Source organism: Heteronotia binoei, chromosome 3, assembly GCF_032191835.1.
Source record: "Heteronotia binoei isolate CCM8104 ecotype False Entrance Well chromosome 3, APGP_CSIRO_Hbin_v1, whole genome shotgun sequence".
Classification (NCBI taxonomy): domain Eukaryota; kingdom Metazoa; phylum Chordata; class Lepidosauria; order Squamata; family Gekkonidae; genus Heteronotia; species Heteronotia binoei.
The window spans coordinates 83979457-84051545 of record NC_083225.1 but is presented as its reverse complement, the minus strand read 5'-3'; the positions used below and the strand labels follow the sequence as shown (position 1 = coordinate 84051545).

The window sequence follows — 72089 nt, the reverse complement described above, 5'->3', positions numbered from 1 at the left end:
TGCAGAGAGCTAAAGACAGAGGGGTAGATAAAGGTAGATCAGCTGTTGGGTGAGAAGGAGAGAAGGAACAGAAAAAGGGGAGAAGCTATGGGGGCTTCCAGAGAAGGGAAAGAGGAAATTGGGGGGGGGGGGGAATGAGATGCCCTGCACAAGTATTTGTGGGTTTCCACTTGTAACAAATATAATAATCATAACATGTTTTCTTAATTTAGTTATAAAACCTTTTTAATATATGAACCCATCTAAATTACAGCTTTCCTTAGCTCTTTGGGATAAAGCTAATTGCTCCATTCCCATACGCTATGTCTTCTTCAAAATACAGTAAGATTGTTGGGATTGTGTTTAACCTGAAGATAGCACAAATCTTTGAATTACGACTCTATTAATATCTTTATTATAATACATTTTGTGTTTTTATATAAGGAAATTTTCAAAATAGATGAGAAAAATATGAAGGGAAGTGCAAGAGAAACTAAGAGAGAAGTGACAACTGGTTGAGGTTAGCAAACTTTCTAAACAGATGAAACAAAAAACTAATGGGAGACAAAAATGAAGGATCTGTATTCACTACCTCAATGTATATGGAAATACAAAAATCTGACTTAGATTACACAACAAACATTGGGGGTTTAAAAACGCAATGTACCAAATACAAATGGCAATGTACTTGTTTAATGTGATATCAGAAAGTGATAATGAACCAAAACCCCAGTCAGCAGCCATTCTGGATTTACTTCAAATAAAATGTTCTAAGGCATCACTTATAATCCCAGATAACCTGGAAAGATTTCTTGAAGCAACCAGATCTCAATGCTTACCCAAAGTTTTAATTTAAATTCATGCATAGCAGCTTCACAATGACCACAGTTTAGATAGGATGATGATTTTATTATCATATTTCCACCAATACGCTGCTGTGTTCTATAGTATATGTCTGGCACATGACAAAGACCAGAAAATTCTGTTTATGTGCATTTATGTGTACATCTGTGCATTTGGGATGTAGTTCTCAATGTCTGTTGTGTGTATGTACTAGAGTTAATGTTTGATATTTGCATTTTTTGTGTGTATGAGAACAAGAGAGACTGCCTGTGTCTGTTTGATTGTCTGAGACTTGTCTCATCTCAGGGATCTGTTTGTTTGTTATCTGCTTGGTCTACTGTGTTTTGGAGTTGTGATCTGGACTGCATGAGACAAAGTATTTTCTGTAGACTGCATTTGATGACTCTCTGAGCTCCATTGCCAGCTGAGGCTGGTATTACACGATGTCATCCAAAATAAAATTATTCCTTTTGAAGTCCACTGAAGTCAATAGGCATAGAAGGCTATGTAGGAAGGCTCCTACAATATTGCCCAGGTCTCCAAAATTTACCTATTTGTCCTTTTGGGGAAGCTGTCACTGTCAAAAAAATTTGCAGCATAAGACCAACTCAAATACAATAAATTAGGTTTCCTGGTAGGTCCCAAGAATGTAGGGATAAGCTGCAGGCCCAGTGTACTAGTCTTGAAAAATTCAGGCCTATCTAATATAAGGTCAAATATACTGTATTATGGGGCAGAAAATATTCTCAGGACATAACAGCTATGACGTGTGCTTTAGAATAAATCACTAAGACATATTTCTTTGCAAGCCCTGACCCAGAAACATAATTTCATTTCTTTCTTTTAGTTCCTTTGGAAAATAATTACATTTGAATCAAGGCTAACAGCTGGAAACTGCTAGCTTCAAACACATTTCCTTGCTTCTTGTTTTCTCCTATGCTCTTTCCCCCTCTGCCCAAAGAGATTAATTATTGACCTAGAAATAATGGTTCATCAGAACTGACACAGACTGTGACAAGCCTCTGAAATCCAAGAAAGCTATACAGCATGATTCAAGTATGTCTTTGGTGGATTCTTTCACATCATAATAAAAACAGAGCTGGCCAAGCCAAGTATGAACAGTTTGATTAGCAAGAGTGCAGTTGACTTTTACACATCCCAGTTGCTTGAGATCAGAGGTGCTGCGAAGGTCAAATCACACTCTTAAAAGATGAGTTGGAAGCCCTTATAAAAGGCTTCCTCGGACAAGAGTTCAAAGGAAGGATCCTTTTTGCAGGCTGAAGTGTTTATTGCTTACATGACTTGAAATCTAGCATGCTTCTCAGCCAAGTTGGAATCACTCCCAAACAAGTACTGCAGATTTAATCATACTCCTGAAAGTGTTTGGTTTTGGGTTTTGTCTGAACAAATTGCTAGAGAAATGAATGCAGCCAAATTAAAAAGAGAAATGAGGGTGGGGAGAGAACAAGTGTGAGGGTAAACTGGGAAATGGATTGATTTCAAAACTGTGAAAATTGATTTAAGCCTACTAGGGATTCAAAGACTTTTGGGGCATATAAAAAAAAGAATGATAAAAAGGCATGACAAGCATAACAAATGAGGATAGATTGACAATGTCTAGAGCACAATGTAAGTGGAACAAATCTGCCTGGACTTGAGTATGGTATAAGCAATTTATGAACTCTAGAGTGAATGGTTTTGCCTGAATCTGTTCAGGTTCTAAAGAGGAATGATTTTGACTTGCCTGGAATGACAATGAAAAAGAGATATCTAAATTGGAATGGTGAAGGGAGTGTACAATTCAAACTGGAATATTTGATGGAAGGTTATTTCTACCATGAAGTTACTGAAGTTGCAATTCTAAGCACACATACTAGAGAGTAAATTACACTGAACTATGACTTGCATTGTATGTACCGTATAGCCATTGCATACTGACTACACTGACTGCAGGGGCAGATTGGACACTGAAGTTACCAGGAATTTTCCATGTGCGCTGCTGCCCTGGAGGAGGGGACTTGGACCACTTCACCAATTCCCCTGGAGAGTCACTTAGTTCCCTGCACTAATACATCTGTAGCATATCAAGAGGAAACATTTACAATGCCATCTTAAAGTCTACTCAGAAGTAAACCCCATTATTTCATTGGCACTTGCTCCCATGTAAGCACACATGGGACTGCAGCCAAAGTGCTTCTGACAAACAGCTGGGACGCCAGAGCTTCCTCAGCAGCAGATTCTTGGGCATGCATTTTTCACCTTCAATAGTTCAGCCACGAAGCCAGTGTTAGAGTGCTTAGTGTAGCAAGAGAGCCAACAACAGTAAGGAGGGGCTAACATGTGTGAAAGGCCACAGGGCACAAATCAGAGTGAAATCTCTTTTTTTAAGCAGCTGTTTCAGCCCATGTTTGTGAGCACCTGTGGCCAGGGTGACAGGAAAGCTTTTCGCATATATTCAAAGGCATTCCCTCCTGCCTTCCCCTTTCCCACACAGTTCCAGAGGTTTGTAGTCTATGGTGGCAAGTGCAAAGATTGGAGCAGCCTCTATATGTGGGCAGGGGGCAAGAATCTATTTGTATGGGAAAGGCAAGCAATTACAGTAGGTGGATGCAGGGCATCCACACTTGCCTAGGAAGCTTTGCTTTGGGACTGGGGAGCACTAAGCATGACTATTGGCTAACTTGAAAGCTGGCAAGGCAATGGGCTGGAACCTGGATAAAGAGCCAGCTAGGCAGCCAGCTAAAAGGACGGGCTCTTGTTTGCCTGCCACTCAGTCTGCATCATGTGGCAGTATTCTTGCTGCTCTGACAGGAGAGGTTTCACCTGACCACTGCCAAGTCTGTTCCTTCCTCCTTCCCCAGCTGGAAGACGCAGAGAGAAGATGTTATCTGCAGTAAATGATATAGTTGACACTGAAAAGAGAATGTGGTGGCATCTCCAAGTGCTCACACACCAAGGTACAAAGCTTGTGCTCTTAACCAATGCAGTGCAGAGGCCAGGCAGAGAGCACTTGTGGAGCATGGGGGACAAGGAGGGGAAGTGTTAATTGGGAGTAACCTCAATTGTGCCAAGATCTTGCGCTTGCCTTCAGCATTGGAGTCCTGGGTAGGAACACTAATAAACAAAATGGTTTCTGAGTATATCCATCAACACTGAGCAACTACAGCAGCTAGGATAGTAGTACAGAAAGCATGCTGCCATGGCAGGAGAAGAAAGGCTGTATTTCTAATAGAGAGATAATGTGTTCCCAGAACTTAATTTGTGCCTTTCCCTTGAGTTTGTCTTAAGCATCAGGGTCCTTAATCCACACTGAAAGAAAGTAAATGCTAAATACACAAATAGGCTGCTAGGTTGGGTTTTTTTTTTAATAGACCAGTCCCCAAGCCACCATCAAATCACAGATCAACTACATCCAAAATATCCTGGATAAAATTCTCCATAATGCCACTTTGGTCTTCAAACATGCATCTGAAGCTTGGAGCCTCATGATTTTTATACTCACTCCCCCAAACTTCACTGTTGATTCATACCTGTGGCCACAGACTACACTTTAAAAACCACAGGTACTATATATCATGGCATCACATGTAGACATAGCTGTGAGGGGTGATTGATGGTGAATTTGGGAGGGACTGCATTTAAAAATCATAAAGATCCATGCTTTCTAGTGCATTTTTGCAGTGTCATGAAATGGTGGGTCCATATTTTTTTTATAGTATAGCCTGTGGAACAAGATATGGTGGTGATTTGGGTTAATTTCATTATAAAATTCATTATTTTAGGAGGATCGATTTAAAATTATCTAGATTCATTTTTTTGCCCTGATTTGGATAGCCTTGGCTAGAGGTGAATGTGCTTCTGGCTTTTTAGTGAGGTGAATGTGTTTCTGGCTTTTTAGTGCAATAAAATGTACAGATGCTCTTCCAGTCTACATACTAGCTTAGATACTTTTGACACCTGTTTGATCTGTTAAATGACTGATCATTAGCAACACACGCTATAAAAGAATGAGCATAGTAAAGTAAATGGTGTATGAATGGCATTGCCAGTGTCCCAATATTTCAGCCAACTTGTGGTAATCTTTAGGCAAAAAGGTGGTCTTTTAGTGTGCACAGCTACATTGTTGAATATCCTCTTAAGTACGATGGCTGAAATAAGCATTCTTCCTGCTTGCTGTTTCTGTAGCTGTACTGATTGCACCTCAGAACTGTTATTGCTATCCCTCTCTGGTTATCATATATACCTGGTAGTAAGGATAGGCACAAAATGACTGACAGACTAAAGTTCATCACAAATTTTGGCCTGTTTGGGGTTCACTGAAATTAATGAACTGAAAAACCAGGACAAACTATAATGAATTTTCATACAGTCCATGACAGCTCAGCAAACTTTTATTCAAGATATGAGCTTTTGTGTGCAAGGAGACTTCTTCAGATGAAATGAAAGAAAAACATTCAAACTTATAGACAGGGCTGAACAGCAAATTAGCATATAGCATGAAAAAATAAATTTTCTGGACACTACTCTAAGAATACACAATGAGCACATAGACACCACCATATACCAGAAACCTACTGACCGAAAACATGCCTCCAGCTACCATCCTAAACATACCAAACAATCCATTATATATAGCCACGCTCCACACTACAGCCACATCTGCTCCAATCCTACAAAGAGAGATTCCTACCTGAGTGTTCTACAACAAACCTTTTTGGAACTGAAGTATCCACCTGATATAATCAAGAAATAGATTAACAAAGCCAGAATGGTACCCAGAGAAAGCCTGTTATAAGACAGGCCTTAAAAAAGAAAATAACTGAACACCACTACTGGTCACATACAGTTATCAGCTCAAAACAGTTCAAAGCACCATCAGCAACTTACATCTACTGAACAATGACAGCTCTCTTTCACAAGTACTAGGGAAGGGGAAACCTTTTTATGCACACAGATAAGCCCCCAATCTCAAACAACTCCTCACCCACAATAATGCAACATCTAATTTGGAATATAATTTGACCATGGGCACTAGTACCAGAGCTTGCAATAAAAACAGATGCCAACTTTTGCTGCCACATATACCCAGACAACATAATAATTGAAACTAACATTACTACACCATCTCGAGCTCATTCACTTGCTCATCTTCTAACATTATATATGCCGTTAAATGCCAACAATCCCCTTCAGTTCTCTACATAGGGCAAACAGGACAAACCCTACACCAAAGGATAAATGGACACAAATCTGACATCAGGCATCACAAGACTGAGAAACCAGTAGGAGAACACTTTAATCTCCCAGAACATTCAATGGATGATCTCAAAGCAGCTGTTTTATTGCAAAGGAGTTTCAGGAACAGAATAGAAAGGGGAAATGCTGAATTACAACTTATTACAACACCTTGCCCCCATGCAAGACTTAAAGGGATATTGATTTCTTTCTCATTATATATGCTAAACTCATTTTCACCAAGAAGGACTTTACATCCTATGTATTTTATGCATTCCTTTCTCTCTTTTTTTGAATGATACAATGGAATACCATTTGTAAAGCAATGCATTATATAGGAATATATTTTTCCCCTGACAATATATTGATTTATTATTTGGAATAACATATAGTGATTACAATACAATGCAATGAAACTTGAAATATAGTGCACCCACCCCAACTAAAAGGAAAAAAAATGCTGTTTGTTACTTCCATGCTTAAGGAGAGATGAATGGGGCATTGTAAAGGAATCTCAGTTACGTAACTTCCCACAATTAGAATAGACCCTGTTACACACTTTTCTCCTATTTTGACATATTTATTGCTTCAACCCCCTTAACTGGATCCATGCAGCTGTTGACCCTTTACACTTGGCTTGTAGTTCCTATTTGTCTCAACAAGTCTTCATCGTGTTATATGCTAATTTGCTGTTCAACCATGTCTATAAGTTTGAATGGGTTTTTTCCATTTCATTTTATCTAAAGAAGTATGCTTGCACATGAAAGCTCATGCCTTGAATAAAACTTTGCTGGTCTTAAAGGTGCCACTGGACTCTAACTTTATTCCCTTGCTATTGTAAGCTTGTCTGTAGGCTGTTTAAAGGGAAAACAAAATATACATATTTAAATTCAATAAATAGTTTAAAGATTAGGAAGTTCAAGGACTTGTAAAACTCAAATATAATCACAAATTGCTTCTGTTGTTAGATCCAGGTGGGCAGCCGTGTTGGTCTGAAGCAGTAGAATGAAGTAGGAGTCCAGTAGGACCTTTAAGACCAACAAAGTTTTATTCAGAATGTAAGCTTTTGTATGCATACATACTTCATCAGACAATGGAATGGGGTACACTGAGAGCTATTTATAACTGGTAGGCCATGGTTTAGAATGCAAAGTGGTATAAAGTTAGAATTCAATGGCAACATTAACAAATTGAAAGAACATTTGGTCTGGATAGCATTTGTGTGGGAAACCAATAAAACAGTAACATGTCAGAATGGGAGAATGAGTTAATAAATGTCTATTAATTACTATATTGCTAGCAAGTCTGGGTTAAAATGAGGACATTTCTTTCTCAGAAGTTTTTCCTGTCCACCTAATTTACTTTTTAACATGTAACATAATATAAACATCATTCTAGTTTGCCATTAGAAAAAAAAAAAGAATACATTAAAATATAGTGGAAGATGGGTTTAGTATATGCAATGAGATAAACAGTCAATAAAAAAATATTCTGATACAGTATTCTAAAAGAGAAATACACTGGAATACTGCGGATATATAGCTATACTTGGTAAGAGTGGGTTTAGCATACATAACGAGATTAAAAAAAACAATATGCCTCTTCAGTCCTGGGGAGATGTTTGCTCCAAGTTTCAAAATAATTTGTAATTCAGCAATTTCCCTCTCCATTCTGTTATTGAAGTTCCTTTGTAGTAAAACAGCAACTTTGAGGTCATTAATTGAATGTTCTAATGTTAAAATGTTCTCCTATGGGTTTCTCAGTTTTGTGATTCCTGATGTCAGAGCTGTGCCCATTTATCCTTCGCTGTAGGGTTTGTCCTGTTTGCCCTATGTAGAGAATTGAAGGGCATTGTTGGCATTTAATGGCATATATAATGTTGGAAGATGAACAAGTGAATGAGCCTGAGATGGTGTAGTTAATGCTGTTAGGTCCAGTGATTGTGTTATCTGGGTGTATGTGGCAGCAAAGTTGGCACTTGGGTTTATTGCAAGCGCTGATCCATGCTCAAGTGAGAAATTGTATTGTTGTGGGTAAGGAGTTGTTTGAGATCAGGGAGCTGTCTGTGTGCAAAAAGTACTCTCAGTACTGTTGAAAGAGAGATGTAACTGTCCAATAGAGGTTGTAAGTTGTTGATGAAACGTTGAACTGTTTTCAGTTCAGAGCTGTTGTCTTTTTTTGGGTCTGTCTTGTAACAGGTTTTCTCTGGGTATCATTCTGGCTTTGTTAATCTGTTTCCTGACTTCATCAGGTGGGTATTTTAGCACCAAAAAGGTTTGTTGTAGATCCCTCAGGTGAGAATCTGTCATTAGGACTGGAGCAAATGCAGCTGTAGAATGAAGCCTTGCTGTATAGAGTGGATAGTTTGGTATGTTTGGGTTGGGAGCTGGAGGCATGCAGGTATATTTTGTCAGTCAGTAGGTTTCTGGTATAAGGTTAGTGTCTAAGCAGCCATAGTGTATTTTTACAGTAGTGTCCAGAAAATGTATTTCTTGCATAGACTGGTTCATTGTCAGGTCGATGGTAGGGTAAAAGTTACTGAATGTCTGGTGAAATGCATCCAGGGCTTCTTTACCATGTGTCCAGGTAATAAAAATGTCATCAATGTAATGCAGGTATAAGAAAGGTATGAATGGGCGGGAGTCAAGGAAGTGTTGCTCCAAGTCAGCCATAAAGATGTTAGCATATTGTGGGGCCATGTGGGTGCCCACGGCTGTAACATTGATCTGTAGGAAAAGTTCATAGCCAAATCTGAAGTAGTTATGGGTGAGAACAAAATGGAACAGTTTGGTGGCAAAGTCAGTTGTGTTTTTGTCAGAGCTTATATTACTTACAGCTTGTAATTCATTTTGGTGTGAGATGCTGGTATACAAAGATTCCACATCCATGGTGGCTAAGGTAATATTCTCTGGAAAGTTGTTCAAAAATTGTATTTTCCTCAGAAAATCTGTAATATCACGAATGTAACTGGAAGCACTGGTGGCATAGAGTTCATATATCCAGATACCACCTCGGTGATAGTGCCTGTCCCCGACACAAGGGAATGTCCCTGGTTGCCAGGTTTGTGTATTTTGGGTAGAAGATAAAAAGTATCGACCCATCAGCTTGATGTCTATACCTGGAAAAGTTTTAGAACAAATCATCAGTCGGTCCTGGAACATATAGAAAGAATGGATAAGATTACTAAGAGCCAGAATGGGTTTCTCAAGAACAAGTCATGTCAAACTAACTTGATTTCTTTTTTTGAGAAAGTGACTATCTTGCTGGATCAGGGAAAAGCTGTAGACGTTGTTTATCTTGATTTCAGTAAGGCTTTTGATAAGGTTCCGCATACTATCCTTGTTGACAAGTTGGTAAAACATGCTTTGGATCCTGTTACCGTTAGGTGGATCTGTAACTGGTTGACAGATAGCACCCAAAGAGTGCTTATGAATGGTTCCTCATCCTCTTGGAGAGGAGTGACAAGTGGAGTGCCTCGAGGATCTGTCCTGGGACCTGTTTTGTTCAACATCTTTATCAATAATTTGGATGAAGGAATAGAGGGAATGCTTAATAAATTTGCCAATGATACTAAATTGGGAGGGGTTGCAAACACAGAAGACAGAAACAGGATACAGGATGACCTTGACAGGCTGAAAAACTGGGCTAAAACCAATAAAATGAATTTTAAGAGAGATAATGTAAAGTTCTGTATTTAGGTAGGAAAAATCCAATGCATGGTTATAGGATGGGAGAGACTTGTCTTAGCAGTAGCATGTGTGAAAAGGATGTAGGGATCTTAGTGGAACATATGCTGAACATGAGTCAACAGTGTGATGTGGTGGCTAAAAAGGTAAATGCAATTTTGGGCTGTATCAACAGAAGTATAGTGTCCAGATCACGTGATGTGATAGTATTGCTTTACTCTGCTCTGGTAAGGCCTCACCTGGAGTATTGTGTTTAGTTTTGGGATATAGACAAGCTGGGTCCAGAGGAGGGCGACGAAGATAGTGAGGGGTCTGGAGACCAAGTCCTATGAGGAAAGGTTGAAGGAGCGTGGGATGTTTAGCCTGGAGAAGAGGCGGCTCAGAGGTGATATGATCACCATCTTCAAGTACTTGAAGGGCTGTCATATAGAGAATGGTGTAGAATTGTTTTCTGTGGCCCCAGAAGGTAGGACCAGAACCAATGGGTTGAAATTAAATCAAAAGAGTTTCGGCTCAACGTTAGGAAGAACTTCCTGACCGTTGGAGCGATTCCTCAGAAGAACAGGCTTCCTCAGGAAGTGGTGGGCTCTCCTTTCTTGGAGATTTTTAAACAGAGGCTAGATGGCCATCTGACAGCGATGAAGAACCTGTGAATTTGGGGTAGGTATTTGTGGGTTTCCTGCATTGTGCAGGGTGTTGGATTAGATGACTCTGGAGGTCCCTTCCAACTCTATGATTCTATTTGGTCGAGGTTCCTGTAATGTGTCTGACAGGATCTGTTCAGGAATGTTCAATGGTTATTCCTTTGTAATCTTGTTTAGTTCTTTTTTATAGCCCTGTGTGGGTTCTGAGTACAGTGGTTTGTAAAAAGAAGTATTTGAGAATTGTCTTTGAGTCTCCTTAATGTAGTCTGATGTGTTCATGATGACAACAGCTCCTCCTTTGTCTTCCTCTTTAATTGTAATATCCATATTGTTCCTGAGACTTCCTTTCAGCATGGTTGAGATTCTGCTATGCATGGTGTTGTTTGTTGATCAACCAGGTACATATTTAACAACATGGTGCACAGCAGAATCTCAACCATGCTGAAAGGAAGGCCATAGACAGTCTCAGGAACAATTTGGAAACTCCTATTGGTCTTCTTACCTCCCCACCCCCTTTCAGAACTAAAAACCATAGAAGTGACATTATTCCACTTATGAAGTTTTCATTACAGTAGACCAACACAGATATGGGGAAACTGGGACTTTCATCCTAATTCTTTGCATTGTTCCAGATGATGAGATTCCACAATTTACACAGTGATAGCATGGCAATGGTATATGGAACACTGAAAGGACACAATCCTTAGGCAAAAAGTTTCACAAGATACACAATCTACATTAGATGGACAAGAGAGAACAACATACTGAAGACTGCAAGAGTAGCAGAGCAGTTGAAAGAAGAACCAGAAGTTCCTGTGGATACTGTTAACTGGAGGTTCACAAGTCACATTAAATGCACTTAGAATAATAATAATAATAATAATAATAATAATAATAATAATAATAATAATAATAATAATAAGAAGAAGAAGAAGAAGAAGTTTATTTTTATATCCTGCCCTCCCCCGCCAAAGGCGGGCTCAGGGCGGCTTACAGACATGGCATTCCATGATTCAAATAAAACAATATACACAACAATTTAAATCTAATCAGTCACATAAATAATTAAATAAATAGATAAAATAGGTGCTATAAATACTATAAGTTTTAATATCCACAAGATGGCTAGGTAACTACACGTCAGTTTAGCCGGGTTCTGTTTCAAAGGCAAGCTGGAAAAGAAATGTTTTGCAAGCCCTGCGGAATTGGTTCAGGTCCCGCAGGGCTCGCACCATCTCTGGAAGATGGTTCCACCATCGAGGGGCCATTACGGAGAAGGCTTGCTCCCTGGTAGTCCTCAGTCTGGCCTCTCTTGGCCCAGGGATTGTTAGCAGAATCTGTGTACTGGTTATGCTACTTTTTTCAGTGTGTTGAGTGTCATGTTATATTCAACACAGGTACAGTTGAATGTGTGAATGAACATCTTTCCCCACCCCCCAATTTATCCAGGCACTGATTTTATTTATTTTAGTATATTTCTATTCCGCCCTTTCCATGTTGGGCTCAGAGTGGAGTACAACATAAGATAAAACAATAAAATACAATAAAAACATTTTAAAAAGACAACTCAACAGCACTCAGAGAAGTTTACTGTATCATCACGTATTGCTCAGCCTGGCCGTCTCACATCATGATAGCTCATAGAGATAGCAGATGATAATCCATTTTGTAGCACAGATGACAGTGCCGATAGGGGAGGCCAACCAGATCAAGAATTGACACCCACAGCCTCAACTAAAAGCCTAGTGGAACAGCTCCGTTTTACAGGCCCTCCGGAAGACTAATAAGCCAGGTAGGGTCTGGATCTCTGCAGGGAGCTGATTCCACCTTGTCAGGGCCAGGACTGAAAAAGCTGGTTTCCTTGGTTTCATTTGTAAAGTGAACAAACAAGTGTAAGCATGCATATGCAGGTCTACAAGTGTACACTGACATATGAACAGGACTTAGTTATATCAAAGAATCGGGAGGCAGGTGGATTTTGAAGAGAGACTTGTGGAAGAGTGGGGAAATAACAGCATCTATCATTCTCGATTCTTCAATCATGGGACAAATTCATGCTGCAGGTCATTTTGTTCTGGCTGAATTGTTTTTCTTTGTTACTTTTGTGTACTTTCCAGAGCAAGGAATTCTCCAGCCAGGAGCTGCTGCCAAACAGAAAGCAAGGGGCGCCAACTGGGGAATGAAGAATGATGCTGGAAGGGCAGACAGAAGAGGCGCCGCCCGAGAAACTTGCAGTTGCAAAAACTTCGGGTGGGGGGCACTCAAAGTCTCTTGTTTACCTTAGCAAAAGTCCCCCAAGGAAAAGTGGGGTGGAGGCCGAGTGGTCGCTTGAAAGGACCGAGATGATGTCTCCAGAGGTCTCTGAAGAGAAAGAAATCCTTGTCCCGCGGAAAGGCACTGGCAAATCAAGAATGTGCGCACCAATTGCTGGCCCAGGCCGCTGGCGGGATGCTTGAGAGGCTGTTCTCGCCGCTGGGGAAGCTGCCGCCAATAACCTCCCACCCTCTTTCCCCGGAGGAAGACCGGCGAGTGACGTGAGCGGCTCCGCGCTGCCCCTGTGCAACTCCCCCGCCCCTTCCCCAGACAGGAGGCGGGAAGATGGGAGGAGTGATGTGAGTCGAGCTGGGCTGTGCGAGCCGAGAAGTGGCGACCGGAGGGAGCTGCTGCGGCCGCCCGTGCACCTGATCGGCTGCGCTGGAGGGACAGAAGCGGTCTGGGCTTCGCTCGCTCCAGCTGGACCTGCAGCCCCAGGGGCGCCGGATTTCCAAAGGCGGCTCGTCGCTGCTGCCCCGCTTACCCATGGCTTCGTCCGGCAGCGGCATGGAGGAGGTGCGCGTTTCGGTGCTGACCCCACTTAAGCTAGTGGGGCTGGTCTGCATCTTCCTGGCGCTGTGTCTGGATCTGGGAGCCGTGCTGAGCCCGGCCTGGGTGACGGCCGACCACCAGTCTTACCTGTCCCTCTGGGAGACCTGCACCAAGTCCAGCAACTTGGACTCCTGGGACTGCACCTCTACCTTGAACAGCGGTGAGAGAGACGACCCCCTTCCCTGTTCCTTACACGCCGCCACCGCCAAGCGTCCTTCGCTTGAACAGCGCCGCTCACCTCGGCCCTCCTCCCTGACCCCACCCATTGCAGCAGCGCCCCCGGACAGCTGCTGAAGTGCTATCCTCTTCCTTCCTTCCTTAACCTTCCTCCTCCCGGAACAATATTCTTGGGGTTTACTCCTTTAACACCTGACCTGTTCCCAACCCTTTGCCCCGCACGGGTATCCTTCTCCTTGCCCCTGTTGCACCCTCCCCCCCCCCCCATTTACCTCTTACATCTACTCCGAAGCCGCCTTTTCTTAAGCCCAACACTTCTGCTTCCATAGTGATTGGTCACCCACCCGAGCATGGCATTCTCCCTTTTCCACCCCCCGCACAACACGCAGCCGGTTTGTCTAATTATCCGGGACCCAGCACTCCCCTGCCACACATGCAGGGGCGTTGCAAATTACCTGCGCAGCGCCTTCTGCCCAGCAGGATCCAAACTAACCATCTTGCCCATTCCCACTGTTACATCCTGCTTGATTTCTCATCATAGCACACCCATCCTTGCGTACTAATTTGAATCTTTTCAATGCAAGTCAGTTATTCCATCCCTATCGGGCATCTTAAACAGTATTCTTGGTGAAATCCACATTTGAATTCTATAGTCTCCCATGGTATATGTATTGGTCTCTTGTTAACTGCTGCATCCCATCATCAGTCCTTCCCAATAGTCAATAAACCCTAGTCTGCAATTCTGCATTCCAAATAGTCTACCTCTTTTGTTTGCTCACACTGGATTTTGTTTGTCTGTTTACTTACCACCCTAGTGCACCTTTACAATTTTTTTGTCCAGTGTCAACAAAGAATCCATTTGTTTAAATCATACTTCTTTGAAGCAAGCTGGTTAACATGCATGCACACATATACATATCATGTATGCTTTTCCCCTGTCTGGAAAACCAGAATATAGGTGATGTTGGAAGCAAGATTAGGTTTTGCTAAATATTTGAGCTGTGTGACTCCTTGATTTTCTTAATGGCTTACTTAACTCACAAAGAGTCCTGCCTGGTCAGATGTTCATGGAATATCTGGTGGTTGGTTTCAACTCAAACTGGTATTCATGCCCTGCAGCCATTCACAGTCCCCGAGCTGCAGCTGGCTAGAAAGTTATGGCTTTCAGGACACTGAATCTTAATCAGCCATATGTGCTTGTCTCATGATACATTCTGGCGCCACTAGATTTTATTCCTACTTTGTTTTCCCTGAGAAGATTTTTGTCAGTTTGAATTCCCCCTGCCCATGTATGGCTTCCCTATTGTCACATACCTTGATGGTTGTATTGGGACTTGACCTCCAGCATTTTGCATCAGTTATGATCCATTATAACCACCTCTTTTAAAATTTGAGCCTTGAAATGATTATTACCTTATCCCCTTGCAATGTGCAAAACCCACCCCCCATCTTTTGGTGAGCTAAAACCTCCCCAGGAAACACTGAAGTTAAGCTAAGGCCCTTGCCCACAAAACCCTAAATTAGCTTTTGGATCAAGTATTGCCCTTGGGGGTTTGAGTAGTTGTGCAAGGAAGGGTTGGTTTTCTGTTTGTTTAGCAGCCTACTGTAGATTCTGACTGTGAGTCTTTCTTTCCCCTCCCTACCGCCCACCAGCAGTTTCTCAGAAAATTCTGCTCATTGTTCTAGGAGATGTTTGCTTTTGAAAGCATGGCAAGACCAGTTGTTACCACTCTGTCAAGTTATCACTCTGTCAGATTTCTTTTTGATTAAAATTTGATTTCAGTTGTATGATTAAAAATGCATCTCAAAATATATATAGCTTCCTTATGTGGTTGCCAAGGAGTTCCAACAAACTTCGGAGTGCTTTATTTTTCTCTCCCCCCCCCAACTGAAATTTATGTAGGAATGTCAGCTTTGGCATGTCTCCTTAGCAACAGGACTCCTTTGCCCCCTTTCTCTGTCTCTTGAAATGATATCCCCTTGATTGCATAAAGACCTAACAGATGAATGGGTGGGGGTTGGGGTGACCGAATTTCAACTTTACTCCTTTTCTTCATTGTACTATTTTACTTTATTCCCCTAAAGTATGTAGGAATTAAAGACAGGCTAAGTAATGCATAGAGTGGCATTCAAAATTACTATGCACTTTGTATTTACTTTCAGTAGTCATTTATTTTTTTTTAGGTTTTTTTAATTAAATAAGAGTAGTAGGCATGAGAGGAAAGAATTCAAGTAATATACAAGTTGGACACAGCATTTTGAAGGAGAAGGAGTAGGGATTTTTTCTTTTCTTTTTGCTGTGTCTCTCTGAATGTCTTCCTTCACCTTCAAGAAATTTCTATGTACATTCCTAGAATGAGTTTTTCTCATTATTATTAAATATTGTTTCTCAGATTTTACAGACTGCACAGAATGAATGCCAAGATTATTTGATTAAGATCTTTCCTTTCATTGTATTTTGGTTGAGAGTCATGCCTTGAAAGCTCTTCTGAAATGTGAGAATCTGTTTTGTTTATATACACACGGGTACATATGTAATCCTTTGATATAAGTAATCCTCTGAATTAACTGGTACAAGGCTGTTGGCACCAGGATTGGGCCCATGATCTTTAAATGGGTTTTGATCTTCACTGGAGTAGCCTTTTGTTATTAAGAAGCCATAATATATTTAATACATAAAACAGGACATTATTCTCTTTCTTGAATCATACCTCCTAACTACATAAAGCATGCAGGAATTAGGATACTCAGGAAATAGAAAGAGAGTTTCTGTGGGAAGGCTCTATTTTAATTTTGGCATTAGAGCAAAGAGCATTATAATTGAAGAAACAGAAGGAACCATAAGTGCAAGACACCTTCTCTAACCGTTTTAAAACATTTGCTTCATTGTCCCCTGAAGGAGAGCACCTGAAGTGGCACTATCAAGGACAGGCACACAATGGAGCCTGCTAAAGCATATCCAAAGTTTAATTAAAAACCTTTGTCTTAATTAGACTTTAGGCCCTGACTGCTCCCAGAAAGGGCAAATTCATTGGTGTTTGAAGCAAGGTATGTACTCTGAAGATCAGATCAATTGTAGAAGAACACAGTCTCTTTGTCCAGTTATGCTAACAGCCAGCATATCCCTTGTTAGCTATATAGTATGCTGTTAACCTTGCAGGTCCTAATGTAATGGTAGCTGGGCATCAACATGCTTCTGCTAGCAGTGTTAATGCTAAAAATGCTAATAAAACAAGAGTGATGGTTGTGTATATATTTTAAATATTTCAGGAGAAACCAGCTATATTCAGTTTGCCCAAGAATAAGCTTGATATGCACTTTTCTCTATCAGTACAAATCTGATGAATGAAGATATTACAAATGAAAGAAAAATAAATGAGAAGTTTTCAGATATGTTTACTTCAAAGAAACCCATTTGACTGCTGTAGGACAATATTGGAGTAAAACAGTGAAGGGCCACAGTTTGGAATTCTAATTCAATCTTTTTTATTTTGATGTCTGTTTCCCCTATGCCTTTTAGCGGCACAATGGTTAATTTTATAAGAGCATTATGCAGAGAATTATGTATGTTTTCTAATGCCATATACATGGGAATAATGCATACTACATGCGTAACATAAGTTTTAATGTTCGCCAGGATTATATGGCAGAATCATTACATGGAGAATTATGATAAATATAATATGTGTATTACAGATCAGCCAGATGAACCTTGTAGTATAAGTAAAATTAAATGTCAGTTTGAATTTCTCAGGGAAATTTGTGTTTTAACTTAACTCCATACTTATACACAAGAGCCTTATGGGAGTTTCTGAGTGATGTAAATAGTAACATGAATGAACAGTACAAAGCTTTATAGGACATTATTTTTCCTAGTGAACCACACACTGTAATGTTTATGTAGCATTCAGCTGCCTAGAAACAGTGGTTTTTATACATTTTAGAAACCCATGGAATCAAATATAAAAAGTTGTTTGTCTAGCTTTAAATGTAGTGTTCAAAAAACATCTCAAGGCAAAATAAGTAATGCCTTATTACATAATGCATTTCTGATGTTAGGGATTCTAAATTAAACTTTAATGAATAAACAGCAGAGATGGTTTCTTGGTTTATTTTTGTGGGAGGAGTGAGAAATCTGAACAGAATCATTCTTACCTATATAATTAAACTATCATATCTAAATTAAATTAGTAATAATTGTGATAGTCACTAAATCAGCCTGGATTTAACCAACATAGTTGACGTGCATTCTTATTTTGCATGAGAGAAGTTGTTCCAAAGCAAAATTGACAGTGAAAAAGCAGTTTCCTCCTGAGAATATGTAGATCATGGCTTTAGCGGAGTTGATACTGATAGATATTTGCAAATAGGACAGCAAGACTGGTAGTCACAACAAGCTGTTATTTCCTGGCTTACTGCAAATGGCATATACAGCATACATGGCATTTCACTGAAAAAGTAGCCAAATATGTTGAAAGAATTAATAGATAATATTTAAAAAGTTTTGTAGACACAGTATTCAACAAACTGGATGTGATTCAAATTCATATCTCACACTTGAGCATTAACAGAAGATGGATTTTTAGAAGACTTTCTTTTATAGCTGTCCATATACTGTTTTCTCAAAGGAGTAATTTTGATAGATCAGATATAAACCTTTTCAACATCTTGCTTTTAGTGGTTTATATATATAAAAAACCTACTTAAAACATTTCTACTTCAAAATATTTATAGATGCCCCCTCAACTGGCAAGGCCAGTTGGACTACTTTTCCGATGTTTTCACTCATTAAATTGTGCATTAAAGTGTTAAAATCTGAGGATTCTCAGAACTACTATCATACCATTAAATAGATGGATGCTGCTGTTGAAAACCTGAGCAGAATGTGTTTTAAAAACCTTGAGTTTTAAAAACCTTGCGGTTCTAATCCAGAGGTTCCTGTACACTGTAGTGGATAGCACACTGGAACCTTTATCACAATACATAGCCAAATCTGTTAGTCATGCTAATTACCTATTTGGGGAGATGATTTCAGGTAGTTCTTCAGGTGGTTACAGCTGGGTGATTGGCACTGGGAGATCATTGTGGCACATGAAGATCTTTATAGCAAATAGGCATGTTTCGATTTGTTTTTTAAAAACCATTTGAGACTTAATATGTAATTTAATTTTATATAATCTTCTGGCGAAGGCAGCCAGTAAACTAACTCCACTAGAGCAACTGTCTATTTCTGGAAGGTGTGGCAAAACATTCATAGCTTCATATCAATACTTTTGGTATGAATAAAAAAATAAATGAAATGAAATACTACCCTCCCTGTTAAAAGTATCCTGCAAGAAATCTGTTCAAAATAGTAATAATTAACTCCAGCTTTCTCCAGTTCTTTTCCCTCATTTATTAGTTCATTACTATGTAGGATCTGTGTAACAAAGGTGTGCCAGATTTGGTATCAGGTTCCCTTGCCAGTAAAACAATGTTGCTGAGATTGAAATAGGATGGACTCATTTTATTAGCAGGGAATTACTTTCACAAGCACAGGGAATATCTCTTCTATCTGTGGATCTGTTACACCAATCCCTGGGTTTATTTCTATTCAGAGAGCCAGGAAAGGTTGAATCAGAGATGGGAAAACTGAAAAGGGACAGGAAAAATAGCCCATTGCCCCTTAGTAGAGTCTGCTAGCACAAGCTGCATTCACTTGATCATTCAAGCCATGTGAATTCACAAAGGTCTATTACGCATGGGTATTTTGCTTCATTTTCACTGTGCTTTCTTTTTTCATTCTGCATTGTTTTTCCTCCCTTCACCACTCAGTTTGCTTTCCATTTGCTGTTTTCTGAGAGTGCTTTTGTGCTGGTTTTTCCCTTGCTTCACTTCCAAGCCAAAGGTAATTCAAAAGCATACAGATTCTCTCAAATTTCCCCCCTGCCCTTTTCCTGCCCCTTGTAAGCCATTCCCATACCCACAACCAGGTCATTCTGCCCATTCTGTATCTTCCGCCGTTCGTTGATGTGTCCCTCATTGCCTTACATTTAGAAATTATTTTACAAACAGCATGAGTCCAGCAGTATGAGACTTTCACTAGTTTCAGATCACTAAAAAGAAAAGAGAGAGAAATTACTTTCAGCTGGGCTGCCCTCTCCTGCTGCCTGGTTTTAAACTTGGCAGAAGTTGGAAGCAGTACAGAACTGAACCTGCAGGGGGCCACTGGATCCCTGCACACACAGCAAGCCTGGTTGGGCTGCCATTTCATGCAGCACAGAGTTCTCAAAGCAGAGCAACTGTGGGTCAGGGAAAGAAGAGGGACAGACCGGCCTGTACCACTTGCATTGCAAACTTATGCCACAATGTTAAAAAAAGGAATCTAATTTCAGTTTTTTAAAATGCTCTCCAGAGCTGCTGCCAGAGGATTCCTCCCTCATACAAATTGCAACCCTGTGCAAAGTGTGGTGGAGTTGCAGCCAACTTTGCTCAGATGCTTACATGCACACAGACATCTTACCAATGATCACAGCTTGCGATACCAGTGTCAGTGGGTTCTACAATGCGTTCCGAACACTCAACATGTTCTGCATATTATGAGATCGTATGACTCTTTTCCATTTTTCACAGTGTACAATCACAGCAGAGAATCCTCTAGTGTTGGGCAATATGGAAAAACGGGCTTTGCAGCTGCTTGTCAATTGCAGAAAAAGTGTGGTCAATTTCAATTGCCCCTCCCCCTTTTCCTGTATTCCTTTCTGTACCCTTTCATTCAATAAACTAATGCTCAAATGCATGTGAAAAACTTGAACCATGAGGATTTAAATGAAAGGTGCTTGCTGGATGCTGCTGTACAGCTGCAATAGGGCAATTGTATAAATTAAAAAAAATGTAGACACCTCTCACATCACAAGTGATATTCCATCCCAATTTAGAAAAAACTGCAGGGGTTTTGTAGCTGCAGAATGAATACACCAGAGGAAAAGAAAGGTGTAGAAGGCAGGAACAGAATCCAAAGTCAAGCTTAAAGGCTTACTGCTTGAAAAATCTGCAGTAAAGTGTGTGTGAATAACTGGACAAAGAGCGATGGAGCAGGATGTTGAGGAATTTAGTTGTTGTCCATTCCTTCTTTCTCTCATCAAGAATTATGGATGTAGATAGTTTAATGAGATTGCCCTATTCAGGAAGCTTTAAAAAAAAAACCAATGGAAAAACAAAGGCTTATGGACAAGCATAGACAACTTCTTCTCAAACACAGAGGCTGGCAGGCCTGGCAGGTAAGCTGGAAGAGGGAGAAAAGGGCTGAAAAAGAGAGAGAGTAGAACTACTGAGGTTCATGATCTTTAAAGTTCCAAAGGAACAACCATAAGATAAACAACCTTCCTAATCCTTAGCAAATAATAAGCTTACTTAAACATTGCTGCTACTGATTAGCATAAAAGAAGGCAACTACCTCTGTCCCAAGTTCCCTTGATAAACTGAGAAAGGGACTCTGTGATTCCAATTTGGTACAACAGAATTATGAGAACAGTGTCCAGCAAAAGAAGAAGACCGTAGATTTATACCCCACCCTTCTCTCTGAATCAGAGTCTCAGAGCGGATCACAATCTCCTTTATCTTCTTCCCCCACAACAGACATCCTGTGAGGTGGCTGGGGCTAAGAGAGCTCTCACAGAAGAGGCCCTTTCAAGGACAACCTTTCTGAGAGCTATGGCTGACCCAAGGCCGTTTTAGCAGCTGCAAATGGAGCAGTGGAGAATCAAACCCAGTTCCTCCAGATAAGAGTCCGCAAACTTAACCTCTACACCAAATTGGCTCACCAGATATACTTCAAATATTAGGGGTAAATAAAGACAAGAGAAACAGGAACGAATGCTACCATAATGCCTGCTTACACCAAAATATAAGAGCCCTCCTGTTAGGCAAAGCACCCCTGGTGTCCCCTCAAGGATTAATGTAAACAGTAATGGGCCAGTCCATCCTGCAGGTGTTACTATTTGGTCTCTTGGCCTACACAGCTCTTATCATTTTCAAGGCCAGAAATGGAGATGTAGTGATTAGTTTCTCATGAGAACCTGCAGTATGTGTGATGGGAGGGGGGAGAACTGGGGATGATGAGATAATCTTCTAGAGGCTTCTCTTAAGAATGCATCCTGATTGGATGTCATCCTCACCTGATGTTGCTGGGCCCAAAAACTATACTTGAGCTAAGGCCCTGAAGAAGAGAGACCAGCTGGGATTCTGATAGACATAGGGCTTGAATTGTTACCTGCTTGAATTGCAATTGCTAACAGTGTAGAGAACTCCTGAACTTTGGTCTTTGAGTTCAAGGTTTGTGCCATCTAACACAAATTCTAAAAAGTGTTAGTTGAGCTATCTTTTCTTGTTTTCTAGCATGATTTTAAAGCAATGTGTTGGCTATAGAATAAATTTTCATGTTGATAGAAATTGAAATACACTTTATAAATCTTCTGTAAAAAAATAGTCTGGTTACTTGTCTACAACTGCCCTGGGGACTCACAGGCTTCAGCCTGGGACTCCTTGACACTACCTTATGTTATAAGAAGTCTAACTGTAGGTCATAACCTCTTATTTGCAAGTTCTGTGAATCACACTGCTTTGGGTGTTTCTCAGTGGCATATATCTCTTCTAGATGTTTAAGGGAAGATTGTGCTTAGACCACATTATATCACTGCTGTAACTAGATACACAAAATAAGTAAACCACCTCATAGTGTTTTTCTTTTTTAAAGCATGGAAGGAATCTTCAGTGAAGTGTATCCTAAACTAATTGATCTTGCTGTAACTGTTTCTGTATTGCTGCATTTAAATTTTTAATGCCTGCTACTCCTTTAAATATTTTTTAATTGGGCTCTCGAAGTTTAAAAGATGCTTTTACGGCTAGTGATAATATAAGCAGTCTGAATATTTTATGAGGCTTATATTTAGAACCAAGTGGACTGTAACCTTGACTCATACTCAGTTGATCCATTGTAAAAGATTATACAGCAGGATTAATGCTACAGAAAGAGCTGTAAGATTGTATTATTTTAAGCAATATTGCTTTCTCCAGTAATAAAAGGAGCAGTAGTTATTGGAACTCTGTCAAAATCAGACTGAGTAATAAGTAGCATCCCACTGGAATCTTTTAAGTTCAGTGTTGTCAACATTATAGAAATAGCTGTACTGGAGAAAAAGGAAAATTCCATCAAGGGCATGATTCAGTTAAAGTTAACCATTTTTAAATGTCACTGTTTTCAGTCAGAGAGTTAGAGTTACCCATTTGATTAACTTGCATCTATTTGAGACTGATGAGAATTGGAAGAGTTATCTTTGACTAGCGCATATCTGAAATCTGCAGAAACTAGGAATGACTGCAGTTACTCTAGAGAATGGCATTTGGTTCAAACTAACTTTGCTAAACAGACCATTTATTTGGGCATAGTAGATAGGATACAGCACCATGCATGAGCAACAAATGCTTTCACTCATAGTTGAGAAAGGGCCATGTTTACTCCTGGTGACAACCCCTTGTGCTGTATGTGCTTTATGAAGTGCCATCAGAAAATGAGTATTTTTCTACTATAGTTGAGTGAGTCTAGATTGCAGAACATAGCCTATAGATGTCCACCATTATGCAGAAAAGCAGATAAAGAGAATGTTGGTTTGTAGTAATAAAACTGTCTCAGTACTGCACTTGAGAATAGGGTCCAGTTTTAATTATACTATTTTGAGAAACGTGCTAATAATTCAGAGAAGAATTAGAGGGGAAACGTGATACAAACAATTTGGGTTGTATTGTATAGCCCAGCCAGCCAGAATAAAAATGGGTTGCCCTGCTCTCATGTCTTTGAGAGTAGTTTGTCTGCAGAAATATGCAGGTGTATCTTTTCATGGCATGCAGATAAACATTATTGCCTGCTAATTACTTTCAATCAAGCAACTCTGGCCACGGTCAAATATGCTGTAACATCTGACATAGCCATGGATGCATGTTAGATTTTAAGCACACATCCAGACAGCATTGGTGAGTCATGGGCAACCCGTCCTTCCTCAACTCAGTTCCAGACTAATTTGACATCACATAAAGTCTGGGCCTAAATACTTGACGACAGGCCACAAATGGATTTTCTCTGATCGCTTCAGTATTATCAAGCCATCACAATGTATCCCCGTCAATTGTGAATCAGTGCTATTTTGTTTTTAATCTTAGAGATACACACTTAACCGTATCATTGGTGAAAGGCTGCAAGGTCCCACGAGTGCCTCATACGCCACAAGAGACAAATTCTGAGCAACTGCAAATGCTTTTTTTCAAGTTTATTTTTTTAAAGTTGAGATTTGTGAATAATATAATCATTGTTTAGTCCATGCTCCTAGAAGTGCTTGCGCACAAAAGAGAGAATACACCAGGCTGGGCCATCTGATTAGGCAATAATGGGACAGGCACGGGGCAAGGTGGATTGTAGTCGGGATGCCTAATTGGATGACTGCATTTCAAATAAGGACAGACAAAAACAGGAGCACCTCGCTGGCGGATTAAATGGTGCATCTGACTCTGGCCTCTGTGTGGCATAGCTGAAGGGCCTGTTCAGAAACAAGCAGCCATAACAGCACATGAGAAAGTGTGATGGGCATAAGAAGGGATTTTGATTATCTGTGGTACTGCCATGTTAAAGAGGATCAGGGAAACCATAGTCGCTCAAAATGCTAAATATTATTATTATCTTTTCCATTGAAATTAGAGGTGCTTAAATTCTCAACCTTGGCTAGCTTGTCCCCCAACTTATTAACTGGAAGAAAGTTTGTGTTGGAACAAGTTGGCTGAGAAAGATGAGGAGTTAACTTTCCATAGAGTTTGATGACCAGAGAAGAATTCGGTAGCCTAGTTTTGTTCCGGGATGGGAAATTTGTTCAGTTTTCAATGACATTATATCTGTGGCATGAGCTGAAACTGGAATTCTGCAATTAATTTTAAGCACATTTAATTATACCTCTACCTCATTTTAATTTGCTTTTATGTATGTAGTTGTAAATTTCCATGCTGTTCAGAATTGTGGAATGAATACCCAGTAGGTAGCAAAATTGTGAACCTTGGATTATGTTCTTTTATCCAGCACAAGGAATTCCTAAGTGTACCAGGGGGTTCAATTCTATTAACTACAGCAGAAGGTGCCCCAGCCTCCATTATATCCAAAGGAGGGAAGGCATTTAAATGTGATGGCCAGAACTCCCTTTGCAGTTCAATCATGCTGTCACAACCTTGCTCCACATCCAAAGTCTCCTGGCTCCACCTCCAAAGTCCCCAGATATTTCATGAGTCAGACCTGGCAACACTGGTGGTAAATTTTGGAGAAACCTAGCCAGAAGATATATCCAACAGCTTAAATGTCTTTATAATTATATGAATAATAGGTATTTTAAGAAGTGTTCAATGAGGTGGCTAAATGAAATATTCCTTGGGGAAGCAACAGTGGTAGAAGGTCAATGCCTTTGTGTCCTGCTTCTGGGCTTCAGATGACCCTTTGGTCTAACCCAGGGCTCATTTTATATTCTTTCTAGCGTGAAACCCATGCTTCACTATGGTATTTAACTACCTTGAATCCAGTTATACTGCTTCTGGAAATATAATTTTTTATGTGTTTTAGGAAGGGTAATTTTTTTAAAAATTGGTTTTGTAATATAATAGCAGAAGGAATAAGGCCCGTTGTGAGGGGAAATACAACAGGGTCTAGAAATAGGCTCTGAGCGACTTCCGCCCCCATCCTAGCTGTCTTCCCACTCTGTCTTCTTGAAGGCATTCAATCTCCCCAACCTTGGTCTCTTCCCACCCACCTAAGGCAGCCATTTTCTGTAGGGGAATTGAACTGATTTTAGCTTTCCATCTCCCCCCCCCCCTCTGCAGCCTCTATCTAGGAAAAGTACTTTGTGGACCAAAGTGTGGTCCAAAGTAGCTAACATCATTCTCCTTTCCCCCTTTTGATCTACACAACAACCCTGTGAGGTAGGTTAGGCTGAAAGTCTGTGACTGGTCTGAAATCACAGTGTGGACTAAAGCAGGAGGGAACCAACCTCAGCAGGGTATAATGACACAGAGTCCAGCCTGCAAAGCAGCCATTTTCTCCAAGGGAGCTGATCTCTGCCATCTGGAGAAAAGTTGCAATTCTGAGTGATCTCCAGCCCAAACCTGGAGAGTGGCAACAGAAGTGGGGGATAGAGTATAATAATATCTGGCTTAATGAAAACAGTTAGAGAAACTGGCATAGAGTTTCCAGAATTGTTTCTTTATTTGGTTGTTTTCAGCTGTTTTTAGATACTGTGATATGCGATTTTGCTATCAGAGAGAAATGAGACCTTTATCTCTTGTTCTTAAAAGTCAGTATACCTTTTTTGGATAATACAGGAGAACAAACATAATTAATCTCATGAAAAACAGCTAGTAATTTTTTAAAAATAGTACACCATAAATAAATGTCTGTATAAGGCTTTGGTTTATTTATTTATGTAATTATATTTATGGATCACCTAATCCCCACAGTTGTGGGGCTCTAGGTGATGTACAGTGTTATAGTGGATAGCTAAGTTAAAAATAACTGATGATCAGACTACTGAAATAATGTAGCACCTATCTATAAACTTATATGGCTCAAGGGTCATAAAAAACCCTGAACAGATGACCAAACCATAAAACTTGTTTGAAGCCTTTATAAAACTTCAAATTCAAATAGATCAATACAAAATTAAATTATGAAAATCAGTATTCTGACTTTAATCTTTAAAAAGAAGTCTAGTCACTTCATATATACCAGGAAAGGTTTCCCCAGGGTAGAAAATCATCTGGCATCAAAATTGTCTTTGGAGGTTTAAATTCTGGACAGGTTTTCCCGAAATCTCTTTATCTGTTATTTTATAATTCTGATCAGTGGATCTATTTACTAACTCTGTTTAACCCAACTTTGCCTTGTCAGTTCTGGAGTAATCAAACTTGTTATTTAACAAACTTTATTTTCAATTTAAGACCTATTATTGTAAAGTTTTTCTTTAAAATTATTTATCAGATGAGTTTATAGATTTTGGAATTATTTTATACTGTACAATTAATAAAACATCTACAAAATTAAACTTTTGCCTGATTTCTTAGTTAGGAATAGGGTTGAAGATCCCCTCTGGCTACTGATGGGTGTCAGGGGGGCACAGGGTTGCCAGCTCCTGATTGTGAAACTCCTGGATATTTGCGAGTGGAGCCTTGGGGGGAGGGGTGGGAATCTCAGGGAAATACAGTGCCGTATAGTCAACCCTCCAAAGGATCCATTTTCTCAAGGAGAACTGATCTCTGTAGTCTGGAAATGACCTGGTGGATCTCCAAACCCCACCTGGAGCCTGGCAACCTGAGCAGGGAAAGGAATTTATATTCTGGGAATAAACCCACATTAAGAACCTAGAATGGGATGGTAGATAATGTTCCCCAATCTTTTAGAGAATTCTCATTAGCTGACAGTTTCCTCTAGGAGCAAGAGGGCACCATCCTAGAGAATACTGAGATTGTTCTGGACTTTATCAGCATCTTGAATATTCTTTCCTGATTCTGATTACTGAAACCTTTATTAGGCATTTCTTCATAGGAATCCAGATAATAGGAAGTAGGAGGTAATATTTTTTCCTGATGAAAGTGTGAGTAGGCAGTTGAGATAGTGATATGAGACTCATACAGTGGACTGGGAAAAAAAGAAGATTGTCTGGATTGGACAAGGGGATAAAACTCTCCCTTCACCACCCAAAATTCTGCCCCAGGTTTTGGTCCCTTTCAAAATATGATACTATTGCTGTGTACGTCATTTGGAATAGTCTTTTAAGCTTGACATACTTGAGTTCTAAAGATGGATGGTCTTATTTTAAATCAGTAGTGTGAATTCAATCCCGGTGGAAGCTGGGTTCAGCTAGCCGGCTCAAGGTTGACTCAGCCTTCCATCCTTCTGAGGTCAGTAAAATGAGTACCCAGTTTGCTGGGGGGTAGGAATGTAGATCACACCATAAAAACACCATAAAACGTCTGCTGTGAAAACATCATGATACGATGTCACCCCAGAGTGGTGCTTGCACAGGGGACTACCTTTACCTTTTTAGTGTGATGTTGTGCAGGATGAATGTGGAAAGTATTGAAACTTTATGGTAAAATTTGTAAGCCTTTTAAAGGGAAAAACATTTTATTCAAGAAAAATGCATTCTAGATAGATATTCTCAAAGGTGCTGCAGTAGTTTTGTGTTTTTCCTTTTTCAGACTATCAATGAATCTTTGAATTTTTCTAGGAAAATTTCAGTGTTTCTTATTGCTGCTGACAAACTTTTCTAGGAAAATTTGAATCTTTTCTAGGAAAATTTCAATGTTTCTTATTGCTGCTGACACACAACCTAGATATGTTTTTCCTGTCATTTAATTTCATCCAAGTGTAGAACCTAAGGGAGAAGCAAGGCATTATGTAAGCCAAAACATTCATGTTTACTAAACAAAGTTTGAGTCCAGTCTTTCAGACCAACTAAATTTTATTCAAGGTATAGAGGCTTTTGTATGCAATCACACTTGTTCAGATGGTTCACTATATCTGAAGAAGTATGCCTGCACATGAAAGCTTATACCTTCAATAAAACTTAATTGGTCTTAAAGGTGCCACTGGGCTCAAACTTTGTTCTGCTGCTTCAAACCAACATGGCTACCACCTGAATCTATGTTCATATTTACCATTATCTCCTAAGGGGGAAATTTCTTAACCAGATTAACTAAGGTTGCATTGAATTTTTTGAAAGAGTTACTATATGGGTTAACAGTAAATTAGGTTGCTATTAGGTTTCTGCATACATGTGAAGGGAAATGCCATTTCCATAATGCCCAGTAGGCTTCCCAACCCCCCCCCCGCCCTGGCGGGGGACCCCTGAGTTTGCAGCCTCTTCCCCCGCTCTCAAAAAATCCTGAAGCGGGGGGGGGGGGGAGAGAACATACGTGTAGGTATCATGTTGTTGTAGAGCTTCTGATCCGTTTGTAAAATGTGTGCCCCTTTAAGGCTGTGCAGGAAACAGGAAGGGCTTCATTGGAAAGGGTCAGTAAGTTTCCATGGAGAATGGCCCCTCCCTTTCTTTTGCTTTCGTTTTCACAGCAAGCAAAGTTCTGCAGTAAGTTTTTGTGTGTGTGAGAGAGGAAGGGGGCAGGGGATTCTCTGGTTTGGAGGCCCTCCCCCCCTTTAGAAAGCGTGGGGGGGGGAGGGAAATGTCTACTGGGCACTCTGTTATTCCCTATGGAGAATGATTCCCATAGGGAATAATAGGGAATTGTTCTGTGGGATTGGGGGCTCTGGGGGGGCTATTATTTGAGGTAGAGGCACCAGATTTTTAGTATAGCATCTAGTGCCTCTCCCCAAAATACCCCCCAAGTTTCAAAATGATTGGACCAGAGGGTCCAATTCTATGAGCCCCAAAAGATGGTGCCCCTATCCTTAATTATTTCCTATGGAAGAAAGGCATTTAAAAAGGCGTGCTGTCCCTTTAAATGTGATGGCCAGAACTCCCTTGGAGTTCAATTATGCTTATCACATCCTTGTTCCTGGCTCCACCCCCAAAGTCTCCTGGCTCCGCCTCCAAAGTCCCCAGAATTTTCTTTAATTGGACTTGGCAACCCTAATGCCCAGTCAGTTTTGATTCATTGCTAGTGCAAGGGCGTAAGAATGCTTAAGTTCTCCTTCATAAGATAAATTGGAATGTCTGAACGTGTGTAAAGGGCATAAGGGTTAAATAGTGACTGGCTTTTTGAGCCCTTTGTACTAATAACATTGCATACAAAGGGGCCTAGTGTTTGGATAACCTATGGTATTTTGACCCTTTGGACCTCCCCAAAAGAAATCCTGTCAATGAGATCTATGAATTATGCATCTGTTGTATTATTTCCCTTCAAATGTAGTATTTCCCTTCTACTTCAGAAGTAGGTCCTACTTTAATGAAAATGTTGAGACCTGATTGATAGTTATTAGTTTCACTAATGAATACTTCTAAATAGAAGAACTGAAGTCCTTAAGAATGGAAGCAGATGATAGTTACAAAGTATATATATAGAGAGAGATTCTATGCTTTTTTTTTCCTCCAGCACAATATAGACACCAATGTTTGATCATTTTTCAAACTCCTGTATGTGAAACTTCACAAGAGAGAAGGTGTATTGAGCAGAAAGAACATGTCCTATTTCTGTGACCAAGTGAGCCTGTATTCTCCTATTCTGGTCTGGTTATGTGTTGCTAGTTAACTGGGGCAAATTATAGATAAGGATGCTCATTTGGACGTGTATCCAAATGTGTATCTCATTAAAAGGAATACACTTCAGGTGGTTTGGGATCTGAATATATATCCCCATCCATATCCTTCCCTAGTTGTTGCTTTATTAGCTTCCTTGAATCTAAAGAGATAAAGTGAATTTTGAATATTTAAAATAAAGGGGGGGGGGAGGCTTACCTATGTGTGGGTAACCTGTATCCAAGTATGATGCTGTGAAATTATTATGGATAACAAAACCTTTTCACAACTTTTGTATTAAACCTCACCAAAATTCAGTACAATTTTAGAAGAATATTAATCTTAGATTTAGTTCACAACCACAAAGGCTAGGTAGGAGTCAATCATAAGGCCATACTTTTCTTCCATCCTGATTGCATGCTTTTATCTGTAAGAGTATATTTTTCTACAAGGAAAGTCAAGTTTAGGGATATCATATGAAAATATTCCAGAGATCTTTTCTACTCTACTTTATTATTTTTTTAGAAATAAATCTGTCTATTTTCCTCTTGTGATGATTGTGGCATCCTTTCCCAGCATCTGGGCTGTGAAGCCTGTGAAAGTGGGTCCTGGGCTTTTGCAGGTTTTTTGTAAAAAAATTTTTTTTTTGCATGTTCTATTTTTAATAGGGTCACCATACCAAAAAAGTTGGGAACTACAGGGTTAAGATAGTTTGAACAGAATGAGGCACATTCCACTTGAAGAATAAAAATGTAATGGACATACATTGTTACAAAAATAATCCATATTCCTTCTTTGTCTTCAGTTTTACACTTGCCAGCACCAAGTGTTACCTTTTATAAACTCACTGTTATAGGTGCATTCTTTGTATGCCTAATTCTCAATGATAAATCATACATAACATGCCTGGTCCTTGAACATTCCCTCATAGGCCAAATTTACTTAGAAAACATCCTCACTGGCATCACCTAAAATTTGATTCATGGCAAGTTTAAGATCCTAGTATAAAAGTTCTCATGGAAAATTTGATGGAAATGTTTTCTCTGTAAGTTTCAAAGGGTCAGCAGCTGAGTCAGTAGTAAGAATATCTAACTCTTTTTTAAAGTACACTGTGACATGGCTTTTTAATGTATCCGTAACTACTGTAAAAGTGCACAGTCTGATGTCTGTCACAAAAATTGGCACCTAGAGAATGAGTTATCTGTCCTTTCTTACTGGACTCAAGGTGGCTGAATATATAGACATAGAAGCTTTACCCAGTAGTGTGTTTCAGCTAGGTTTTGATCTAAAGGCATTTCGTTATCACTTTTGCCTCTGCTAATGATAAAGTCTTTTATTGGCCCAACTTGTATGGGCTCAATTTTGAGCTACATGAACCTCTTGTACAGTTTTTCAGTGATGCTAATGAGGTGATTATTGCAGTCACATTGATCTTAAGATCATTTACTTTGTTCTAATAATAGAAAGGCTCTATTAAATAGGAACACTGTATAGCCATTATGTACTTCTTGTTTACTATATTCCAAGGAGAAATCAATGAATATAGAACTACTCAGTATGCAAAATTGCCACAGGCTGCATTTCCAAGGAACATACTTGCTTGTTCTTTGTAACATATTGTTCCTGATCATAGGCAGATACAGTTTCTCAGCATTTAGGTACAACTCCATAATGGTAAAGGAGATTTTTGTAGGAAGTTGATTCACATTTTACATAACAGTGCTCTTTTACACTACATTTTACATAACAATGTAGAGGTGTATCAAATCAAGTGTGCTGAAAAGACACATGATATAATAACTGTTTTGTCCAAAAATGGGCTGAGAATACAGATGGGTAATAGTGTGAAGAATCAGGAAGTGACTGCATTTTAAAATAAATACAACAGAAATTAGTAACCTGTTTTTCAGAATCAGATTGTTGAACAACATTATTCATAAAACAATATCTGAGTTGGAAAATCCACAAAGTTGTTTCTCGGGATAATGGTCTTATCATAGCACAATACAGATGAGCTGTCCACATGTTCATTCACCACACTGGGGGGAAGAATTACAGTAGGCATGAGTTCATTAGCCCCATCCTCTCCACATAATAACGAGTGATCTTCATGGGATAAATGCGTGAAAGAAGTGCTCAGGCATACACGTCTTTCCTTCTCAGCAATGTAGTTTTTGAAAAAGTGCTGTTCATGAGGTGAGAGTGTGCATGCATATACCTCCATATGTTCACCATGTCACAGAGGTGAGAGCAGGCTGGGATGGGGCAGCATGTACCCACTGTGCCTCCACTTGTGAGTAAACATGCCAGTATGCTGTCTGCATAGGGGTCATATCTTGGTTATTTCCATAACCGATTTCCTTTAAAAAACTGAGACAAAAAGTCATCAGATGGTGACTTTTTATCACTGAACTGTATTGACTTTTTATCACTGAACTGTATTGACATATTAATCTTTAAGAAGTCCATGGGTCATATCTGCTTCATGGTTAATAGTGAGAAAACTAGAACTTACATATTGATCTCTGTGTGATTTACTACATGTATCCTCAGATTACTGAGTAGCGTAATCAGGATGCTTATTTTTAAAACCCAGAATGTTGTCAAGAAGTAATAAATTGAGTTCATATTGGTAAAGCAGGCCTAGTGCATAACTGATATTGCTGCTTGAAATATGGACAAAAATAGGCAACCAAATTATATTACTAGAGTTTCACAACATACCATATTGCACCTGATATAGAATTCTATATGATATAAAGTTGTGTATGAATGTAGAAATACAAGTATCTTACCAGTTTTGTGTAAGGAAACATAAGTTACTACGTTAGCATTGAACCTGCATCATGGCTGTCATCTTTGCAGCTTCATTCTGTCATAGTGTGATCATTCAACCCACTTCTTGGGGCTTACCACAGATTGCTTGATGTGTGAATTCAGTAATCACAGAATGTTGTTCAAGGCATTGAAATCCTCAACTGTCCCAAAAACAGGAAGGACCGACTGATAACTCTGAGTTTTGTGGATGGTAGAACATGGTGTAATTAGTAAGTGTAATGATTTTTCTATCTGATTATAGCAACGATGAGATTCTGTGATGTTAAGTATTTGTACAGCTTTTTAGGTGAGATGCATCATGCCTTCCTGGGTGTGGATTAAATATGTTTATTCCAGAAAGTCTTTGAATGACATAGTATGGTGATTTAAGGTTTGCTGTTTGGTTTGGAATGTTAATTCAGTTTTAAGTGTTTATTTTAAAAAATGTCTTGGGTGCCCTCTTTTGGCACAAAGACAGTTATATTAAACTAAACAAAAGAACTAATGGCACCCTTGTTGGGTCTACACTAGCGTTTTGCTTCAGCTTGGTTTACATTCTCTCATGTAGTGCCCTTCCATAGTAACAGGAAGAAGTATCCTTTAAGATCTTTCATAAACATTATATTATATAAATCTTCAAGATGGTGTTCTCATTTTTGAGTTTTGTCACAAAATAAATTAATTGCCACCAGTTCTCTTTTTGAAATAAAATAAATATTTTTATTATTGTATCTATGATGCGACAGAATTTGGTCTTGATTTTAGTAGTTTCCATTGTTTCACATAGGGCTTTTTTGTAAAAAAAAAAGCACAGCAGACTCATTTTCATATCAGGGCCACACCCCCTGATGCTAAACCAGCTGGAACTGCATTCCTGTGTGTTCCTGCTCAAAAAAAGCCCTGGGAGTTTCTATTACATCACAATATTAAACTATTGCTACATTTTATTACTTCAAAGAGCCTTCAGAACGCCTGCATTAAGATATATTAGAGTAACTCACCATACTCATTAAGTGGGCTTTGAGAATCTCAGTTTAAAATTATTCATCGTATTCTGTTTAGCCTGATTTTATGCCATCGATTATACAATAGAATGTCTTATTTCTTTCACTAGAAAAATCTTGTTTTATAACTAATATAATTGTCTGATTGACAAAAAATACAATAATAATTTTTGTAACGCAAAGATCACCAGGCTTAATATGTTTCAAGTGATTGTTGCAGCTACAAAAAAACATATATTACTGTTATGAAAGTCAAAACTGTCGTGTGCGGTTTCAAAGACTCAGTGGCACTTAACACTGTGGAAGAGTGTGTGAATCTCTACCAGTTTTTTCCTTTCATTGCAGACCCCGGTTTTCTTCTCTATGATGTGTCCAAGGACCAAATAATGTCTAGGAAAAAACCTGGGTGCAGTGCCTAGTATGCTGCAGCAGGCAGAGGAAGCTGGAAACTCCCACCTAGCAAAGTCTGCCATAGTTGGAGACATAGCTCTACTTTTCCAGGGAAATAAACTGTGAGACAGCAGTAGCTGAGATTAAGAAATCACAATTTGATAAATAATCATAGCACAACATGATAATTAGAAATATAAATGTGCTGCAGCCTTTCCTGTTGGGATTTCCAGGAAGAACAGCATGAAGTCAGTTTAGATGTCCCCTTAAAATGACTCAGATTAACCAAGCACTCTACCTGATAAATCAAACCAATTTCTTTGTGGAGAAAGGTGTATAATTGTGAAAAAAATTCCCAACTGCACCTAACTACAGACTGGAATAGTTGCACTATATTGTCCCTGTCCAGCCTATAGTTCCACTTATATAGTACCCAGCTTTGAAAATATTCTGTGATCCCCCATTTCAGCTCTTCCATAAAGGTAAAGGTAGTCCCCTGTGCAAGCACCAGTTGTTTCCAACACTGGGGTGACATTATTTTCATGGCAGACTTTTTGAGAGCCAGTTTGGTGTACTGGTTAAGTGTGCGGACTCTTATCTGGGAGAACCGGGTTTGATTCTTCACTCCTCCACATGCAGCTGCTGGAATGGCCTTGGGTTAGCCATAGCTATCACAGGAGTTGTCCTTGAAAGGGCAGCTGCTCTGAGAGCCCTCTCAGCCCCACCCACCTCACAGGGTGTCTGTTGTGGGAAGAGAAGATATAGGAAATTGTAACCCGCTCTGAGTCTCTAATTCAGAGAGAAGGGCAGGATATTTGCCCCCCAAGTCAGAATAAAGAGACGGACACAATTAGATTGGTGAAACTATGGGCCACTTTATTAAATAACACAACAACGGCAAGGGCAACCGAACTGCGGCCAGGTCAGGGCCAGGGGTCTCCTCAGACCGCTCCCCTGCCTTTTTCAGCGGGCGAGAGACCCGGCCCCCCAGCCAGAGCTGTGTACCACAGCTCCCTCCAGGCAGGCCCAGCAGGGAGGCTCGCACCGGAGGGCCCAAACACCAGACGCGAGTCTCAGCGAAAGGCACCCATCCAATCGAGTCTCCAGGACAGTCTGCATTCACACACCTCGGGCCACACCCAAAGGTTGATCCTGCTAGACCCCTAACTCCCCAAAAGGGGGAGGCTAACTGGTCCTCCCCAGGCCGCATGGTGCCATAAACCTCGTAAAACCTGCCACAACTAAGGCCAAGTCTCTACTTAGGGCTTAGCACCCACTGAAAGGCCCAAAGCCAACACAAGCCCTTGCTGAAGATCCCTCAGGAAAAGCATATTACCCTTTTCCGAGAGATGCACCCCATCCCCTCTGTAGAGGTCGGGACATTCCCTAGAAATATCTGGATGGGCAAATAGTGGCCCAAACCACCCTCCAAAACCTTGTGAATCTCCTTATTTGCTCTGTAACGAGCCCTTTCTATCCCCGCTGAATTCCAAGCACAGCGCCACACCAAGCGCGGAATCATGGCCGACCAAACCATAATGGTACCAGGCCATCTGTTCATTATGTACTTGAAATCATCTCGGGCTTGCAAGATCAACGCCTTGCCTTTAATCAGCCCGAGATCATTCCCTCCCAGGTGAACAATTAATACCTGCGGAGGAGGGCCCACACACCCATGAAATAAAAGGGGGAGCAAGCCAGGCCACTGAAGACTCCTGCGCCCCCGCCATTCAACTGTAACATATTTGCTGAACCTCAGCTGAGAGCCAACAGCAGTTCTCCGAGCTTGATGTGCCACCCAAAACACATAACGGTGCCCGCAGATAAGAACTCTGCTCCTCCGGCCAGGAACAACAGCATAGAAAAACAGACTAGTTATAAAACCCAAACTTTAAACTACCCCAGCTCCTAATAAACCACTAGCGGAGCAAAGGGCGAATATAATCTTTGTAAGCCTGAGACTGCCAACGACCAAGGCGCTGAATGGATGAAGTAGGATAACCCAAGGCAGCAGCCGTAGAGGCCGTGCCGATTCTAAAGGAATAGGTACCAAACCTCACTCCAGACAACCCCAACAAGGCTAAGGCCCTGGACATCACGGCCCAAAATTGATGTTTTGTCAGAGGGCTGCCTCCAAAATGACAAAACAACAACCCTTCACAGCCTCCCCGCACAGCCAAACAGTCGGCCAATGCGGAAACTGGGCAAAGCTCCACTTCCGAACATGGACCCAACTCCAGCACGGTCCCCATGCCTGCCTGATCCGTTTTGGATTGCCGGATAGTAAGAACTACCTTACCCCCCGACAACTTAACATCCCTCAGTAACAACGCCCTACCTGACACATCACTCTTGGAACTTGCCACCAATTGACCAACCCTCAGCGCCCCCAAAAAGGCCACTAAAGAGGCTGCGTGAAACAAAAGTGCCTCGAAATGAGACGCACAAACTGAGCTCCAAACCCCCTTCAAACCCCGAAGAATCACCGGAAACATAGGGGTCCTAGTATCAGGCTTAGGCCCAACCTCCCTTCCAGCATCTTTCGAATATGAAAATCTGCTGTTGCCTCCCTATACCCTAAGGCTTCATGCGTCCCCTGATTGATCGCACGGCCAGTCCCTTACCTCTTAAGGAAACACAATAATGGAGCAACTGCTCCACTGGGAGGGGCCAAACAATGTGATACCCTACCTCAGCCCTAAAGTCCTCAAACTGCCGAACAGCACGTTCATAAGACTTCCTGGTGCTAGGCACAATGGCTAGGCCTATCGCTCTGCAGGCCTCGAATGGCCGCTGCCTCAAGGTTCTCTAAAATGGCTACCACCTCACTACCTCATAAAAATGGCCGCCCCAGAGCAAGGTATGAGCGAGAAGAAGCAAGCCTAAAATGGCTGCCAAGCACAAGAGGGCAGAAAAAGACAACCACCCCAGTGCCTAAGACCAATGGCCGCCTCTAAAATGGCTGCCCCACCCTAACTGTCACCTCAGCCCTGCTTAACCGGCCACCCAAACCACAAAACTAACTAGCTCGCCACCCAGACTAACAACTACACCAGACCAGGAAGCGCTGGCAACTGGGGCCCTTATGAATTGAAGACTTCCACCCTCAAAGGACGCTCCCCCACAAGCCAGAAATGTGACAGAAAAAACGTCTAGAGGGCACCAGGACAGCAACAGCCCTCATGGAATACAGCTCTATCAACCAGGGCAACACCAAACACCGTCCCACGCCTATCCTCGTTTCCCACTGCCGCCGTGATCCGCAGAACCTCCGGCCTCCCGGCCTAATCCCCTCTCTCACTCCAGCTAAGAGAGTGCAAGCACGCTCCCAGCCATCCAAGCTCGACAAGAGAACTGAGGAGACGGGGCGCGGAGGCTTCAGAACAGCCACAAAAGCCCCGCCTCCTCCAGACGCGCTTGGAAGTGCGCCGAAGCGTCCGCTCTCCTCCGGGGGGGGGCAAAATTTCCCCCGCAGCCAAGCCGCGACGCAGCAGGCTGCAGGAGGCTCCGAAATCTGCAGTCTTTTTTTTACAGGATGGTTTGCCATTGCCTCCTCAATCATCTACACTTTATCCCCAGCAAGCTGGGTTTTCATTTTACCGACCTTGGAAGGATGAAAGGCTGAGTCAACTTCAAGCTGGTTACTTGAACCCAGCTTCCGCCAGGATCGAACTCAGGTCATGAGCAGAGCTTGAACTGCATTACCGCAGCTTACCACTCTGTGGCTCTTCCATACTCTATTTTTTCTACACCTGCACTTGTCCTTTTTCAAGTAGGATATCAACCCAGTTTGAATCCTTTCCTTCTTGCAAAAGCTTTTCCCCAAAGTGTCAGATTCACAAAATAAATAAACTGTAATAGACCACTCCTCAAAGACATGAACATCATCCTTAAATAAGCAGACACATTGCCTGAAAATAGGCAAAGGAGGAATACCCTACTATTAGAGGCATAAGCTGCTTTTAGATTTTTATTTTTTTTAATTGTGTTGTTCTTAAAGTTTATTGTTTTTATCAAATTGGTAGAGCAAAGATGGCACAATTGCTCTCACAAGATGCTAGTATTACTCTCACAACTCGCTCCTGTTCCTTTTTAATTTATTTTTGCAGGGTTTTTATTGCTGGGGGGTTGCTTTTTTAATGTTGTTACCCACTTTGGGTCCTTGAGATGCTTGAGAGAAAGTTGGGTGTATAGATATTCTAAATAAACATGTAAATAATTAAATAAATGGTTTTTTTATTGTGAGGAAGAATAAGGAACAGTTGAGCGACAGACGGCACCTGTCTATAACATTTTATTCTGCTCTTCATCCAAGGAGTTTAGGAAGCATACAGTGTTTTCCCTACCATAATTTTATTCTTTTAATAGCTTAGTGAGGTATGTTAGACTGAGGGATTGTCTCTGGTCCCCCAGTGAATATTATGGCTATGTGTGCCCAGTCCTAATGTTTGTGTAACACCACACTCTAAATTGTTCATAAACTGACATTCAGTAATTCAGTATATTTAAAGTTACTCACAGTGCAATTCTAAACAGGTCTACTCAGAATTCTATTAAAGTCTGCTCAATTGGACTTTCTCCCAGGAAAGTGTTCTTAGGATTGCACTGCTGAGTTGAAGTCCCATGTGTTTATGTAGATTGTACATTGTAGGATGATGACTATTGACAGATATTCTATGCACAGCAGAGGTCTCATCTCTTAGATATAGCATTATCAGACTAAAAAAAAATGGGTGAAAATTATTCTTAGAAATAAGTCTTCTATACAGTTTACTCCTAGGAATATGTCCTTAGGATTGAGCCATCACCCAGAAAAACTGGTAGGAAACCTGGAGGGGAATCTAAACAGTTGGTGGAATGACAGCAATTTAGAAATTTACCCTGAATTTCTTCACAGAGTAACTTAGAAGAGCTTAAGGTTTTTTTAAAACAAACAACAGATAAGAGCTTAAGGTTTTAATTAATGGTGTGTGGGAGAAGGAGGCTGGCAGGGCCAGATATCAGTGATACTAGATAATGTCAGTCAGCTATGCCTTATTTTTTGTACTACCAACCTCAATATGGGGCCTGGAATGAACTCCCTGAGTTACAACCTATCTCTGGACTACAGGCTATGGAGTTCCCTTCCAGCATTACTCTGTGGCATCAAATCCCTGCTGAGCTTCCTCTCTCCCAGGTATCACCCTCAAATCTCCAGAAGTTCTTCATACCAAATGTGGTAACTCTACTTATTCTGTCTGTAAAATGCTCAATACTTTGGAGGGGGTGGTGCTTTAATTTTTTGCTAGTGATTTCTTTGAATCCTTAAAATATGGCTAGCATTTGATGAAATGATGTTCATATAGGGTATCTACCAACTTAACACATCTAAATGTAAAAACATGCTTTGGTATCATGTGAAGCTAATAAATTTGCAATGTTGCATAGCATTAGCTATTCAGGACTTGTTTAAGAGCTCTGTCTATTAAATTGTTATAACCATATTCCATATTCTTCTCTCAAGAGATGCTGCAGTTTGTTGGGGCAGGTTTGAAACTGTATTATGAAAGTTGAGAATAGGAGAGATAGCCAGGGCTTTTTTTTTGTAGATAAAGCCCAGCAGGAACTCATTTGCATATTAGGCCATACCCCTAGCGCCAAGCCAGACGGAACTACATTCCTGTGCATTCCTGCTCAAAAAAAGCCCTGGAGACAGCTATTGATGGGCTGGTTCCAGATCACCATCTCAGGGGGGCAGCGTACCAACCCGGAAGTGAGCTGGCAGAAGCTGGAGTGCCCCAGAGCATCCAAATGGCCCGTGGAACAGGGATGGGTCACAGGCACCCCAGGGGAGCATCCGGAGGACTCCTGCACCCCATCCACCACTCCCTGAGTGCTTTCTGGGCACTTCTTGGCTGTCCAGACAGCTGGGGAGGCGCCTCGGAGGTACCCTAGTGATTAGATACCACTTTTGACATGGTGCCTTTTTGAGCAGGCTGCAGGTAAGGTGGGGACGGGTTGAGGGCAGGAACAAGATGACAGGCAGATGTGCGCGTTTGGACATGCTTTTTTTGTCTGTTCGCCTGCCATCCTTGGGGCGGCCAATCAGTGCTTTAACTAGTCTGTTTGTTGTGCCATAAGGTTGCTTCTGATTTTTGACAACCCTATGAAATAATAACCTCCAAAAACATCCTATCATTAACAGCCTTGCTCAGGTCTTGCAAACTGAGGGCCATGGCATTCTTTATTGAATCAATCAATCTCATGCTGAGTCTTGCTTTTTTCTGCTGCCTTCAAGTTTTCCTAGCATTATTGTCTTTTTCCAGAAACTCTTGCCTTCTCATAATGTGACAAAGGTACGATAACTTCAATGTAGTTATTTTAGCTTCTACAGAGCTTTAGGATTGATTTGCTCTCGAATCTAGTTGTGTCTTTTTTTGCAGTCCACATAATCCATAAAACTCATTCAACACCACATTTCGCATGAATCAACTTTCTTCCTGTCAGCTTTCTTTACTATCTTTCTTTCACACCCATATAATGTAGAATATCATGGTATGAATTATCTTGAACTTGGTCACCAGCAACACATCCTTACACTTAAGAATATTTGCTAGCTCCTTCATGGCTGCCTTTCACAGTCTCAATCTTCGGATTCCTTGGACTCTATACTGCTTTCTGTTGAGGAGTGGGAAATAGTCATTAAAGCACCACACGACTATCAATACTATGCATACTATTAAACAGCCAGAAGAGACTTTTAGCTTAGTTCACTGCTTTGTGACATCTTTCCCAGCCATATATATTATTGGTGGCAAAGTCTGCATTCTAATGATTCAGTCTTCCCAGAACCAACTTAAAAAACAAACACTTTTAAGTATTTAGAGACATTCCAGGGTGCTGGAACATTTTGATTTAAAAAGTAATGACAAGTAAGAGTTCTTTCATTAATTGAAATGTTTGCAAACACACATAACAATGAATCAGCTATTCCAGTTCAAATAAGGGTAGAAAATTATGCATAAAATAGGTGATACATACATTGTTCTCAAGCGTGATGTAATACCTGAAACTTTATGGATGATATAACCCTTATTAAAAGTCAAAATCCTACCAGGCAGCTGTTTTGGAAAGTCCCCTCCCACATTCTATCTTCCTTGCCAGCCTGTAGGCAGCGAAGATCAGAAGGATCTCAGATTTTTTTAAAGGACTTTGCACAATGTCTATTGAATTGGAACATGAAAAGCTATTTCTGTCCATAATAATACCATTCTCATATGCAACTTGTTGTGCAAACTTACCTAACGATTATGGGGGCACTACTAACTTGATTAGCTAGCTGTTGAAATTTGTGTTCATTTACTCCTCTGGTTGATTATTCTGTGAGTTTTCCTGTCAAGACAGAACAGATTTTATTAGCTCTTTATTAAAATAAATCTTGACAAGTTAAGTAAAGAAAGGTGAATATTGATATATCACATATAGGAAAGTTGTTAGTAGATTAAGTAGCCGATAAGCTAAGAAGCCAACATTTTGTTTCTGTCAATATCGTATACAAAAACATTAAAGCAATTTTTTTTAACTGCCTGAAATAAAAACTTCAGTTTGCAAGACCTGAGCAGGTCTGTTTATGATAGGACATTTTGGAGGATATTAATTCAGAGTTGCATAGCGATGCCAGTCCCCAGGTTTGGTGGGGAATCCCCTGATTTTGCAGGTTCCTGCCCATCACTGGCTAGCTGTATAAATAAAATAAATGCTAAGAGACGCCATAAATTTTAAACAAGACAGTGTAATGTAGAGGTCAGTAGTGTTCTGACAAAGCTTTCACATAGAACTTCAAATAACAAGAGCATGTAGCAAAAAGACATTCACAGAAGACAGTTCAAAACAGTCTTTCCAATCACAAAGGAATAACAATATTCCAGTATTTAGTTCATAGAACTAAAAGAAGCCCTTCCAAAGACATCTGTTCTAGATATCAAAACGTTTAATCTGTCTTTTATTCAGTCTGGAGCAGAACCAGATTTCTAAATAGGCTGACTAGGCACCGGTCTAGAGACCCCCGACACCTTAAAGGGCCCTGTGCTACGCCCTTGTCTCAAGGAAGGGAAGGGTCGTCTGCAGCAGAGCCGTGGTAGTACTGCTGAAGAGGAGCAGGGGTTGAGGTTTTCTTTTCTTTTTTGGTCAGGTTTTAAGGTGCTACTGAACTCTTCCTCTTTTGTATTATTGTAGCAGCTAAGCTTCCTTTATGTTCTCCCATCCAAATACTGACCAGTGCCTGCCTCTCCAAGCCTGCTTTCACCAGTCATTTAGCTTGGAGAAAGCAAGCAGGCACTTAGAACCAGGTCCTAGTTTTGCAGGCTCCTCCTCTCCACCAGCCTGCCAACAGAGCGAGGGAAGCCCCAGCCCTAACAGCCACCACCTTCAGCCTTTACAGGCGGAGGCTTTAACTCTTTTGGAGCAGTCTGAATATAGGGGGGAACTGTGGCTGTTCCCAGTGCTGTGAGTAAGAAACTAGCTCAATCCCTGTGTTTGTTTTTGCATTCCTTTTAGTTAGAACTCGTTGCACAGTAAAATAGACAAGAGTAAGCTAGAACCTTTGGTTTCCCTGTGTTGGTCTGGAGAACTTGGTTGCATTCAACAGGTTTCCTGTGTGTGTGTGCTGTGTTGATTTTGGTTGTTCTGTGTGTGTGTGTTAATTCCTAGAGATATACTCAGAAGTTTATTCTATATTATTTCTCATTTGTCACAGTCATTCTTCTTTTTGCTTTGGGGAAGGGGGAGCTGAACAACTTTTTGGATGATTTGTAGCCTGCTTGTGAATATTTTGATATCTCTTCAGGTACCATAGCGCTTTTAGTCTGTTTGAACATGAGTCTTTTTTGACTCTGTACTAATTCTGGAGTCATAGGTAGGAGACCCTGATTCCAGAGCATTCCCAGCAAGCAATCTTGACTGTTAGAACAGGTGACAAGACCAGTGTGAATAAATTTGGAGTCCAGTGGCACCTTTAAGACCAGCAAAGTTTTATTCAAAATGTAAGCTTTACTGTTCTAAAAGCATACTTCATCTGCCTCTTATGTGTGTTGGTCAGTGGTAGAAGAGCTGGATTCAAATCCAGGAGCAAATCAGAACCAAATAGTTTTCATTTCTGTTCTTTCTAAGGCATTGTGTGTGTTTCAGTAGAAAAATAAAACAAATCTTGTCTGCAGTCTTGAATCATTTATAGCTGTTTCATAGCTTTTGTATTCAGTATCTGAGTTCTTCTGTATGTTCCAGTTGCAACATGTTGTGGTGCTTGGGTGGGGGGGGGGGCAACAGTGGGAAGGCTTCTACTGTCGAGGCCCTGCTGGTGGACCTTCTGATGGCACTTTTTTTTTTGCCAGTGTATGATACAGAGTGTTGGACTGGACAGGCCACTGGCCTGATTCAACACTGCTTCTCTTGTGTTCTTAGGGAACCTGCCTCTTACATGTGTTGGTCAGCTGTAGAAGAGCTGGATTCTAGTATTATATCCATCTCTACATTATATTATCTCTGTATTATGTTTAGAAAGAAAATGAAGGATGGTTGTATTATTTTTTCTCACAATATATTTTTTAAAAAGCAATTTCAAATTGATTAATTTGATATTTCTTTTGTGCATGTATTTGTTTGTGTGTGCATCTAGAAGTCATGGTGATAATTCATCTTTTCTTCAGAAATTAGTAAAGGGGGCGTGCCCAAAGTTGCCTAGGTCATCAGATAGGCTAGGGTCAGCCCTGATGACCCTGCTTAATTTCCAAGGGCTGAGAAGATCAGGCTAGCCTGGACTATTCAAGTCAGGAGCTTTGCTTTCAATATAATTTATTAACTTCATTTATGTTCCACTTTTCCCCCCAATGAAGATCCCAAATGGCTCACACCATTATCACCTCCATTTTATCTTCCCACAAACCCTGTGAGGCACAGGGTGGCCATAGGTAACTAGCAAGGTTTCATGGCAGCAGTTTCCACCACCACTCATACACACAATGCCCTGGGGGTGTTGGTGGGAGGGTATGTGAGAAGTCGTCAGTCTTCAACGGCAGTTATAATCCATTCTGATATGATATATAGATTTCTTATTTAACACTGGTTGCTAATAGATTCTGTATTATGAAATGTATTATTAAATGCTTGTATGTCTGCTTCTAAATCTGTAGGAACTAGAAAACAGCTAACTGTAACTGCTCTATTTATATTCCTAGCACTTTAACTATGCCAATTTCCTGAGCTATATTTATGACAGAGAATGCTTACAAGTGTGTGTGGGAAATGTGTGTGTGTAGTATAAATATCACCTAGGTGATAGTTCCACCTCTCTCCAGCCCATGCCCAGAAATCTGCTGTAAGGTCTTATTTGCCCTAGAGTAAAAGGACTAATGTCTATAAAATATCCTTTTTCCACAAGGCACATACAAACTGATTAGAGACAGACACTTTGGTGAATGAAGACTTCTCTTGAATCTGGCTTTGTAAAATGAATAATAGAATAATAGAGTTGGAAGGGATCTCCGAGGTCATCTAGTCCAACCCCCTGCACAATGCAGGAAACTCACAAATACCTCCCCCTAAATTCACAGGATCTTCATCACTGTAAGATAGCAATCTAGCCTCTGTTTAAAAACTCCAAGGAAACCTTATTTGGTTACCTAAGGCCACCCTGTGCCTTACAGGGTTTGTGGGGAGATAAAATGGAAGTGATAATGTTGTGAGCCAGTTAGGATCTTCATTGGAAGAAAAAGTGGAACATAAATGAAGGTAATAAATTATATTGAAAACAAAGCTCCATGATGCTCAATAATAGCAGCCAGATGTTGTCAAGCTTGACTTTTAGGTAGGCTTGCTGAGTAAAGTTAAGGAGGTAGTTTTTTTCATGAAAGACATCAGAATTTGAGCTGTTCCCGCCTATGCACTATACTTTTATATCTCTGAAGATGTTCCTATGCTACTATGAAAAAACTGATGAAAACTTCTTTGCACCCTGTTTGGTATGTAGCCAATGTTATTCAGGTCAGTGTGGTATTGCTTTAGGTTGATGAAAGATGGTAAATCTCTTGACAGTTTCAGAATTCCCTTGTATGTCTAGGATCAAAAATAAAACCACCTATGATGATATTATAGTACTTATTCTCACATTTTTTTAAAAAAATTAAAATTAAAAAACCCTGTAAATTACGAATGTAAATAGTTTCAAGTTCCTTAATTTTTCCTACAATTAATGTAGTAGCTCACAGCTTTAATTCCAGCTTTAATTTGCTCTCAGAGCTCCATAGCTTACGGGGAACATTGTCACCCACTTAGAGAGGGTCTCAGAGACTGGCAAAGCTGCCATGCCTCACATGGCACCCAGACTGGGGTGGGGAGTCAGCTTTACCTAGCAGTCATAGTCTTTTGGCTCTCAGGAGAACTGTTATGGCTAATGAGAAGTACTTGGATGAAAAGGCCATCAAGGAAAACTTGTGGATAATAACAAACCTCCTCTGCTCATCTTGAAAAACAAATGGTCCTGGGGTTGCTATGAATCACTGGGAACACAGTTGTTCCTTTAAGGCAGTGGCAGCCTTAGGGGGATGTGCTACCCTTTGGCAAATCCAGATACAGCTGGCTTGTATCAGAGTGCATACCTGCAACACTTTTCTGCTCCTTTTGGGGTTCCCAGTAATCTGGTAGTTAAGCAGAGAGTAGCTGGAATCCTTTAACATATGAAGAGATAATGTGTAGGGATGTGCAAAAAAAAAAAAAATTCGGAATTACACGGATTCGGAAGTATACGGGAAAAAAAAATTCGGATTCCCCATATACTACTGAATACCGTATTCGGAATAGCCGCATATACGGTAATGCGCGGCTATTTCCGAATATACGGCCCTATTATACCCTATGGGCCATTGAAATCAATGGCAAATAGGGTATAATTGAAGCCGCCTGGAGGGGAGGGGGTTTGAGGCAGAGCCCCCAAATTTGCAGGGGACCTGCAGGGGACTCTCCCCTCCAACCCCCCCAAGTCCCAAAAAGATTGGGCCAGGGGATCCCATTCCAGGGGCACCCAAAGAGGGTGCCCCTATTCCATCATTATACCCTATGGGACATTGAAATCAATGGCAACATAGGGCATAATTAGAGGCTACTGGGGGGCAGGGGGTTTGAGGGAGAGCCCCCAAATTTTCAGGGGGCCTGCAGGGGACTCTTCCCTCCAACCCCCCCAAGTCCCAAAAAGATTGGGCCAGGGGTCCCTGTCTTTGGGCTCCCCCAAAGGCCCATTGCTAACAATGATGGGGAAAGCCCAATTAGCCACTTCCTCACTGTAATTGTCGTGGGAAAGTGGCTCTGGGGAGCAGGGGGTTTTGAGGAGAGCCCCCCAAACTGCTGTGCAGCTTCAGGGCACTGTCCCACACAAAACCCACAAGGCCAAAAAAAATTGGACCAAGGGGTCCAATTCCTGGGGCACCCAAAGCCAAACCTAACCACATCAGAGAATCTCTATAGGACCCAAATGCACTACATCCCTCTATCTACTCTATGAACCCTGCAGGCCTGGAAGCAATATAAACCCAGTTGCCAACGTCACTGCCACACAAAACACAATCTGCTCAAGGTCTGCTCTGCAGACCTGGCTGCAGCAAACCCAGATGCCAGCTCTCCAGCCCTGCCCCCAAAAAAGTGTTAAAAAGTGGCCTTTTCACCAACAAGAAAGCTCAGGCCAAATCAGTCAACACCCCCCCCCCCCCAATAACATGAAGAGAAAAGTAACACAGCAGCAACACAACACAGCAGCAACAAATCAAACACTGAAACAGTAAAAAACTCAACTTTTAACAATACAGGAACTCCCCCCCCCAAAAAAAAACCCCCCTTCACCCTAACCCCAAGAAATCCAAGCCACCCAAATCAGGAGAAGTAAAAGGACACTGCACTTTTAAAAGTCCTCTCACTAAATTAAGATATGGGCAAATTAGCAAAAAAAACCACCCACCCCAGCCCCCACCCACCCCCAGCAGAACCTAACCCCAACCCCAAATAGGCTACCCTACCCCACCCAGTACTCACTCACCCAAATCTGGACAAGTAAAGGGACTCTACCAACAAAAACTAAAACAAGAACCCCAAAACTGTCTTACCTTGTCTTCTCTGAGTCCAGGGAAGTAAGGCTGAGTGAGAGAGCAGCAGGCAGCAGCAGGCTGAAGCCAAGGGCCAGCCACCAGCAGCAGCACAATCTCTCTCACACACACCAAGCCACACACCAACACAGCAATGGAGGAGTCCAGCAGGAAGACTCCTTAAGCAAGAGATCAAAATAACAACAATGTAGCTGATGGCTGGGCCATCAGCTACACAAAAGCCCTGCAAGTGCAAAGCATGCATTTGCAATGCATTTTGCAAATGCATGCTTTGGATTGGCTGCTGGGGCTCCTCTTCCCCCTCCCCCCCTCCCTGATCCCAGAGAGGTTAAGGGAGAGGCGGAAAGAGGCCACTAAAGGCGCCAAAGTAGGCAAACAGCTCCTTTGAAGCTGCAGAAGCTAATCTGCCCCCTTTTGAATTGACAGCCGCATACTTACAAATAGCTATTCGTAACTATACGGTGAGCCTATTCGGCTGCCGTATAATGGGCGCCTGTGGAAATCGGCTGCAGCCTATTCCGTATGCAGCCGAATCAGCACATCCCTAATAATGTGGTGAGGGGGGGCACCTGAAGTGGGAAGGGGAAAACTGCAAGTGTCAGCAAATAATATTTAATAATTCTTGTTTATAACATAATGTGTTAATTTTTAAAATAACATTAATAATTGCTAATGTTTGTTTTGTGTAATAAAACTGGTTTATTAAAATTGTTGGTGTTAAAATTTTAAAACGTATTAGGAGATAATTTGTGAGGGGGCTCTGAGATTTAGAGTGCCTAGGGGCCTCCACAGGGATCCAGCACTGGTCTGGAGGCTTATTTATCACTGGAACCCCATCTTTACAATACATTCACAGAAGACCAACAAGGTTCAGAACATGTCTGTTAGATTTCCAAGACCTTGCAACCCTATGTCACCATCAGTCAGAAGTGCTGTGATGGTGCTTAACACACACACACACAAACACACTTAATAAAAACTAACATTTATAATTCAATCATAGAAAGCTCTTTAAATGATTTTGAATGGATTTGTATTCTGGTAATTGATAGCACACGTCATATGTTTACTGAAGTCCTAGTTTAAACACTGCATGTTCCATAGAAATGCTTTGGTGTGAGTTAACTTGCTAGCCTTAACTCTTTATCTCTTTCTCTCTCTAGATTGGCAGATCGCTACACTTGCTATGCTGTTGGGTGGTGCTGCCATAATTCTTATAGCTTTCTTGGTTGGATTAATTTCGATCTGTGTGGGGTCACGGAGGCGTTTCTACAGACCAGTTGCTGTCATGCTGTTTGCAGCAGGTAATAAATAATTGCATTCCAAAAGTATATTGTTATTTTGGTAACTGCAGTTTCAGATTTATTTGGAATATAGATGTGACATGCATTATCATCCAAAGATAATTAGTTCGTTACCTGAGTTTGTTTCAGAAGTTGTTAATCATACAGAACCATCAACCTTGTTTACCTGGATAGGAAATCCCAGAATAAATCAATCTCTTAACAGCATCCACTGTCAGGTCATTCTTAGGTCACTGTGTGCTGCTATGAATACTTAATTCCACCCATCTCTGCATATTCAAGCATGATAGATAGATAGATAGATAGATAGATAGATAGATAGATAGATAGATAGATAGATAGATAGATAGATAGATAGATAGATAGATAGATAGATAAATTTATTGTCATTGTTCTCAAAAAAGAAAATGAGAGCAACGAAATGAGGTGCTCTTCCACAAACATATCAACACCCCCCCAAAAAAGGACATATACATAGACCATTTAAATGCATCTGAAAACAAATAGCCATTCATAACCCTGCATTTAGCCTAACCACGGCACTTGGGTAGAAGCTGCCCTTGAATCTATTTGTCTTAGCCTTTAACACTCTATATTGCCTACCTGACGGTAAGATCTCAAATAGCAAGTGGCCCGGATGTGAAGGGTCCCTTAAGATCATTTGTATCTTCCTTTTACATCCCATATTATACAGATCCACCAATGAGGGGAGATAATATCCACAAATCTTCTGCTGTTGTGTATAGTATCATGCTGTTGTGTATAGTATCTCTTATTCTTTATATGCAAACTAAAAATATAACAGCTAATTCATGAACTGGACTTTAAAAGTTTGTTTCAGCTTCTATTTTGTAAACTAACCAGAGATTAAAATTATTTTTTTTAATTGAAGTGTTAATTAACAATTTCAGATTGTTCTATATTATTGTGTATGGGAAAAGGCTGTAGTGAATCAGTTTAGATGAGTGCAAGGCTGCATTTTTTCCTAGCTGCGGTGTCAACGGAAATGTCTATGATTCTTCATATTTACTGTACATTTTATACTACAGTTTACATTTTACACTGACCTTTACATCTTCAGGTCCATTACTTAACCAGTTCAGCCAGCTCTCATAGGCTGATGTTGACAGATCCATCCAACTACCACCCACTTCTGAATTTACTGTTCCTGGGCAAAGTAGTTGAGAGAGCAGCAGTGAAACAGCTCCAAATCTTCCTGGATGACACTTAGGCCCTTGATCCCTTCCAATCAGGCTTCTATCCTGGCTAGAGGACAGAGATGGCACTGGTTGCTCTCACTGATTACTTCTGCAGACAGCTGGATCGAGGCAGGTCAGTGCTGCTGATATTACCTAATTTGTCAGCAGCATTTGACACAATTGATTATGATCTGTTGACCCACCACCTTGCCAATGTTGGGATTCGAAGGATAGCCTTGATGTAATTTGTCTCATTTCTCCTGGATTGGGAACAGAGCATAGTGCTAGGGGCAATCCTCTCCCCAGTATTATTTAACATCTTTATGCACCCCCTCACTTAACTGATGCAGAGCTTTGGTCTAGGGTGTCACCCGTATGCTGATGACACCCAGCTGTATTTGTTGATGAGTGGCCAGCCGAATGCCACCCCAGAAAATCTGGCCAGGGGATTGGAGGCTGTGGTTGGTTGGCTGAAACAGAGCTGACTGAAACTAGATACAGCTAAGACGAAGGTCCTGTGGCTGGGCCAGGGAGATGCAGGGTGTCTGGGTATAATCCCGGATGCCTCCTTTCAGTGGATGTCTAGGACACAAATGTAGCTAAACTTGTGTTCTGCCATCTGCGGCAGGTTAAGCAACCAGCCCCCTACATGTCTCCCCCTGACTTAGCCACAGTGATCCATGCAATGGTCACCTCCAGGCTAGACTACTGTAAGTCGCTCTCTGCAGAGCTACCCTTATGATTGACTCAGAAACTTTGTTGCTGTTCAATCGCACAGAGCCCGACTCTTTGTAACCCTATGAATCAAATCACGCCAGGCCCTTCTGTCTTCCACTATCCTCTGAAATCTGCTGAAATTCATGTTAGTCACATCAGTAATGCTATCCAGCCATATCATCTTTTGCTGTCTCCTTCTTTTGCCTTTTGTCTTTCCCAGCATCAGGATCTTTTCCAGTGAGTGCTCCCTTTTCATTTGGTGGCCAAAGTATTTGAGCTTCAGCTTCAGCATCTGACCTTCCAAGGAACAGTCAGGGTTGATTTCCCTTAGGACTGACTGATTTGATCTTCTTGCAGTCCAAGGGACTCTCAAGAGTCTTCTCCAGCACCACAGCTCGAAAGCATCTATTCTTCTGTGCTCGGCCTTCCTTATGGTCCAACTCTCACAGGCTGATGTCTCTATTTTTTATTATACTGCCTAGGTTTGCCATAGCTGTCCTCCCAAGGAGCAAACATCTTTTAATGTCATAGCTGCAGTCACCATCTGTAGTGATCTTGAATCCCAGGAATGTGAAGTCTGTCACTACTTTCATGTTTTCCCCTTCTATTTTCCGAAGAGTGATGGGACCAGATGCCATGATCTTAGGTTTTTTAATATTGAGTTTCAAGCCCACTTTTGTGCTCTCCTCTTTCACCCTCAACAAGAGGTTCTTTAGGTCTTCTTCACTTTCTGCCATCAGAGTGGCATCATCTGCATATCTGAGGTTGTTGATGTTTTTCCCAGCAATCTAAATTCCAGCTTGTGCGTCATCCAGTCCACATGATGTACTCCGCATATAAATTAAATAAGTAGGGTGACAATATGCATCCTTGTCGAACTCCTTGTTCTATTCTAAACAAATCAGTTGTTCCATATCCTGTTCTGATAGTTGCTTTTTGACCCTTATACAGGTTTCTCAGTACTCTTGTCCACAGTAATAGATGTAGTGATCCTCTGAGTTAAATTCACCCATTCCTGTCCATTTTAGTTCACTGATTCCCAAAATGTCAGTGTTCAGTCTTGCCATCTCATGTTTGACCACATCCAGTTTATCTTGATTATAGATCTTAAATTGTACATTCCGATGCAGTATTGTTCTTTGCCGCATTGGACTTTTCTTTCACCATCAGACACATCCACAGCTGAGCGTCCTTTCGGCCCAGCCTCTTCACTCTTTCTGTGGTTACTTGTACTTGCCCAGTAACGTATTGGGCACCTTCCAACCTGAGGGCTTCATCTTCCAGCACCATATCATTTAGCCTTTTGTTACTGTCTATGTGGTTTTCTTGGCAAGGATACTGGAGCGGTTTGCCATTTCCTTCTCCAGTGGATCACATTTTGTCTGGGTTCTCAGCTGCAGCTTGTCCATCTTGGGTGGCCCTGCATGGCATAGCTGAACCGCGCAAGCCCTTTTGCCATGTCAAGGCAGCAATCCATGAGAGAGGACCCAGAAACTACAGCTGGTTTAGAATGCAGCTTTGCATTTCTTGCTGGAATGCCTCTCAGAGTTCATATCCAAATGGTGTTCCACCAGCTGTACTGGCTCCAGATTAAATATCAGATCAGGTTCAAGGTTTTGGTGTTAACCTTTAAAGCCCTAAGCAGTATGGAACCAGCATATCTTTGGGATTGCCTGTCCTGGTATGCCCCGCAAGGAGCATTAAGCTCTAGTCATAACAATCTTCTGGTGATTCCTGGCCAAAGAATGTCCAGCTGCCCTTAACCAGAACCAGGGCTTTTTGAGCCCTGGCCCTGACTCAGGCCTGGTGGAACACTCAGCTATGTGAGATCTGGCCCTGCAAGATCTAATATAGTTCCACAAAGCCTGTAAAATGGAGTTGTCTACAGTGGAGGACAGCAATGGTTTGTCCATCTTAGTTTGGCTCCCCTCCTATTCCCCTTTTTCCTCTCCCCTTTATTGCACATTAGGTGGACCTCAGGATGTTTTCCCCTCCTGAGATTTTCAAGTTTTTAAAAGTTTTAAAAGAAATTAGGGGTAGGGAGGATAGAAAACAAAAGTACATATTAATCTTATTCTGCATAGAAAATACTTTCAAAGAATACAGGTCTACATCTGCAATACTTTCTTAAAATACATAAATTGTCACATATTATTGTCTCTAAACTATGCATCATCAACATTTTGGTATTTTATGTTATGAATCTTTTTGTTAAGATACTTATTGGTTTTGACAATTCCAATAAAGGCAATCTTGTGATACAAAATACAGGAAAAAAGGAGATATAAGTTCACACCAGAGAATCTTAAGAGTCAACAAATGTCTCATTTCTTTGGAATATCCTCAGGAAATATATTTAATAAAAACAATTCTGGTTTGAATCGAATCTGTGTCTTCATAATCTTCTGTAATAGTTCATGAACCATTTTCCAATAGTCCTTCACTATCTCACATGTCCACCACATATGATAAAAGGAACCAACCTGTTTAGTACATTTCCAACATTTGTTAGACATATTAGTATAGATCTTACGCAATTTCTGTGGAGTCAAGTACCATCTATAAAATATCTTATACAAGTTTTCTTTAAAAGTTACTGACCTAGTTATTTTAACATTGAACTTCCACAATCTCTCCCATTCTTCTAATGTAATGTAGTGACCAAAATTTTTCGCCCATTGAACCATACAGTCTTTTACAACTTCATCTTGTGTCTTCATATGTAGTTGATATGCATATAGTTTAGAGGTTAACTTTTCTTGTGGGCCTAGAAATATTTTATCAAATAGGTATTGTTCTGTGTTGCAACCTGTTATCTTGTCTTTGGCATACCTAGATTCAACTTGCATTCTCAACCACCAGTTCATTTTAATGTCAATATTTTCCGACTCCTCTCTAGTTTTCAGTTGATTATCTTTTCCCAACAAGTCATCATATCTATAACTCTGATTTGGTTTTATAAGATTTGGATGAGTAAATGCTTCCACTGGAGAGACCCATCTTAAGAACATAATGTAAGAACATAAGAGAAGCCATGTTGGATCAGGCCAATGGCCCATCCAGTCCAACACTCTGTGTCACACAGTGGCCGATATATGTGTGCATGTGTGTATATATATATACACACACACATATACATACATACATGTACACACACACACGGACATATATATACTGTGGCTAATAGCCACTGATGGACCTCTGCTCCATATTTTTATCCAATCCCTTCTTAAAGCTGGCTATGCTTGTAGCCGCCACCACCTCCTGTGGCAGTGAATTCCACAGGTTAATCACCGTTTAGGTGAAGAAGTACTTCCTTTTATCCGTTTTAACCTGACTGCTCAGCAATTTCATTGAAAGCCCATGAGTTCTTATATTGTGAGAAAGGGAGAAAAGTACTTCTTTCTCTACTTTCTCCATCCCATGCATAATCCTGTAAACCTCTATCATGTCACCCCGCAGTTGATGTTTCTCCAAGCGTTTTAACCTTTCTTCATAGGGAAAGTGTTCCAAACCTTTAATCAATCTAGTTGCCCTTTTCTGCACTTTTTCCAATGCTGTAATATCCTTTTTGAGGTGTGGTGACCAGAATTGTACACAGTATTCCAAATGAGACCGTACCATCGAATTATACAGCGGCATTATGATAATGGCTGATTTATTTTCAGTTCCCTTCCTAATAATTCCCAGCATGGCGTTGGCCTTTTTTATGGCAATTGCACGCTGTCTCGACATTGTCAGTGAGTTATCTACCACAACCCCAAGATCTCTCTCTTGGTCACTCTCTGCCAGTTCACAACCCATCAACCTCTATTTGTAGCTGGGATTCTTGGCCCCAATATGCATTACTTTGCACTTGGCCACATTGAACCTCATCTTTCACATTGCCACCTACTCACCCAGGCTCGACAGATCCCTTTGGAGTGCCTCACAATCCTCTCTGGTTTTCACCACCCTGAACAATTTAGTATCATCTGCAAACTGCTTACTCCCAACTCCAGATCATTAATGAACAAGTTAAAGAGCATGGGACCCAGTACTGAGCCCTGCGGCACCCCACTGCTTACCGTCCTCCACTGCGAAGACTGTCCATTTACACCCACTCTCTGCTTCCTATTAATTAGCCAGTTTTTGATCCACAAGAGGACCTGTCCTTTTACTCCATGACTCTCAAGCTTTCTAAGGAGCCTTTGATGAGGAACTTTATCAAAAGCTTTCTGGAAGTTAAGGTAAACAACATCTATTGGGTCCCCTTTGTCCACATGTTTGTTCACCCCCTCAAAGAACTGTAACAGGTTAGTGAGACAAGATCTTCCCTTACAGAACCCATGCTGAGTCTTCCTCAATAACTTGTGTTTATCAATGTGCCTACTCATTCTATCCTTGATAATGGTTTCTACCAACTTTCCCGGTATTGAAGTCAAACTGACTGGCCTGTAATTTCCCGGATCTCGTCTGGAACCCTTTTTAAAGATGGGGGTGACATTTGCTACCTTCCAGTCCTCAGGAACAGAGGTAGATTTCAATGAAAGATTACATATTTTTGTCAGGAGATCCACAAGTTCAACTATGAGTTCCTTCAGAACTCTTGGATGTATGCCATCCGGACCTGGTGACTTATTAGTTTTTAATTTGTCAATCAGTTGTAGGACCTCCTCTCTTGTCACCTCAATTTGACTCAGGTCTTTCATCACGCCTTCCAAAATTAGTGGTTCTGGAGCTGGCAAACTCTTCTCATCTTCCACAGTGAAGACTGAGGAAAAAAATGCATTCAGCTTTTCAGCCATTTCCCTATCCTCCTTCAGTAATCCTTTTACCCCTTGGTCATCCAAGCGCCCCACTGCCTCCCTGGCTGGTTTCCTGCTTCTAATATATTTGAAGAAATTTTTATTGTTGGTCTTTATGTTTTTTGCAATATGCTCCTCATAGTCCCTTTTTGCCTGCCTGATCACAGTCTTGCATTTGATTTGCCACAGCCTGTGTTCTCTTTTATTAATCTCATTTGGACTAGCTTTCCACTGCTTAAAGGAGTCCTTCTTACCTTTTACAGCTTCCATTACTTTGTTTGTTAACCATGCAGGCCTTTTCTTATACCTGTTTGTGCCTTTCCTAACTTGTGGTATATATTTTATCTGAGCTTCTAGTTGTAGTTTTAAATAGCCTCCAAGCTTCTCCAAGGGTTTTGACTGTATTTACCTTTCCTTTCTGTTTCCTTTTCACATGCCTCCTCATCTCAGAGAATTTACCCCTTTTAAAGTTAAACGTGATTGTGCTGGCCTTTTGGGGCAACTCTCTATTTATACAAATGGTGAAATCAATAACGTTATGGTCACTGCTCCGAAGCAGTGCGATCACTTTTACGTTTCTCACCAAGTCTTGGGCATTACTTAGGACCAAATCCAGGATCGCCCCACCCTGGTAGGTTCTGTGACCATCTGCTCCATAGCACAGTCATTGAGAGCATCTAGAAACTCAATCTCTTTCTCTCGACCAGAACACATATTGACCCAATTAATCTGTGGGTAGTTAAAATCACCTATTACAACACAGTTTTTACATTTAGCCACTATCGCCAATCCTTCCATCATATTATAATCATCCTCTATCTTTTGATTTGGTGGGCGATAACAAACTCCCATAGTTCAATTTCTTTTTGGGCTCTGTATTTCAACCCAAAGCATTTTCAACATTTCCAGTCTTGGAATTTTTTGATAAATTCTCATTTTTAACCATGACCACATATGATACAAAGATTTCTGAAACCAATGGTTCTTAAAATAGGAATGTCCCCCATGTCTTTGATACCATAGATACGCATGCCACCCCATAGTGAGATCATGTCCCTCTAACAACAGTTGTCTCTTGCCATTCAATAATATCTAGTCTCTTACCCACAAAAGCACAGAAGCTTTGTAATACAATTGCCAGTCTGGAAGGCCCATACCAGCTCTTAATTTGGAGTCTTGCAATGTCTTTAGTTTGATTCTAGGTTTTTTGCCTTCCCAAACATATTTGGGGACCATCTTATTCAATTTTTGAAAAAACCCACTATTTAAAAATACTGGAATGGTTTGATACAAAAATAATAGCCAAATCTTTTTTAATTTCTTTAAGTAGTTTATCATAATTGTCTGTTTTTAAGTTGCTGCATTTATTTGAAATAAGTACACCTAGATATTTGATTCTTTTCTCATACAAAACCCCTGAGTTTTGCTGAAGAGACTGGATTTGGTCCATTGTCATATTTTTTGTCAAAAATAATGTTTTGTGGTAATTGATCTTCAGTCTTGCCCAGTAACCAAATTGTGTGATCTTGTTTATAAGACAGTCTATTGAATCTGTTGGTTGCTCTAATATAAAAACTAGGTCATCTGCAAAAGCTCTCAGTTTGTATTGTTCACCTTTTATCACTGCTCCCTTGATACTTGTATCTTCTCTTATTTGGTTGTTCAGTATCTCTAGAGATAAAATAAAAAGTAGAGGTGACAGTGGACAGCTTTGTCTTGTATCTTTTTGAATATTAATTACATCTGTTAGTTCACCATTCACTGTCACCCTTGCTCTTTGAAAACAGTATATTGCTTCTACTGCTTTCAAAAAATTTTCACCACATTCCATACCTTTCAGTTGCTGTAACATAAATTACCAACGAACATTATTGAAGGCCTTCTCAGCATCCAAGCAAATTAGAGCCAGTTGTTTCTCTGGATGAGTTTCATAATATTCCAAAATATTACGAACTGTTTTAACATTATCTTTCAAGTATCTTCTAGGAAGGAACCCTCCCCTCCCGATTTTCATGCTATCTATTACATGTGTTGGAGTTGCTTTTTTATTGGATTTATGCTGTTATAGAATTATTTGATGTTTTAATTGTTTGAATATTTAAAGAATGTTATAACCTGCTCTGAGCCCTATTGTAGAGAGAAGAGAGGGTTATATGTAGAATAAATAAATAAGCAAACAAAACGTTAGGTGTGTATTACTTCCGTAACATATCAATTTCTGTTTACAATGGAACCATTATAATTTTAAAAAGTGTCACAGGCTTATTATTACTTTCTGAATTTCAGACATTTGGAAAGACTACAAAAGTTGCATCTTTAAATGTAGGAACTTTGGATTGTTTTGTTTGGGTTATTTTAAAATCTTTTTCTTTTTTTCTGAGCCCTTTCTAATTTTTAAGTATTAGCCCTTGAAACCATTCATATCAAAATAAATAGGATTAAACTGAAAGGTGTTTATATCTTCCCCATGCTTCACGGGAAGAATCAATTTCATTGTGTCAGGTTTGCTTTTAGTTATTAATTTAACAGCCGTCACACCATAAAGCTTTTCTTTTATTTTTCAAAGGATCAAAGAAAACAGTTGGTTCAGAGGAACACTTTTTTAAAGAAAAAAAAGCATAAGCAAATGAGGCTAAAGAGAGCTCTCTAATGCAAGCCCATAATGACTGCACTGAAATAATCACTTGGTACTTTCAGGATGGCCAATAAGGTTCCCCCCTCTGAAGTCTTCGAACCATGCCTCCCCTTCTTTCTGTCAATCATATCTGCGCTGGAACGGGAACACTGAGCCTGTATGATAGTCAGTAATGGAGAGAGTGACAGAACTATCTACTCTGCTAGATGGATTTTAGAAATCCATTTACAAGGATATGGAAAGATAGGCCCTTACTGTTTGAAGGTTATTGTATTTGAGGAATCAAAATAATTATAAGGGGAAGTATCCTACTGCCCCCTGCTGTTCTTATTATTTTACTTATCTCACAGCAAGTTAGCAAAAAAAGGTACACTCATGTATGTAATTGTATTGGAGTTTTCATTGTTTTCGAAGCTATTTGCACAAGGGATGCGGAACTGGTTAAATGAATTCAGTCATGTGATGATTCCACACTACCAGCTCCTAATACAATTCTTTAGTGGCTTTTTTTCGGGGGGATCGAGGCCCGTTTGCTTCTGCCTCTCATACCATTTACCAGGGAACAAGAGGGCACGGGGAAGGAGCAGTGGCAATTTATTATTTTTTAGACGTGGGTGGTAGATTGGAGGGGGGACAAGGACGTCAGGCTTTTTTTGTCATTCTCTTTGGTTTTATTTTTAGGTTTTTGTTCCTTTTAGTTTTGTGGCTTGCAGTTTGGAGGTTTTTATTGTAACTTTGTTTGGACCTGGTGGTTGTATGTGTATGCAGGAGTGAGGCCAAGGACCTCAGACTTTTTTTTGTTCCTTTTTGTTCCCTTTGGTTTCATTCCTGTTTTAATTCCTTCTGGTTTTGTGGCTTGCAGTTATTTTTGTGAAGTTTTATTGTTATTTTGGCCTGGTGGTAGTTACCACCATGATGACCTGTGAGATGGCACTCATTGGGTGGATGCTCAGCTCCTCTTGGAGCAGTAGGCACATGAGACAGCACACAACAGCTGCAGTGATGAGGGAGTACCTTGTGGAACCCCATGAGTCACAGGCCATAAGTCTGCTAAGCTACTGGGCCATGAAGAAGGCAGTTTGGCTGGACCTCTCTGCCATGGCCCAGAGGTTACTCTCATGCCCTCCAATGAGCATGCAGAGTGAGTGGATTGTTTTTTCCATGTAAGCTACATTGTCAGCTCACACAGTTCATGCCTGTTCCCCTGGGCAGTTGAGCAGTTGGTTTTCCTGAAAGTTAACTTGCCACTGTTTGGCTACCCAGTCTTAACAGAACCCCATGGACAGTGTACATCCAATCAGTGCTCCACCAGCTGCACTGGCTACAGATTGAATACCAGATCAGGTTCAAGGTTCTGATATGTATCTTTAAGACCCTAAATGGTCTGAGACCAATGTATCTATGGGACTACCACCCCCTGTAGACCCTCCTGATTTATGCTCTGAAGAGAAGAACTTACTCTCTGGAGTTATACTCTGGAGAGAAGAACTTTTATGTCCTGCAGGACACAAATGTCAGTACTTCTCCTTTCTTTCCTACCCCCACATGTGGGTAAGGATATAATTCTGGTTTGTTTAAACATCATCTAAAATTGGTTTTATGTATCACCATTGTTTTTATTGTTTTGATTAGCTTAAAATATTTGTAAATATGTTTACTGGAATTATTGTTCACTGCCCTAAGCTGCTGTGCAGGAGAGGGTGGTCTGTAAGTCAAAATTATGAATAATGGACCTGAAAAATTCAGGATTCCTGAATATTACTGAACCTGAATACTATACCAATAATGGGATTCAGGAACATCTGAAAATACTGATTTTTTTTTTTTGGGGGGGGGGGGTGTTCCAATATGCCAGAATTTGAACAAAAATGATTTTTTTTCTTACACACCTCTATAGGTCTGCCATTCAGAAGTAATTTTTAATCCCTCCTTTCTTTACAACACTGTGTATGATTCATTTTTTCCCAAACTGAGTGTCTCTGGGTGCAGTTAGAAAATGATTGCATTCGAGTAACATCCAGTTTTATTTGTATGCCATTTTTTTATAAGCCATATTCTAACTTTTTAAAAATGATTGTTGTTTTGGAGCCTGTTGGCTAAAAATTATGGATCTTCTGGAATTACAGCTCATTTCCAGATTACAGAGATCAGCTCCCCTGGAGAAAATGGATGCTTTGGCGGTCCCTGTCCTCCCTAGGCTCCATCCCCAATCTCCAGAAGTTTCTCAACCTGGATCTGCCAACTCCCCATATGTTGCCAGTTGCTGGGGGGTGGGGGGGTGGGAACCTGGCAACATTAATGGGAAAGAATGTTGCTGACATGCTTCAGGGTTATAAGTATGGATGAAATTTTGTTCTTATGTGCTTGAACTGAGTACCATTGAAAGCAGTTTGAATTATTTCAAGCAAATATATATAGGAATGAATAGTAACGTTACTCCAGAGTTGGAAATGACTGGTGCTTGCACCTTTACCTTAAAAAAAAACTGTGCGATCATAGCTATTTGTTGTCAGTGTACAAATATCCTTGTTTGTATGGAAATTGCAGTTGAAAGGAAGTAAGATCCATTTTGCCAACAGCATATTTTTGTATGATTTGCCCAAAGAAAAACCTATGTTGCTAACACAAGCGCAAAAATGCTGTCATATGAATCTTTGAACAGGAATAAAATGGTTGATTATTTCTTCCAGATTATGTAAAAGTTTTATTTTGCTTTTATTTTGTTTTGATTTTGCAAAAATACTAGTTGCTGGCTTGGAGATGCGGAATCATTTCAGACAAAATAAGCTAAGACTAGTTAAATAGATTGCATAAATAGGATGAGTTTGAGTACATAAAGCTGTAGTTGTGGTTGTCAATATGCTTGGACAGTATGGCTGCAATACTGTGTTTACTCTCCTGGGAGTAAGCTGCACTACATACAGTGAGACCTACTTCCGGGTAGACATGCATAAGAATACACTGTAAAATAGCTATCAGTTGCATATGTACAGAGTGGATTGTTTATGTGTGTGTGTCTATGAGAAACTGATGTGACTTACATGAGAAACATACATGAGAATCGTTTAAGTATCGCTTTAGGGAGTGATAGAGGCTCAGTGATAGAGTATTTGCTTGGTATGCAGATGGTCCCAGGTTCACTCACCAGTGCCTCCAGTTAAAAAGGATCACATTTTAGGTGATGTGAAAGACCTGTGCTTAGACCTGGGAGAGCTGCTTTACCAGTCTGCATGCACAGTATTGATCATGGTGGACCAAAAAGGGGCTGATTCAGTATAAGACAGCTTCATGTGTTCTTGTGATTTTTCAAAGTAATCAGAATGCTAGTTCAGTAATATAAGCATTAGATGCAAAAAAGTTGAACATATATGGACATATGAAACTGCCTTATACTGAATCAGACCCTTGGTCCATCAAAGTCAGTATTGTCTAATCAGACTGGCAGCAGCTCTCAGGGTCTCAAGCTGAGTTTTTTCACACCTATTTGCCTGGACCCTTTTTAGTTGGAGATGCCGGGGATTGAACCTGGGGCCTTCTGCTAACCAAGCAAATGCTCTACTACTGAGCTACCATCCCTCCCTAAACCAAGAGAAGTCAGTAAAACTGTAAGTCACACTTACCACATGAAAATCCAAGTGCTGGAGCATCCAGAAGCTGTGAACCTGTTATGCATTATATCTGCCAGGGCAGGAATCTCATACTGTTATTAATTGTCTTGTTTGGATGGAACCAGTCTATTTGTTCTCATCCAGTCTACTATTGTACTTTTTTTGGGGGGGGGGGAACCTCTCAAACATGCAGCATATAGAAATAATATATAGAGTTTATTTTCATGAGCATTCAGATTTGTAGCCCTGAACAGCCCCATCTGATATTTTGTGTAGATTTTGAAAAACATGAGAAAGAAAACTGAAATCCAGAGAAATCTTGTGTGATGTGCATGGAGAAACAAGAGTCTTTCATGTAGACTTTCAGTACATATTTTGAAGTGATTAATCATGACCCATTTTTTGGACCCATTTTTTCCATAGTGACTGAAGCTGGTTGTAGCTTTGTTATTCTATAGTATCATTGCAATAACATAATTCTTAACTGCTATCAGTCCTGTCAGCTGGTTGAATGGCATTATGGAAACATCTCCTGCAGCAAGAGTCAATACTCTGCCTACTGACACCTATAAGTTCTTGTGCATAGTGCATAGGGAATCTTTAGATTGTCCTATGAACATAATAAGCATTCTGCCTCCCATAATGTTACTTCATGTTATACATGAAGCTGCCTTATACTTCATGTTACACATGAATCAGTCCCTTTTTGGTATACCATGGTCAATACTGTGCACGCAGACTGGTAAAGCAGCTCTCCCAGGTCTTAAGCACAGGTCTTTCACATCACCTAAAACATGATCCCTTTTAATGTCGATGCGCTTAGAGTCCAAGAGGGTGATTCTTAGCGACGCAAGAATGAAGGCTGTACACAGTAGCTGTAAAACGACTATATACATTTATTTACAACACCACTCACTCTTCTGACTGACAATATGCTCCGCTGCAACTCCAACTCCATTAACCCACAATCACCACAGTTACTCTGTACATTTATACATTGGACAGCCAATCAGCAACTTGCTGTGTCATGCTGACTCTGCTGGCTGATGCAATACTTCCGGCAGCCAGCCACCTGCTGTCATGTAGATCATCTAAGCCTCCAGATCTACTTTCTGTTCTGCAGCACATGCTATAAGCTGTCTCTTTACGTATAATAGCGACATTTAACTGGAGGCACTGGTGATTGCACCTGGGACCATCAGCATACCAAGCAAATACTCTATCACTGAGCTACAATCCCTCCCTAAAGCAATACTTGAACGTTTCTCATGTATGTTTCTCATAATAAGCATAATGCCTCCCATAATGTTACAAATCAAACTAGGGCTATTTTTTTTTTTTTTTTAAGATTACCTACTGCAAAAAATAAGTTAGTAATAGGGGACTGCTACATTTTACCATGGAAGATTAGAATATGGATTCTGCTGGTACATAAAATATTAATCATGATTAGTTGCAGGTTATAGGCATGGAAAACACAATTCCACTTGAATTCTTTTGTAATTAGCTACTAATTAATAACTTTTATTATAATGCATCATATAAGATAATTAACTTTCTATGGATTATATTTCTTCATTATCCTTTATTCTTTTCCCATTGCATTATGTTCTATTTATAGAAGCTATTACCTTAGTCACCCGAGTTCTCTTTTTAAGAAAATCTGAATTGTATAAAAAGACAAAGGAAAAAACTGGAAAGGAGCAGGCTATTATTACTTTTAGAACCTTTAGATATCACACCATTGCCCCATTCCAATATGTTTATATACCATTCAGTATATTTGGAATGTCATATAGCATGGACTACATAATGTTTAGATTAAATTTTATTTACAGGAACCATATATTCTTTGAGGAACTGTATTCAGGCTTTATTGAAATAAGTGAAAATTGATTTGAATTGAAATTAGTATGCCTTTCTATTGTACTGTACACATTCCAGAGAAGTTTCATTAGGAATGTGCCTATAAAATTAGAGCTTAACTTCAAATTTAGAAATATCACAAGCTAGAAAATTTAGAAATATCACAAGCTAGAGAGCCAGTTTGGTGTAGTGGTTAAGTGTGCGGACTCTTATCTGGGAGAACCGGGTTTGATTCCCCACTCCTCCACTTGCACCTGCTGGAATGGCCTTGGGTCAGCCATAGCTCTGGCAGAAGTTGTCCTTGAAAGGGCAGCTGCTGTGAGAGCCCTCTCCAGCCCCACCCACCTCACAGGGTGTCTGTTGTGGGGAGGAAGGTAAAGGAGATTGTGAGCTGCTCTGAGACTCTTCGGAGTGGAGGGCGGGATATAAATCCAATATCTTCTTCTTCTAGAATATAGCAGTTCATACCGCATGTGACAGACTGGCTGTTTGAATGTTTCCTTCTATTATAAGGTTGCCAAGTCCCCTCCATTCTCCGGTGGGGGACTTTCGTGTGCGCGCCTTGCGTGTGCGTGTCACAATGATGTCACCCGGGAATGATGTCATTGCGATGGTATTGCGGCAGCCACTCTAGGCATTTCAGGGGAAACTCTATAGTTTCCTCAGACGCTCTAGCCATTTGGGGCAGGAAAACTCTATGGTACCCATAGAATTTTCTCAGAAATGCCTACAGCAGCCACCACACACCATTGCCAGCATGATGACGTCACTTCCAGGTGATGTCATCATGCCAATCTGGGCTGGCGGGTTGGGAACGACCCAGGTGGGGGAACCTCTGCACAGATTGGGGACTTGGCAGCCCTATTCTATTACAACTTCCCTGACTATACAAAGCTAGAATGTTATTGAGAAACGTTGACTTTTTTGTTCAAAAGGTTATTCAAATGTGTGATTCTGTGTGATGAAACAGGACAGGAAGGGCTTACCACACAGTGTTCCTGAACATGTAACTCAGTTCTAAAAAATGCTGATGGTTTTGTCAAAAAATGCTGTGATGAATTAATATTTGCTTTCTTATAAACAAATGGATGAAACTTCAGATTTGACATATGATTTTCCTCCCCTTTTTTCTTTCAGTGGTTCTTCAGGTGTGCAGTCTTGTCCTTTATCCAATCAAGTTCATTGAAACGGTCAACTTGAGAATATACCATGAGTTCAACTGGGGCTACGGCCTAGCTTGGGGTGCAACTATATTTTCATTTGGGGGTGCCATACTTTATTGTCTAAACCCTAAGAACTATGAAGACTACTACTGAAAACAGCTGCTTAAAACAAATAAGAAGAGGAATAAAACAAGGATTGTTCTGTCTTTTCTAACTCAGTGTTTTTAGTACTTTTGTAGAGTATCAAGCATTTCCCTCTGTTGATTTATCAGCCTTTTACCTTTTGGCTACAGTTACTGCAAGTAGCTTTTAAACAACTCCTGAAAAGAACTACAAAGATTGCACCTGCTGATGAATTCATAGGCACATGCTGTATACTGCTGCTACATTACTCACCTTTTCTCAGCACTAAGTTGCCAGCAGCAGCGTCATGAGGAATTGAGCTGGAGTGAAGATACAGTGCCTGAATTTGGTATGGTCTACAAGAGAGTTGCTGACATAATGTAGAAATATCTTTACACAATTTAACAGTTCTTCTGGGTAACCAATTTAAGCCACTTTATTGCACTGGCCTTCCAAAATTCTTGCTGAAATGAAAATAAACTTCCAAGTGACAGATTCTGAGAACAGTCAATATGACAGATAAATGATTCCCCTAATAAGTACAGTCAACAGTTTCCTGAATCTACAAGTTTATGCACTGGCAATCTGCATTTTCCATCTGTGGTCTATCAGGAAGACAAAACCTGGAAACGTATTGCTCTAATTATGTGGTCAGACACTATGTCTCAGCTGTGACCAAGTACTGGAAATGACATGGAGAAGGATACTGAATCTGTTGTTTCCTTTGAGAAAACTAAAGAAGAAAAGTATACATGCATGAGCATCTTTTGGTTTCAAAACACTGCAGTAAAATATCCAGACACAACAAGCCTAACTATTTTTATACAAAACATTTATTGGTATTTAATTGCTGTACAAAGGAAAAATTAATCATAATAATGGGAGATATAGCAGCAGAAGCTCCAAGTGAATCTAGACTTTCAAGAACTGCCTCTGGTTATTGGGTGGGATTGAAATATTTTAATTAGTTTCTTCACATATTGCTTGATCTGAAACTTGCTGTCAGCAAATACATTTTTAGAATGGGGATGAGCCAATTGTGCTAAGCCATTGCAAAATTAGAAATCATGATGTAATGCCAGTTGGGCACAGGTGTTACGACGGTGATACAGATATGTATAATACCAGTGTGGTATATACTTTCTTTTCTATTATTATTTTTTAAAATGGAACCATCTGTAATAATATAATGTCAACGTGGAATGGATGAAGGATAAGACTAATTCCCAGATGGCATTTTTGAACCTCAGGATGTTTTGTGATTAATCACTTTCTGTCAACAAGTTCTGGAGGACGTCAAGTATATTGATACTTTGTAAGTTTCAAAGAAAAATGTCATTAGAGTTTCTCACTGGAAATGACAGCCACAAAAATGAAGTTTGCTTGTCATAGCATAGTAACTCTATTTGGAAAATAATAATAATAACAATCCAGCTAATGTTTCTTTTTCTTGAGGAGACTGTCAGGAGCCTAGTTCGTAAAATGATAAAGTTTTATCAGTGCAATATTTAAATTGTACTATTCTTTTCTTCCACCAAATGTAATGGATTGACTGGCAGTTATTTGCATATATCAAATCTGTTTAATTTTGTTCTTATTCAGATTCTAAAGAGACAGTATAAAGTCTTGAAGAACCAAGTTAATTTGGGACAGAAATTTTAAGTTGATTTACAGTACATAATTTATTTTTGTTTACAATCAGCTTATTTTGGTATTTTCAATTACTTCTGAAAATATTTTTATACGGTATATACAGTTCTAATAGACAAATTTAGAAATAATTATTTTTGTTATATGGAAATTAACATATACCCTAGGATGAACCTCCTTTGAGAGCATAGTCCTCAAAACATACATGTGCGGCTCTGCACTGTTAATCTGTAACACTTTTACAGAGTTTCTTAAAATTATGACCTCATCAAAATAATAGATGTTTAATTATCACAAATCATACAGAGAGACAATGATAGGGTACCCTGTAAAACATAGAACCATAAATACATTTATAACATGCCATTACTGTTAAAGAAATATTGATTTTCTTTTAATGATCCTGCATAAAACCATATATATGGCAAGAAGCAGCATTCCCCCCTTTCCACGCACCTCCAGAAAGGTGCTGGGGATGTAATGATCCCATGTATTCAGAATAAGGAATGTGCACATATGGTGATTTTGCACTACACGTACAAGACAGTTAACTGCTGTCATCTCTCCCCATCCCAAAGCTGAAAGCACAAAATGAAATTTCATTCATACGTAATTCTAAATTCCAGGCAAAGAGAGATGGCAGGAAGAATGTTGAGAGTTTTCCATTGTGTTGCTAACTAAACAGATGGATTCTCAATGGACTGAGAATCCACTCTAGCCAAAGAGTGGAGTGAAGCAAGATGGAGGTTCAGGGAAGGATGGCTCACTATGGCCAGGGATGCATGTATAACCCATCCTCACCTCATTTGGCATCACCATGATGAGCCATAGGACACACCTATCCAGCCCAGCCTTGCTACTGTGAATGATGGGATGGGCATTCCTGGCCACTGCTCAGTCCCAGTGCCTCTGTTCCTCTTTTTTTTTGGGGGGGGGGGGGGCAGGGCCCTTTTCCAGGTCCTAAATTCAAACTTATGCAACCACAGTTAAGAGAACTGCAAATAGAAGTGCTTGGAAAGAGTAGGCAGTACTAATTGATTAAACTTGATAGGTCTGATGCCATTCATAGCAACTTAATACAGGCAGGAAGCAAGAAGCAATGAAATCTAGAAGAAGTGTAGGCCTGATTCCCTGACAGGCTACAAACTCCAGCTGCCTGTACCATTTGTAACTTGTTGCATCCATGACACAGGATGGACACCCATGGTTTAGATATGTGGGGGACAGGGCTTTTTTCTAGCAGGAACTCCTTTGCATATTAGGCCACACACTCCTGATGTAGCCAATCCTCCAAGAGCTTAGAAGGCTCTTTTTACAGGGCCTACTGTAAGCTCTTGGATTGGCTACATCAGAGACTCTTACAGGGCCTACTGTAAGCTCTTGGACAATTGGCTACATCAGAGCGGTGTAGACTAATATGCAAACGAGTTCCTGCTACAAAAAAAAAAAAACCCTGGTGGGAAGAAATTATCTTTTTTGGTTAATTTATTAGATATTGCAACTTTAGTTTGAGGAAAAGCCAAACTACAGCTGTTGTAGGATATCACAACATTGAAAACATATTTACAGAGTTTGGGTGGGAGAGAGAAGAAAACATACTTACAGAGTTTGGTTGGGAGAGGAGTCAATAATTCTCAAAGTGTGAGGCAAATATCTTGAGCCATAGTTTCCATTTCTGTGGAAACTGGCTATTAGAAATAGAGAATTTTTAGGAAAGAAGGCTGTCAGCCTAATCTTTGCTGCTGGTGAATACAATTCGGATTGTAGCATTTGCCTTTCTCTGTGTTGACCTGCCACAAAACAATTTGGCCAAAGCACTTAGGGTTAATTATTTTCTTCACATTATCATTTGTAGGTGACACAAGCTGCAATCCTAAGGACTTTTTCTTGGAAGTAAGTCCCATTGAATAACATGAGGCTTACTTTTGTTATACGGACATTGGATTGAAGCAAAACAATGCTATCCTAAATTTATACCCTTCTATGCCTACTGACTGCAATGGATACTGAAGGGTGTAACTGCAGCTGCACTAATCCATGGAAAACAAATACATGAATAATTTTCATGAAGGTGACTGAAAAATGCTTCCTGCTGCATTATCCTTACTCAGAGTGACAGCAGGCGCACACATAATAGAAAATGGATAGTGATGATCAGATCTGGGTTGGACCTGCATGAGACATTTCAGTTTCTAGATATTGTTCTTTTCTTTCACCAGGAGATGAGGCATTTTATGCAACGTCTGAACTGCCAATAATGATACTTCCATTAAAGAAAAAGGTGTTCCAAATTTAATCCAGCCAAGACTGATATTCATAGGACCAACCTTATAGTATTTCAAATTCTTCCCTGTATACCCTAATTAAGAGATCCTTGTAATATCCCAGCACTCACTAAATTGGTGGTAGCCTTAAGGAGCTCCATGAGATTAATCTGGTACTTTTTTGTTGACAAAAACATATTGCCACAATATTCTGCTCCTTTTGTTTCCTACCGTCTTATGGGCAGATTTTAGTTCCTCATTTATTCTTCCTACCTGCTCTTCAACTGTTTTTAAAAGTATAAATCTTTCCAGCAAGCATAGCTTCCCAGCACTCGATTACAAATCAGATATAAAGCAAAGCAAAAAAAAAAACAAAACGTAACAATATTAAACACTTCAGTGTTCAGTTGTATTGGTGAAATACCACCTTTTAACATTTACAATTATATTGTATTATTACCACCTCTGTTGTATTTGGAGAGCCAGTTTGGTGTAGTGATTAAGTCTGCGGACTCTTATCTGGGAGAACTGGGCTTGATTCCCCACTCCTCCACTTGCACATGCTAGCATGGCCTTGGATCAGACATAGCTCTGGCAGAGGTTGTCCTTGAAAAGGCAGCTTCTGTGAGAGCCCCCTCCAGCCCCACCCAACTCACAGGGTGTCTGTTGTGGGGGAGGAAGGTAAAGGAGATTGTGAGCTGCTCTGAGACTCTTTGGAGTGGAGGGCGGGATATAAATCCAATATATTCTTCTTCTTTATATGACAAGCAGGATGAATTCACATCACACATCTATTGTTTATCTTGCAAATGCACACAAACATGCTCACACACATATGTTACATACGTTGAGATAGATATATAGATATAGATATAGCTAAGCTGACACCAGGGCTAATGGTTTGTATTTTTAAAGTTTGAAAGTATCTTGTCCTGGTCTGACCAAGCACCTCCTGAATTTCTTGCACAACTGCATTTAGCTTTGGTAAGCTCAACATGTACATTTTAAAGACATAAATATAGAAAGATCTATGTGTTTGAAATATATATATATATATATATATATATATATATATATATATATATATATATATATATATATATATATATATATATATATATATATAAGCATGTAAACTGTATATTATTAAACATGCAATGAGCTGACTGGTAATTGAAGTTTAATCTTATGGCTAGCAATGTAATTTATTCAGACTGTATTTTTGTACAGAACAGTGAACACACTAACCTATTGCCTCTGTGTCCTCTATAAAGCCTAAAACTGTGCCTAGAGATTTCATTTCTGTCTTTCGATAATGAACAATTAAAGGTTGGTTCTTCATGCTGTAGATGGTATTTCTTTAATGTTTTTATAATTTTATAATTTTTTTCCCCTAAGTGTTTGCTATGTTTTATGAAACTGTCCCATCAAAATGGGAAATAGGTAAATGTCCTTTTTTTCTTTCTTTCTTTTGAAAAAGAAAAGAATATCAAGGTTCCCCCCCTTCAGTTTGTACTTTTATTACCATTTCACAATTTTTGTAGCTTACATAAAGTTGTATGTGGAAAAAGTAATCCAAATAATAAAAAATGCTGTTACACGAATGCTGATATAAATTTTGTCATGCATATACATCTTAAATATGACTAGGAGTCTTATAAGTCACCTGTAATGAAAACCAGAGTGAGATAAGGGAAATGGTATCAAGCTAAACACCATAAGGCTATAATCTGATTCTGCAGACATTCTTGGCAGCGTTCCTGTTTATTGCACCACTGAGGCTAAAGATGCATGAACTGCTCCTAGAGGCTATCATCTTGGCACCAACGAAGTCTGCACACCAAATAGCAGAGAGTTAATTCATTCACAGAGGAACAGAAGCTGATTAGTTTCCATTCTTTTATAACTGCAGTTCCTGCCACATCTTATTTATCTGACTCACCAATCATTAAGTTAGTGACTGCCCAGACTCCTAGACTAAGGGGTTTGAATTCCTGTGCATTGTCAAGTCAAAGCCAATTTATGGCAACTCTAGTTTTCAAGAGAGATTATCAGAGCTGGTTTGTCATGGTCTGGCTCTGCACAACAACTCTGGACTTCCTGGGTGATCTCACATTCAAGCAATAACCAGGGCTAACCCTGCTTAGCTCCTGAGATATGATGAGATTGGGCTAGCCTTGGCCTTGGTCACCCAGGTGAAAGCCTATTCTACATAGGTGCACCAAAATGAACAAGCAAAATGGTGGAAATGCACAGTGGATATATTATGCCCGTTATTTAGAGACAGATGTAAAGCTTGACATTGGATGGCAATAATGACAGGTTTTTTAAGGGCTGAAAGTGCAATCCATACAAACCAGAATGGAAATCATTGATGTTGCCAGGAGTGGAAATAACTATGGCTGCAGAGTTAAAGTGGGATTTTTAAAAAGATTGCTTTTCAACTGGTAACATTGGTTTAAAGGAAAGCTACAAGTCCCAGCTGGGTAATAAATGAAAAATATTCAAACTAATATTATATGTACTGCTTCAATTGAACTTCTAGATTGAGTTTGCAAAAGAAAAATCCTATTCTGGTCCTCAACTCCCTCTAAATTATAGTTTACAGATGGCTGAGAAAGGAGAAAAGCTAACTTTGCATCATATTGGTTTCTGCGTTTGCTGAAAAAAGCACATTGTCCTCAACTATAAATGAGGTTATCTGCTCTGCAAAGTAATCACAGAATATCAACCAACCTGAGATTTAATAAAGCTGAATAATATTAATGAATTTGAGATTTGAATTTTCTACTAATAATTGCAACCATTATTGGGAATGCGTACAGTTCAGTAAATTACAGATTTAAAGAATAAATATGTGTTACAACCTCAAAACTTTGAAACTGGCACTAATATTATTTAATATTTTGTAGTAAATATTTATACAATGCTTCCATAAAAGAAAAAAAATGCTTCCTGCTTTGTCTCTGTGTTCTATGCTTTTTTTTTAGAACTACAAGTAACAAAGTGGCCTTCAACAAGATATACTGTATTCACTGGAGCCACTCTAATGACTATTGCAATATGGGTTTGCCAAAAAGGTGTCCAAGAGACTTTAAATTTAGCCAGTGCCAAAGCCTCTGCGAAGCCTTTAAGAGTCTGGACCTCTCAAGACTATTTCTGACCCTTTGTCTGAATTTTCAGCTTTAACATAATTTAAAGTTTCTAGCTTCTTTACTTATGCAAAGGAATGCATGCAATTGTACAGTACACAGTTGCTTCATACGAAGTAAACTGGTTCCCTGGCTTGAAGCATTCTGGCCAAAAGGCAGTCCCCTGTGCAAACACCAGTCATTTCCAGCTCTGGGGTGATGTCGGATCACAACGTTTTCATGGCAGACTTTTTATGGGGTAGTCTGCTATTGCCTTCCCCAGTCATCTACATTTTACCCCCAGCAAGCTGGGTACTCATTTTACTGACCTCGGAAGGATGAAAGGCTGAGTCAACCTTGAGCTGGCTACCCGAACCCAGCTTCCACTGGGATTGAACAGGTTGTGAGCAGAGCTTGGACTACAGTACTGCAGCTTACCACTCTGTGCCACGGGACTCACTAAGATAACCATAAAACAGTAAGTATTTCTAATTATTTTTATTTTATTTTATTAATATAATACCAATAACTATAATACTGGTAATTCAGTAGCTCCATTTCACACAGTTTCTCTGATATGCAAAAAGAGTTCCATCCAAGCAGAAACTACCTGTATTTGGTGATC

General features: G+C 40.2%; 1 protein-coding gene across 1 annotated transcript; it reads left to right on the top strand.

Moving 5' to 3' along the window:
* The first annotated feature begins 12886 nt into the window (after nucleotides 1-12886).
* Nucleotides 12887-64477, top strand: TMEM47 (transmembrane protein 47). Its single transcript, XM_060234104.1, has 3 exons — nucleotides 12887-13412; nucleotides 48181-48321; nucleotides 64271-64477. Exons 1-3 carry the CDS (start codon nucleotides 13187-13189, stop codon nucleotides 64447-64449), a joined length of 546 nt encoding a protein of 181 aa, XP_060090087.1. The 5' UTR covers nucleotides 12887-13186; the 3' UTR covers nucleotides 64450-64477.
* Nucleotides 64478-72089: the final 7612 nt, after the last annotated feature.

What these genes read in the sequence shown, in the direction of transcription:
- TMEM47 (XM_060234104.1), top strand. Translation starts at nt 13,187, where the DNA reads ATGGCTTCGTCCGGCAGCGGCATGGAGGAGGTGCGCGTTTCGGTGCTG. An exon ending in CACCTCTACCTTGAACAGCG is followed by an intron (nt 13,413 to 48,180) that starts GTGAGAGAGACG and finishes TTCTCTCTCTAG; the next exon opens with ATTGGCAGATCGCTACACTT. An exon ending in TGTCATGCTGTTTGCAGCAG is followed by an intron (nt 48,322 to 64,270) that starts GTAATAAATAAT and finishes TTTTTCTTTCAG; the next exon opens with TGGTTCTTCAGGTGTGCAGT.